The sequence below is a fragment of the Alosa pseudoharengus genome, unplaced genomic scaffold, assembly GCF_046254945.1.
Source record: "Alosa pseudoharengus isolate Yale_2024_CS ecotype anadromous, Long Island Sound unplaced genomic scaffold, YU_APseudo_1.1 YU_APseudo_1.1_scf_1, whole genome shotgun sequence".
Lineage (NCBI taxonomy): Eukaryota > Metazoa > Chordata > Actinopteri > Clupeiformes > Clupeidae > Alosa > Alosa pseudoharengus.
In genome coordinates this window covers 33,928,631-34,000,719 of record NW_027468564.1, presented here as the reverse complement: position 1 = coordinate 34,000,719, position 72,089 = coordinate 33,928,631, and the positions used below count along the sequence as shown (strand labels likewise).

General features: G+C 40.3%; 2 protein-coding genes across 4 annotated transcripts in view; both read right to left on the bottom strand.

The window, feature by feature from the left end:
• LOC143126035 (uridine phosphorylase 1-like) overlaps positions 1-2,254 on the bottom strand; it is a 17,474-nt gene extending 15,220 nt beyond the window's left edge. For 2 of the 3 annotated variants that reach the window (XR_012987355.1, XM_076287961.1), the window contains exons 1-2: positions 2,165-2,252; positions 1,859-1,956 (exon numbers count right to left, since the gene is read on the bottom strand). Coding sequence is in view for 2 of the 3 variants with exons in the window: in XM_076287961.1 (XP_076144076.1) it covers positions 1,859-1,899 (41 nt within the window). In the remaining variant the exon portion in view is untranslated. Of the gene's footprint in view, positions 1-1,858; positions 1,957-2,164 lie in introns of all 3 variants that reach the window. The other variant, XM_076287966.1, reaches the window with a different exon arrangement.
• A 19,552-nt stretch (positions 2,255-21,806) lies between these two features.
• LOC143134315 (uncharacterized) lies at positions 21,807-42,767 on the bottom strand. Its single transcript, XM_076294635.1, has 4 exons — positions 42,559-42,767; positions 25,412-26,761; positions 23,941-24,108; positions 21,807-23,672 (listed from the first exon to the last, which is right to left on the bottom strand). Exons 1-4 carry the CDS (start codon positions 42,569-42,571, stop codon positions 22,684-22,686), a joined length of 2,520 nt encoding a protein of 839 aa, XP_076150750.1. The 5' UTR covers positions 42,572-42,767; the 3' UTR covers positions 21,807-22,683.
• Positions 42,768-72,089: the final 29,322 nt, after the last annotated feature.

Sequence of the window (72,089 nt, the reverse complement as noted above, 5' to 3'; positions counted from 1 at the left end):
GGAGGGATTCTCTGGCTGAGCAAATGTAAAACATATGTGGTGTGTGCCTTACGGAAATAAATGGCATTTTTTATTGAGCCTTACTCATGACCGTAGCTACCATTTAGGACATCGAGGTCAAGTTCTCGGTATTTTTTTCTTCAAGTTTCGTTTCATTTATTTAATACGAATATCCAACGATACAAATTTTATTACATTAACGCACCGTCACGTGACACGTCGTTGCAGATAGGCTACCGCTGACATGTCAAAACGAAAGTAGAGTCGACTTGGCTATCACGGACTGTGTAGGCTTAGGCTAGCCTACTAAACTATTTGAACACAACGCAGCTCACATAGCCTAAACTTCAATACCCACAAATCCATTGTACAAAATAAATAAACTTTACGGCTTGCAGTAATCTTAATTCACCTGACTTGAACAGAGGCTGCAACAAAGTTAACATTTGGAAAGCCAGCGGAAGTAGAGCAGACAAAGAGGAGGAAGGAAGGTGAGAAAGGTAATGTTGAATACAGGTGTAGGGCCAGGCGCGCCTGCAGTTGTACGGCCGTATACGCACTGTGCTACTCAACAACGAGAGAAAATTTCCCTTGTGTGTGTGTGTGTGTATTCACACCAAATTGGCCTCCTGTAACTTCCCAACTCTGCACAGTATCCCATTAACTGCAAGATAGTACTAAGCTATTTACAATTTCCTGTAAATAGTTTGTAAACACGTTATCACGTTTCTTGAATTTCCCCTGGGGATCAATAAAGTATCTAGCTATCTATCAAAATCAACTTAAGCAGAACTTGCACGCGCACACCTTTTGTTTGATCAGGAGAGAGAATACACACCCTACAGAAGTTGTAGGCTAAGGCTACTTGTTGTTTTCTTTTAATATCCGCAAGAACAAAGGTACAGTAGGCAAAATCGGTGCGCTTGTGTGTAACTTTGTCACCATCGCCTCTGTTTTAGTGAGGGTAAAACAAAATCGCTAAACTTAACAGAGTAGCCTAATTACTGTAGCTGTGCAGATTATATAGGCTAATCAACGTCCAAGCTTCCGTGAAAAATAGGATTTTCTTAAAAGCTGAATCTTGTCCTAATGTGGGCGGGGCAGGTTGGCACACTGATTTTGGGGTTGGCTGGCACATACATTCCCTATGGCTATTATGTGACAAATCTATAAACTGTGTATTTTACAGATAAGAACATCATCAATCTTTATTTTAACAGTTATTGTAATTACTGAACATAGTTACATTTGAAGTAAAAAAAAATTGGTAGGGATCAAATTGGTCTTGACAGTGGGTCCTACTGAAGAAAAACACACAGGAAAGACATCAGCCAAGCCTTACAGTCAGTGAGATAGATTAGCACTTAACAAACAAAAGCGAACAAAAGCAAAAGGAGTACTGCAAAGTAGGCTACTAGGTGTTCCAAGCAACCCCGATTTAAATATGCCAACCAATACCGTAGCCTACCTGGGGCAGGTTGACACACAACACCACTTTAATAGCCTAATATACAACTCAAAACAAAGGATCATTTGTTGACATTGAATGTATAATTAGTTTAGCTGAGATCCCAAGCTTTCAGTTTATCACAATTTGACAATTTTAACGCATTGTAAGATGGAGAAATATAACCGTGAATGAAAAGTGTTCTAACCAGCCCCGGTCACCTCTATGTTAAATGCATTTCCTCACTCTAGTAACAAAAGTTAATCGAAATTAATGATACCGCACGGTACATACGCATTTGAAAGAGATTTAACGTGTTTAGAAAGAGATAATAGCACTTTTGATTGGTGTCCCAGGTGTCATTATTTTCCAAACTTGTCACAAAACACACTAATTGAACGGTAAACCTACCTTTCCCCTCCTTTTTTCTCATCATTAAAGCCCGATGTCATTTTCCGTCGAAAAAAGAACCAGGCAAGTTGTATTCCGGATGGATATTAGCCTATTGCCTGTAAGGAGATCGCTAATGAATAGGCTACCACATCTTCCAATAACTTAACGTGCTTATAGGCTACTGTCAAACGTGCCTATTGTGAATAAATATAGGTTATTTTTTACTTAGATTAACTTTTGTTACATGCCTATTGTGAATAAATAATCATTTTTTTGTCAACAGTTACATACAAAAATTGATTAAATCAATGCACTTTCGTTTACCCGATTTTCTCTCCGTTGTTCAACATCCGCTTATGTCATTGACAGTGGAGCCGAGTACAAAAGGAGTAGACTACACAGTTCGTGACAGAGCTCCCCATATAGCCCAACCTTGAAGAGACTGAGGAGATAACAATGCAATCGTGGTTGAAATCAGAGCTAGTGTTCTCCTCGCTCAGGTGGCTGTTCACTCGGTTGCTCCTCCGCTCAAATTCGTGTCAGGTCGCTCCGCTCAATTTCTCTCCCCCCTCCACTTAAAAATCCCCCTGCTCCAGTGAAATCGCTCCATGCTCGCTCCAATTTAGTAGAGGGAGAAATCTACTACCTGTTTTGTCACCTTAAACAGAAAACTTAAATCCCAAAGAACTAAGAGCAACGGCAATATATATATATATATATATATCACTGAGAACATTTATTTTAAACTAGAAAATGTAATTTCGAGGAAATTACCAGTGCATGAAAATATAAACATACTGTATATTAACATAAAATGCAGAACAAACTTTTATTTGGAAACAGTTGGCAGGAGTCATAGTTGATAACAACTGACAGTTGAAATGGCTGAACAGTTAAATAGTTGAGTAGATTAAGTAGTTAAATTATTTAATAGTGAATTATTGTAGTGAGGACATTTATTTTGGGCAGAGGAAATAGTTCAACAGGATCTGTAGTCTTAAGGGAGCCAGATTGTATGCTTAAAGCCTGGGGAGCACTTTTTTTTTTTTTGAACTAACAACAGACGTGTGTCGAAAATTGACTTTATTTTCTATACGGAGAAATAACATGAGAAATATGCGCCAATGGAAGCAAAGAGTCTAACCAAGGTCAATCCTGCCAAGAAAAGCCATCAAACCTGAAAACAAATGAGGCAAAATGCAAAACATCACAAAAAGTAACTAAACTAACACTAATACGCGCATATTTTTGTATTGCAACATCATTGTACACAGGGTTCTAAATTAACTTTTTTGATCACCAGCCAATGTGGCTGGTAACGTTCTAAAGTTACTAGCCAATCAGAATTTCTATTAGCCATTTTTTTTCGGTGAAAATAAGAGAATTATGAGTTTATGAGATGATTGTCACTGAATGCATTTGGTCATTTTATTAACATTGTTGCCATGAATACATACCACAAAATATACACAGAAAGTGCAAACACTTCATTTCATGTTTGGGATCTCATCTATCTATTTCTCTATCGATATCCTCATCCCCTGCTTCATTCCTTTTCTCGCCCCCATAAGTCTGTCCCAACCACTGCCGCATTTAGTTTAATCTTAACTTAATAAAAAGGAGATATCAATTATCATCAACAATGGCAAGCCAGCTAGAACCTGCCACTCGTTTTCTCTCCCTCTCCTGCGCACTCAGACGCGTTCTCAATTAAATGGAGTAGCATAGGGCCTATGTTCAAGTTGGATCTTTATAGAGAGGACCTGAAAAGTATCATCTTTATGTAACATGCTGTAGGTGCATGTTGACATTGTATACTTTCTCTAACAAGAGTGAAAAACAGTTTGCAGTACAGCTACTATTTATTGGCTAAATGTTGGTCCCTCCTCTGTCTCTTGGTGCCCTAAGCACAGTGCGTGATGCGTGTGGTGGTGGTGATAACTGATCAGGACTTTTTAAAACTGAAAATTTTCGCCTACAGTAGGCTACAAGCTCCTCACGTTCCATCTTCAGCTAACTCAATGGACAATAAAATAAACGATCTAGCTGCTTCAGGTTTTGCGGCCGTTACATGACATCAGCCCCAAAGGAAATAGGTAAACACAATGCGTTAATTGCGTTAATATTTCGTAATGCATTATGTATTTGTGTTATGCACATGTGTTAGGTACTTTTTACTTTACTTTACTGGCTAACTCCCTCCTCTTTCAGTCTATGCTCCCTGATCTGGCTCCGTTCGTTCTTCTAATTCCTTGTGTTTTCTGGTAGACGCTCCGTTGGTTTCCATGGTCTCTCGCGCTGGTTTCACTGCAAACTGCGTGCAGCCGACGTACAGTAGCATTACGGCACAGTGGTCATGGGAAATGTAGCAAGTACTGCCGGGGGATATATGACCGAAAACAGAGACCTTATGTATCATGCATGAGGGCTAATGCCTCATGCATCACCAGCCAAACTGGCTAGTAAGTTTTTATTAACACCCGCCAAAATTAATTTTAACCCGCATTTGGCGGGTTGGCGGGTGTTAATTTAGAACCCTGATTGTACAGTATGAGTGGCTTAGTTGTAACAGCACGTTACAAATAACCCCGCTGGCACGTTTGTTATAAGCTAGCTCCTGCTATGAGTTGGCTACATGTTTAAAAACGGTGTTCATTTTTAGCCTACAAGACGGTTATTAAGATGATACAAGATTGGAGTCAGTAAGCTGCACCCACAACTCAGTAATGGAAAGACAAGTACCACCTAGACATTTACGTTGATGTCTTCAAAAGGCGTTTTGCTGCAGATCTACGTGGAAACACGCCCATATTGACTGAAAATTTGTGGAACACCGTCTCATAGTAATGTGATTAACTGACCAAAAGCATGCCTCGATCAACTAGGGAAAAAGTCTGTGTTACATTTAACCCCGTGTTACTTTGTGCCCCGCGCTCCCCTATAGATTAAAAGTTAAATGTAGATAGTGTAATGGATGTTGATAGACAGAAAGTTGAATGGATGTTGATGGAATAGTTTAAAGGGACACTAGGCAAGCCTGATGTTTTTTCTCTACGAAACTCCCCCTCGCTCGGTCTGAAGCTTTTTTTCTTTTCTTTGCGTCTTCCGTCAAGGGTTTTCGCTGCTTCTTCGCCGGCTCTGCCATTATACACACGTTTGCAACAATCTCTAGCGTTTCGTTAGCCTGCCTCTGTGCTGTAAACTGATCCTGCTTCGGTCGGCGGGTAGGATACACCGAACTTGCAAGTGGGATATTCTTCCTACAGGCAGTAGGGGCGGGCAAGAGAGCCTTCATTCGCCCCGTAATGAGTCATTTAACCATATACCGACTTAGGAAGATGATTAATTAACACGAAAACGTTGTCTGGTGTCCCTTTAATGGGTGGATGAGTGAATGGTTTGAAAAGGATGAATAGATAGAAAGTTGGATGGAATGTGCCTTATATCCTTGCAGAATGGAGATACACAGGTCTATGGAGTTAGAGGGCTAAATTGGTCTCTTTCACCTTATTGTCATTGAAAAATGGAAGATTTTATTGTAGTTTCTGCAAGTTCAATATGTATTATAGGTTGAAAGTTGAATGAACGAGTACTTGTCCTTTGAATTTCTTACAGGTTGGGTCGTTTTTGCCCATAACACGCTAGCATTCTGCTAATGGATGACGTCATTGACATGTTTGAAAGGCTTTTTAGAACAAATGAGTGACTTTAAAAAATGTAATAAGCAGTGTGTATTTTCTTTGCCTCCCCTTTCGAATGCAATATTCAAATTTCTAGACAACAAAATATATCCCGAGGAAAGTGGATTTTAAGGGGTACAGCTCCATAGACCTCCATTCATTCTGCACTTGCCCGCAAGCGCCCCCACATGAAACCAGAGAAAGAACTGGAACCAGTTCAGAAACTGGAAATTTGTCGAGAGTGGAACTTCTCCCCTTAGTAGACATCTAAGATTCTAGAACAGAGCTCCGCTCTAGAATCTTTGGTAGACATTCTCTGCTAATAGAGAGCCGAAGTCACACCCTTCTACTTCCGGTCCATGGGACCTATCTTTCGAAAAAATATGAATGGGAGTCAGTGGAGAGATAACTATTATTTTTTTGGTCCCGTTCGAATTGTGCCGTGAAATTAACATATGACGTGTGTGAATTTAAAAGATACATGATTTTCAAGAAAGTACTGTTACTTGATAGACTGCAAAAGTTATGTTGGGTTTTGTGTGAATCCGCTCAGTGGACTACATCTCTCGTCTTGAACGATGTACGTCACCAACGTAGTTAAACAATACAACTCTGTTATGCTAGTTAACAGTTAGATCTTGCTGCCAGCTACAGTATGTCACTTAACAGTAGTTTATGTACAGCCTATGGACGAATACACCTTACCTGATGTGTTTAATCCTCTGACTCATGGTATTTTCATCGGCAAGGGAAGCCCAAGTAAGACCTGTTGCTGGTATGCTTGTACAATTCGGTGTGGCTGTGAATGGGCTAACGTTGGAATTACCATCTTTCACAATGTTGTAATTCATTTACGAAACAAACTGCAAATATCTTTACATGAAAAATTGTCTTTAAAAATTGACAAACATCATATGGGAAAATAATTTTTCTTTCGCCATTGACTACCGTTCATATTTTTTCTGAAGATACATAGGTCCCACGGAAGGGGTGGGACTTTGGCTCTCTATGTCTACTGTTAACGTTAGCCACACACTGTTTCATTTTGCTTGTCATTGTAGTAATATTATTTCATACTAGTGATATAATATTTCTTATTTAAGTTGATAACATCTAGGAATGTCTATGCTTATTTAGAATGTGCATTAGTCTGTTAACTCAAAAGTTGATTGTTAATGTTCAAACTGGATCATTATTTCAGCGAGCTAGGCTAAAGAAGATGTTGATGAAGATATTCATTCATTTGGATGCACTTTTATCCAAAGTGACTTATATGCCACTAGTCTCTCCAGAGCAACTCAGGGTAACGTGCCTTGAACCCACAACTTTTTTCTGGCTACTGCATACTAGGCCAGCTCCTAAACCACTACACTACCACTGCCCTGTAAACAAACTCCTGGTGTTACTCCCTTTATCTCTCTACCTCTTTCCCTCTAATTAGCTGGGCTTAATGACTACAGGCCTGTCGCTCTAACATCACATGTGATGAAGACAATGGAGCGACTGGTCTTAGGTATGCCTGACCCCAGGTACGCCATGCACTAGACCCGTTACAGTTTGCATACCAGAAGAAAGTGGGCGTGGACAATCTTCACTTATCTTCTACACAGGACACATTCTCACCTAGACAAGGGGAAAAGTGCTGTGAGAATCATGTTCTTTGATTTCTCAAGTGCTTTTAACACCATCCAACCCCTCAGACTGGGAGACAAGCTCTTGCAGATGGGTGTGGATGCTCACCTGGTAACCTGGATTACAGATTACCTGACCGAGCGACCACAGTTCGTCAGACTGAAGAACTGTCTCTCTGATACTGTGATCAGCAGCACCGGAGCGCCACAGGGAACTGTGCTCTCTCCAGTCCTGTTTACCCTGTACACATCTGACTTCTGCTACAACACCGAGTCATGCCACATGCAGAAGTTTTCTGACGATACTGCAATTGTGGGGTGTATCAGGAACGGGCAGGAGGAGGAGTACAGGAGCCTGGTGGAGGACTTTGTGCAATGGTGCAAACTCAATCACCTTCAACTTAACACTTCAAAGACCAAGAAGATGGTGGTGGATTTTCGCAGGTCTAAGCCCGCTCTGCTATCAGTCTCCATTGATAGGGTCAATGTGGAGGTGGTAAGCACCTACAAGTATCTGGGTCTCCACCTGGACAATAAACTGGACTGGTCAGCCAACACTGACGCACACTACAAGAAAGGGCAGAGCAGGCTGTACTTCCTGAGGAGGCTGCAGTCCTTCAATGTGTGTAGCAAGCACCTTAGGATGTTCTACCAGTCTGTTGTTTCTAGCGTCCTCTTCTATGCAGTGGTATTCTGGGGAGGAAGCACAAAGAAGAAGGATGCTGGGCGACTTGACAGGCTGGTAAGGAAAGCTGGCTCTGGGAGCTGAACTGGAGTGCATCACTTCAATATCTGACAAAAGGACCCTGAACAAACTGATCAACATCTTGGACAATGAACGTCATCCACTCTACAGCACTATTAAAAAGCAAAAGAGCTTGATCAGCTGGAGACTTCGCTCACTGCCATGCACAACTGAAAGGCTGAGGAAGTCATTTGTCCCCAGGGCCATTAAACTGTTCAATGCTTCACTAAAGGGAAGAGGAGAGATAGTCTGTCTGCCTCTCCACCCTCTCCATGTTTGAGTACTGACTGCCCACCACTGCTTTACTACTGTTTTAATTCTGTTTTACTAATGTCCACAGCCTAATGTTTTTACTACTGTTTTACTGCTATACTGTTTTTCATGCTATATTAGCACACATGACCAATGGCTTCTGCTACAATACTGAATGGCTGTAACCCTATTACTCAACCTGTTCTTGCACTGACATATTTTTTTTTAATTTTATCTTACTTTACTCTCCTATTTGTCCATATTATTTATGCTGGTCTCTAGACCTTATTATTGCACTGTTGCACTGTTGGACTATACTGTTGGACTACTTTTTGCACCTTCACCATGACACTCACTGTCTTGAGCACCTTACCATGCACACAGAACTACAGGACTATGGTTGGACTACTTTTTGCACCTTCACCATGACACTCACACTCACTCTCTTGAGCACCTCACCATGCACACAGAACTACAGGCCAGTACCGGCCCTGTCACTGCAAGCGTCTCATGTTTGATCACCCTCAAGCACACTGTGGATTTTTTTTTTTAATTTAATTTATATAGTATATTTAGTATTTAGCTTTGTTAGTTTTTCTTAACTTCTACTGTCTCTATTGTACAGTGGAGTTTGGTTATATGTTTATACTTGTACTTATATTTACTGTTTCTGCTGTAAGTGCATGTTGTGTGTGATGTCTGTATGCTACTGAGACCTTTGAATTTCCCCTTGGGGATCAATAAAGTATCTATCTGTCTATCTATCAATCTATCTAGCTCGTTCTATTTCAATTCTGTTCAAATGTGCTATCAGTACCCTATATGTATTGGCATTGCTTGCTTGTGTTTGACCAGATTTCTCGTAACTAAAACCGAGACACTGTGTGCGCGACTGCATTTAACGTGAACATACGGCAGCTCAGACAGACACAGATACTTTTTTGTTAAGCCCAAAACCAGAGATGGGAAGTAAGTGTACTTAAGTAGCATTTTCAAGTATCTGTACTTTACTGAGTATTTTTTTTTTTCTAACAACTTTTTACTTTACTCCCCTACATTTTTACAGAAATATCTATACTTCCTCTTATATTTTCAAATTTCTTGACAAAAGTCGTGTTACTTTTGTGTTAATGCATAGGTGAGTTAATTATTTATGTACCACTTAAAGGGCAACGCCAAAACAATGGTTACATTGAATTCAGTGTTTTATTACAATATGTACAGACATCAAATCATCATATTCTTTGTTTGCTTTTCCATCTTAAAATAGGCCTATTCTACCAACAAGCTTACCTCAAACAGATTGTTTGTTTCTCTGCAAGTTCACCCCTCAGTGGAGCGGTTAAGCGCACATTTTCATAACAATTGATCATTTTATGATAAAAGGAAGATAAACTCACAAAGGGGATCTGATCATATTTAGAATCATAAGTACCTCGGTTTGGCCCATGGGGGCCATGGCAGCAATTTTTAAAAATATCTGACAAATATGGGTTTTGTTAGGTGAAAAAGGGATTGAAAGCAGGAACTAACAACTAATAAAGTTATATATTAGACCATAAATCTTTGTCATTCTTCACACAATCACAAACATTAAGTATCATTTAAATATTATTTATAACAAATGTATACAATTTGGCCCCTGCAATACCAAATAGTACTGGATGTAAGTTCATGTAGTGTGAAGAATTTGTGTAGTCAGAATTAAGAATTATTCAATCATTTTTACATTTAGTCATTTAGCTGATTTTTATCCAAAGCTTTCAGTTAACCACATTATAATCAATAGGCCAAAATAATACTGTGTGTTTTTTTTTATTTTACAATATCTGTGCCCGAGGTTCCTAAATCCAGTGCATAACTGAACAAGGGAATCATAAGATTATGTTTCTTGAAGTTCCAGTATGTGAGAAACCTCAAGTATGCAGCTAATATAATTGTTATTTAGACAAGGTTTTTCACAACACCATAACGCTGCCCAACACCAAGACCCGTCACTAGCCCCTGCCCCACCCCACTCAGTCCTGTCTCCTTTTGCACATGGACTTGGACTGTCTGTCTACCTCCGCCCACTATGCACTTTATTAATGCAACTCAACAATGCACTACAATATATATGATCATACTGCATTCTGTCTATAGACTGTCTGATTCTTCAGAACTATGCACTTTATTTGCTAATACACCTTAATAATGCACTAGCATGATCTGTGTCTTTATGTCTGTGTCTTTATGTCATTCCCTGTCTTTATGTCTGTTATAAAGAAAAGCACTTTTAATGATTGCACTACTGGTTAGATGCTTAACTGCATTTTGTTGTACTAGTTGTCCTTAGTTGTGCAATGACAATAAAGTTGAATCTAATCTAATCTAATCTAATCTAAGGTGAACTTCTCCCCACTGTGGAATGTACTGTAGAAAGGGATGCTACATGGACGGGAATTCAAACACACCGATTACCATCTGTTGATGTCATTGTGGTTCATTGACATATGTCATTTTTTTTTGTTAAGGATTGGCATAGAGGCAATAGGAGTGGTTGCCATTGTCGGTGCCCTTTGCTCTGTGACCTTGCACAAGTAAACTAGATCATCACTGAAATACCGTAACCCAGGGGTGGCCAAACTTTTTGGCTCAAGGACCACATTGGGTTTTGAAAATTGCCCGGCGAGCTAAAAAAGAACAGTGTGCGCCCACACTCCACACACTCACTACATTAACATGTGCTCTTAAACAATATATGTTCCCACATCTCTGAGACCAGTTGGAGCAGTTCATTTCTCTGTTGTTGAGATTTCGAGCATGAAGACACAACACAACACACAATCACAAAAATGTTGTTTGGGCTGTTTTTAATTATTGGGCTAAGCCCAAGTTTCATTTGACATTTCAGTTGGACTGTCTGAAGAGCCAAGACCATCGTAAGTCTTTGAAAAAACAAAAGACGTATCGCTTAGCTTTTGCTAAGCCTTGTCCATTGAACGCAGATTAGCCAATAACAGCCGCATGCAGACATCTTCAGCCTTTTTATTTGCCTCATTCATGCAGCGGCCATGTGTAAACCAAGAGGAGGCTATAGCAGGGTACACTGACTATCATTCACACATTCTCAGCAATTACTGGCAGATGCATAGAACACAACAATTAAATGGTTTTCGTACCCCATAGCCTAGTTTTGGTTTACAATGGCCGCCGCGTAAATAAGGTGAATAGAGATGATTATATAGAGAGATAAATTGAAAACAATGGCAAAACAATACAGTATGTATGGGATTAATGCAACACTGACACGTGGAATGTTTGCTTTCATAACCAAGACATGGGCATCACCATAGGTAATCCACCTAGATTAGATTTTGTGTTGATCAGGGATGGGCACAAATACATGAAAATGTATTTCCAAATAAAATACCAAATACCCACCTTAAAAATGTATCAAAATAAGCTACAAAATACAGCAGCCAAAAAATGTATCAAAATAAAATACTGTATTTTTGTATTTTCAAAATACTACAAAATACTTCTTTCTAAAAGCCTTTTGTCGTCTATCCCTTCACTTGTACACTACCTGGAAAAACATCTGAAAGCAAGAGACTCCTCCCATAATCAGTCAACAGATTAGATATGATGACCCATGTTAGACTTCCCAATATAAACCTCTGCGCTGAGAAATGTTCGGTAACTCAAGGAACTCTTCCCTAAGTATACTTATTTATTCTATTGGTGTAGATTGCCGAATAAGTGACAATAGCTCAAAGACAAACAATCTAAATGGTAGCCTAGGAATCTAGACGTACCCTAGCGGCAGCAAATGCAATTTGCATCCAGGGTAGTCTAGCAACTCTCCGTTGGCTTGCGCGCTGTAAAAAACAAACTTCGGTCAGGCCAATCACATCGTGTATAGAGTCGGTGGACAGGCTTAACATAATGATGGCAGAGTCGCAACGGTTCTGTGTGAATTTCCTGCTACTTGAAAACAAATATGAATGCTGCTGCTAGCGAACAGCGCAACAAGAGTTAAGCTGTTAAGTTGCCAAAAGTTTGATCAACTAGCCAACTAGCTCTGCTGGTGGCAAAACACATGGTGCTCATGAGTTGTAGCGCTATCCTATTGCGTGCAGAGGGAATTTGAAAGACAACCGATTATCCCGCCCCTCGGACTGAGCACTGCCAATGGTGAGTGCCCAGACCCTACATTCTTCACATATCCACTAACTTTAATCTAATACATAGTTAAACAATATTAAACTACTGTCATGTTATTGTTCAATTTGTGTTGATGCCACACACCATAAAGCAGATGACTATCCACAATACAGTAGTCCTGTGGGTAGAAATGAAATTCTTAGTTGTTCTGTCCACAGATACTGCTGAGTATATCCTGTTGGGCGGTGTTGACATTGTGAATACTGCTAAGCTTCATCTTTCGCAATTGGAACTATACTCTCATTCCAGCGTAATAATCAAGGAACACCACGGCTGGATGAACTGGAGAAAGATAAAAAAAATCAATTGTTTAACTCAAGGAGAGGTGAAAAATTAGTGTAATTCTCCAAATGGTGCATGGAATATCCCTTTAAACTAGTAGCCTACCTTACACAACATTTTATTGGATAGCCCAAATCAAATTGAAGATCTAGGGTTGATTATGCTGATACTTCTACTCCTCCCTCAGGTAGTAGGCCACGTCTATTTTATTTAGGTTCAAAACTCACCTGCCCACATTGCATCTTGCTCCAGATACAAGATGAACCGATCTAGTGAGTTCTGACTGTCTTTAGAGTTTGTGGGCCAAGGGAAGACTTACCAATCTCTTAGACTACATGACAAAAGTGTGGCGACACTGAGGATTTGGCGTCAACATCACGGTTTATTATTTGCTAAAATAAAGTTAAACGTTGCGGTCTAACAGAGAGAGATGGAGATGCACAGAGAGAGAGGAAGACAGACATTTGGATAGAGAGAAGGAAACGCATGTGTAGTAGGCAAAGACAAAAACAATGTGATGCCATTTCGTCTTCTTTTTCTGTGTGACTAGTGTTGATATGTGCTATATACAGTATAACCTAGGCCTACAACCTGGAAATAGTAGCCTAATTCATCCTGATTACTTTTACTCATGTCAGTATTGATTTGATATTTGCAATAGGCCTATGATCCTACAATTGGATTAGGATACAGAGGTGTGTCTGTGAGCCTACTGAAAAGCAATTTAGACCCATTTTGTTCAGGTAAAAAAAGAAATCCTGTTAGGCACAGCCTCAATAACCTAACAACAGAATATAGTGTCAAGTCAAGTCAACTTTATTTATATAGCGCATTTCATACACAGAGGTCATTTAATGTGCTTTACATAAACACAAGCAAACAGGAATAGCTAATAAAAGCATAAAAGGGCAATAGTTTAAAAGTGTTTAAGAAGTAATAATTAAAACACATAAAATTGCAACAGTATAAAAGTATAAAAGTGTGTAAAATAATTAAAAACATAAAAAAAAAAAACATAGAATGATTATACTAGTCAAGCACGTGCACGGGCATGTGTGAGAGAGGGAGGGATAGAGAGAGAGAATGTGTGTCTTGGAGACAGTTGTAGAAAGAAAGATACAATGCGGTGTGTTTTGTTTTACTATCAAAAGGGCATCTAAACATCACACAGTCATTTATCTGCACATCTGCATCTGTACTTCCACTGTGGTGCTTTGGAATGTTTGAATGTGTTCATGTACCGTATTTTCCGGACTATAAGTCACACTTTTTTCATAGTTTGACTGGTCCTGCGACTTATAGTCAGGTGCGACTTTTATATGAAAAAAATATATAATTGAATGTAAAATATCTGGTGTTTGGCTGGTTCAGGATGAGTGCTACCAGAATGGTGTGTCGATTAGAACACAGGAATGAGTCCAGGAATTACTTCTCAATTTTGATCTTTATTGCCATTTGCTTCTTTCCTTGTTGTTTGCTTTCTCAATGTTGGTTTACAATGTATGCATATTGCTGGTATCTACAATCAAACAAAGCCAGCTTTACTGATACAGATCATTATAATAATAATAATACTGTACATTCACATAACCACAAAGGAAATCTTTAACCAAGTGAAACATTTAACAGTTATCAAATTAATGTCAATACAAAATGATTAAATAAACTTACAAAGTCATAGACGCAGCAAACGCATGCAGCACAGAGAGGCACACTAGTGGGGTTGATTGGTAATTATCCTCAGGTGGAGGAAGCTTCAGGAAGTGGGCGTGTCTCCCAGTAGAGTGACAGGAAAGTGACTGGGATTTCCAACATTGAACATGTTTTTAAACTCTTTACTCTGTTAATTCATATTAACTGACATGAACCCTACATAAAACATTACCGTCTACAGCAGGGGTATTCAATTAATCTTCAGCGAGGTCCAGTTACGGAAAATTTCCTCAAGCAAAGGTCCGGAGCATCATAATGTTTAACGTGCGTGTTTAGGCTATGTATATGTATGTATGTATAATATTAGGATGGATGGATGGAGCCTAGTTGTAGATATATAGATAGATAAATAGATAGATAGATACTTTATTGATCCCCAAGGGGAAATTCAAGAAATAGAAGATTGTAGGCCTAGGCCTAATGTTTAACGTGAAATAAAATAAGTAGCCTAAAAGGCAACATTCGAAATGAGGAGAAATAAGGCAAGATAAGAGTAGCCTAATTGGGGAGAAAAACTGAGTAGCCTTGGCTATTTTTAAGATCTTAACGTGAACTTAAAATAAAATTTGAGATGAGACAAGGATGGATATTCCACAGCTGGTTCCTTGAACCCATTAATCAGCAAGTTTAATTTAATTTTTTTAGGTTTTTTTATGTTGACCCGAAATCCTGGAAACCCAGGAATATCACGTTGTTGGGCAGTTAATGCATGTAGGCTTAACTAGATTGTGGTGGATCAATCATATTGCCTTCTTAAATTGTAAAATATTCTGTGGTCTCAGTTCACTGTTGAATGGGCCTAGCCTACCCTATGCTTGCTCAAAATATATGCTTTGTCTAGTAGAGGTGCTTCAAATTGGCGCTTAAAATCGCCTGTCTCAGAATATGTAGAAGAGGTCCAGGGCAATTCTGCGCAAAACTGTCACATCCATATTCAGTTGGCGTTACCGACGTGACAGTTTTGCGTGGTATTGCCCCCGTATCGTTATATAAAGCTCTATTCTCGCTGTCTAGCTGTCTCCTCTTTGAGCAATCGATGATTTGAAAATAACTTACTTATCGTTAACTTAGATATCCATCTGATTGTTTCTCGTCCCGTCTCCTCTCCTCGCTCGTTTCAGGCTATCAGTCTCTTCTCCATAGTAGGCTACTTTACTCACTGACTCGACTTTATCAGAATTCACAGATTTCACTGGCTGAGTAGCAGCAAGCGAAATGATGGTTCTTGAAGCTCATGAAGTAAATGCTGTTATCCTAACCAACAAAACATTTAGCGCAGCTTTGAAATCTTACGTGAAAATCTAAATTAGGCTATTATGGTCTGGGTCCGGATAGGATCACGTCACGGTCCGGACTCGGACCGCGGTCCGCCATTTGGTGATGGCTGGTCTACAGCCTCGAGAGAGCACTCTCAAATGCACAAGTTCTGTGCCCTTTCAGTCAGAGATTACCTGAAGAGATTACCTGAAACACACGTGCATACCTAAATCCTCAAATTATGGCCAGGATTCTATTTAGCCGGGCCTCAGATTCAGACAAATAAAGGCCAGTAATAATTTTGTTTCGATTTAACTCATAAAAGAGCTCTTCTTAATATTTTATATTGTTGGTTGGTTTAATATGAAAAGTCATTGTCCTACACCATGAGTCTCCAACACGTCACTCCCAAGCTACCAGTTGCTTGCCGCCCCCTTCTGAGCTTGCCAGAGGCTGAAGCAGTAACCTACATTTAAACACAATTGTTGCTGCCAGGATATAGCTACTTGTTGCTACTTATAGTCCGGAAAATACGGTATGTGTATGGGACTGTATGTGGGCAGATGTTGATATCAGCTTTTCTTTAACATGGAGGATGCAGTGAATTGTGTCTTGTTGTCTCCTTCAGGAGGGCTGTCCTGACCCAAAATCAGTCCAGATGTGGAGTGTGTGAGCTGTGTTTAAAATTACACAGTAACTAGTTGTATAAAATTATATATGTTTTCATTCCAAACAGACAACCATGTCCTAAACAGATCACTGATTACCCATAAAGCCAATATGAAGAGGAGGTTTGAGAGCATATATGAAGGCATCATAAGGTCAGGGACTCAAACACTTCTGAACAAGATCTACACCGAGCTCTACAATACAGAGGGAGAGAGTGAAGGGGTGAATAATGAACATGAGGTTTTGCAGGTAGAGTCAGCATCCAGACCACAATCTACAGAAGACAGAACAATTAACTGTAATGATATATTCAAGCCCTTCCCTCGACAAGAGAGACACATTAGAACTGTCGTGACCAAGGGGATTGCTGGTATTGGAAAAACTGTCTCAGTGCAGAAGTTCATCCTTGACTGGGCAGAGGAGAGCTAACCAGAGCTAACCAGGATGTAGATTTCATGTTTGTTCTTCCGTTCTGAGCTGAATTTGGTCAAACATGATCAGTACAGTCTTCACAGGCTCCTACTTGACTTCCACCCTGAGCTTAGGGAGCTACAGGATAATGAATACATAGACTGCCACATTGTGTTCATCTTTGATGGTCTGGATGAGAGTCGACTTTCACTGAATTTCCAAGGGAATCAGAAGCTGTCTGATGTCAAACAAACATCATTAGTGGATGAAGAAAGAGGGAAGGAGAGTGCTGCCTTGGGTCAATTGTTTTAGAAAAATCAGGTGAGGACCAGAATGATACTGAAAATTTCAAAAATCAAAAGCTGCGACTGTCCTGTCTGTGTGAGGTTTCTTGGTGAAAAAAATGTAAAAGGCAGTCAGAGGTCTGAGGCACAATGATTTAGTGAAAAGAAATCCTTTATTCCATTGAATTGGGCTAGCGCCTACGCATTTCAACTATACTGACACATCAGTGGATGTGCTGATGACAAGCCTCATTCAGGAAACTCTGCTCTCATCTGGATAACCTCCTGACCAGCAGCAACAAGTATCCCTTCTCAGTGCATCAGTCAGGTGACAGAAGTACAAGGGTTCAATGACCCACAGAAAGAAGAGTACTTCAGGAAGAGGATCAGTGACCAGAATCAAGCCAAGAGAATCTTCTCACACATTAAGCCAACCAAGTCTCCTCATCATGTGCCATATGCGAGTCTTCAGTTGGATTTCAGGCACTGTCCTTCAGCAGATACTGGAACAGGATGATGGGAAGAGAGTCCCCAAAAACTCATACACTTCCTGCTCATCCAGACCACCAGGAAGAACCAGAAGTATCAAGAGGAAAGTGAGACAGATAGACAGAGGCTCCTGGAATCACATAGGGGTGTCATATTGAAACTAGCAGAGCTGGCTTGGAAGCATCTGCAGAATGGCAATCTCATGTTCTATGAGGAAGACCTGAGCGAGTGTGGCATTGATGTCAGTGAAGCCTCAGTGTACTCTGGCATGTGCACTGAGATCTTCAGGGAGGAATGTTTGTTTCACCACAAGAAGGTCTACTGTTTTGTCCATCTGAGCATCCAGGGGCCTCATTTATAAAGATCTTAGACCGTGCATATACGCTCAAATCCATGCCAACGCTCAGATTTATAAAAAACGTCTTTGACGTGGAAAAGTGCTTATCTCCACGTCAGGTTCAAACTTGACGTACGACCATTTCCTTGTGGTAATGCCGGGGTACTGCAAGTAATCTGAGGTCTACGTGCGATGCATTTTCAAAATTCCAAGACCAACGATCTCATGTCTTTCTTTGCCATATGCATGATCAATATTATATATGAGAGGATTTTTAAAGTCGTTTTTGGACGCAGCTTAATGTTTCATGGTTTGGCATAAAACTGCTAATAAGAACTATAGCCCACTTAAGAAAGTGAAAAACGTATAGATTACTTATTTCATAATATCTAAAAAAAACACCAAGACCTACGATACAATGATTGAAACATTCTTACAGGCGATCTAGTATATTTAGTGTTTTCACCAATCTAATATTGACCATAAAATGTCCTATCTTGGTCAGGTGGACTGCGCCATGCGGTATCGGATTTTTGAAAAAGGCATTCAGAACATATGGTGGAGTTTCTTGTACAATATTGGGAATATAGGATAGCATTGGATAATGCAGTTTTGAATGTTAAAAGTGAATATACTGAGAGGTGGATAAACTCTAATAAGAGGTGGGTAAACTCTATTTCTGAAATTTCAGAGGTGGATAAACTGCGTTTACTCGCATTTAGCATCCACTACACCCTAATTTGCGCTCATAGGCCTATTCCCAGCTCCGTAACAGAAAGGTAATATTTGTCAGAGATTGGCAGTTCACAAGAGGCAAATTTCAGATTCAGAATAGGGCAGCACAGGGAATTGCCAGGCGAGGAGTTCAGTCCACAAACATAAAGGTCCAGGGCTTTTGCATAATTCCAAAAACAGAGAAGATTAAAATAACTCAGTCCACAAGTAAGTCTACTTGCAATGAGTAGTCCACACGGAAGTTTGGTAGATGCACAAATGAGCTTGACCAGGCACTGGTAGATCATGTCGAAGCACTGAGGTCAGTCTCAGCTCAGCTTACATACTCAACAAATGGGTCACATGGTGAATCCACTCATTGAAGCACAGGTAAACTGAGAAGCTCAGGAATGTGTTTGAGAACAATTTTTCCACCTAGTGGTGACTATCAGGAACTGTGTGAGGTCTGACACATGGTATAATAATTTTTCAATGGTGAATTCCTGGGTGTTGTGTTTTATCATGAGATACTCCATCTCAGCATCAAATCCAATCAAAGCACACATAACTTGGTTGGCACGTGTATGTCACATTATTTTTATATGTTTAACAGAGAGCCTTCCTCAGTATTGTGTCGATTGGCTTGATTTGCCGGTGCCGTCTGTCGGTGCAGCAACAGCTGAACTTCTCAACATGAGCAACGGGAGAAACGCGACGCAACGGACCCACAATTCAGTTCAGCAACAGATGACGTGAGCCCATGTAAAGTGAATGGGATGCGTCTCCAGAACGCATCCCATTCACAGAACTGAATTGTGGGTCCGTTACGTTGCGTTTCTCCCATCGCTCACGTTGAGAAGTTCAGCTGTTGCTGCACCGACAGACGGCACCGGCCAATCAAGCCAATTGACTGACGGCACCAATCAATCACATTACGGTTATACTTCAAGTCATTTGCATAGCTACCGTCGGAAACACCCACTGGCATGCGTTGACGGAACGCAACTGTGTGTAGGAGCCGTTAGGGAGCACCAGATTGTATGCATTAGAAGCTGAGACAGTTGGATTCACAGGTGACACCTGTGCCAGTGTTCTGATTAGCCCGAGAACTACTCTGGGAGCTTAACAAGTGCAGCTGGCTTTAGGCCATTATGACATCAAAGCCATTCAAGTCTATGGGGGAAAAATTTGCTTTTTAACATTTTTAATCCCCTATTTCTCAAACAATCACTGGCTGAAACTTAGCCTTCGTTTTGAACTCTGAGTGGTAGGTTGTGGCGTAAAATCACTTGATTGTAGGCTTAGCTAGTTTGTTGTTCAGTTGAACATATTTATCTAACAGCTGCCTCCCCCCCTTCTATTTATGTTAGGTGCCACTTCACTCTGCTACTGAAGGATCAAACTGATTGCAGCTGCTATGGATGGCAGGAAAACACAGTACATGTGCATTTCTAGATGAAGACTAAATAAATGCACTGTGAATAAATAAACTGATAACAAGTTGTCAATGGTTAGTTATGCAAGCTTGTGTAGCCTAAACAAGACATACCTAGGCCTAGCCAAATTTATCCTGGCTGTAGATAAAGCAGGATATGAATTTCCCAATATTTTGTCAGATTAGACTAAGTTTTACTGTGGTTTACTGAGGTTTAATATTAATTGACATACCACTGAAATCACATTGATCTTTAATTTGGTTGTAATTTCAACATTGTTTCAATATTCATTTTAGTGGAAATACCATTGAAATCCCATTGATCTGTAGTTAGAATTTCAACGTTGCTCCAATATTAATGAAGGGTGCAAAAGTAATGTAGAATAAATGTTGCAGTGCGACGTTGATTCAATTATTTTAACGTTGACAAAGTAATGTTGATTTTAACATGGATTCAATCACTAATTGTTAGCTGGGTGTAGAATGAGCAGTCATCAACACCAACTGAAAGGCCCGTTTTGCAGGTAGTCTTGCATTGTATACAATTAGGCTTTCTCTGAACTACATTTTCCAAAGGCCAGCTTTCGTGCTTGTGTCACAACTTCAAAACGGCTTGATGCACATGCATCAAATTTGGTGTGAACATTTGTATGGACTCAAAGATGAAGTCAAATGTCAAGGTCAAACCCACCTTGAGTGTGATATCTCAAGAATGTCTGACACACAAGGTTTTTTGGTACAAGGGTTTGTTTGAACTCAAAGATTAAGTGATTCAATGTTTTTTTTTTTCAGGAATCTCCCCACCAACATTAACCCAGCAGCTTTCCATCCACTATTCCTCTGGCATTACATTTCTTGTTTTATTTAAAAGATCAGAATCACAACTTCTTACAGATAAGCTATTCAGTGTTCAATGGTCAAAACAGAACATAACAGAAAATCATAACAGAAAGCTAGAAAGAGATTGCAATGCCATGAGAAGTCCCACTAACCAGTTTACCCTTACAGAGATAGGCCTACATATATACAATACACATAATTATTTTCCACACGATTTATTAGGCATCTCTGCTCAGTTGTTCAGTGATCACATTCAATGAATTACTGGAACTCTTTATAGTGACATGTGAAACCAACCGCTAAAGAAATTAAGGTAACACTTTACTTGACGGGTGAGTTCATAACACATTCATAGCAGCTGTCATAAACTGCACATAAAGCATTCATGACTGTTTCATGAGACATGACTCAACATTCATACCAAACCTTTCATGAATGTGGAAGACAGAACGATGACAACTTGTCAAAATAAAAGTTCAACATTGTATTTGTGTAACCTGGATACCATTAATTTAATCTCTCCAGCCTTTGTAAATATTTCTATATCTTTGTAAATATTTCTATATCTTACGCATAAGTTTGCATCGAATGTCACTTTACTATACAAGTTGTGAAGTATTCGTAATCACTGAGTTTAACACTGGGAGGTAAACTAGCCTACATTCAGCTGACCCGTATTTGCGTAACCTGGAAAGGTTGTAACAAAAGATGAGAAATCATCTGCAAAGGTTACATCAATCATTATGAAACAAAAATTATTTGCTTGACCATGTTCTGTCTTTTTGGCACTGGAGTAGCCCATTGACTCAGATGTAACGTGATCAGACAAGAGGTTTGGACCAAAAACGGCAATGCTGCTTTGCGACTTTGGACTTTTATTTTGACAAGCTCTCGTCGTTCTGTCTTCCACATTCATGAAAGGTTTGGTATGAATGTTGAGTCATGTCTCATGAAACAGTCATGAATGCTTTATGTGCAGTTTATGACAGCTGCTATGAACGTGTTATGAACTCACCCGTGAAGTAAAGTGTTACCAAAATTAATAAAATACAGACAGCTGGATGTGAATGGGCCACAGTGGAAGCAATAAGCCAAGATTGGGACACAACATTACTAGAAATGTCACCTTGATAAGAATTTTGTTCATACGCTTTGTTCTATACTTTATGTACTAACAGTATACAGTCAGACATCTCATATAATATCAGCCAGCTTCCCCCCAGCAACCAACAAGTACTAGGACAAACATCATAGCAAAATCTGCATTGCCGTCAGACCATTGTTTTAACTGCATCTCTGTGCTGTGTGTGCTTGCTAGCAATAACTTGATTACTTAAAGGAGAATTCCAGTGATTTTTCACATAGATCTCTGTTTCCCAAGGTCACCAAGTTATATTGTTACAAAAAAAAACAAAGTCCCATGCTCTCAATGCTTGAGCTGCTGCAGTCAACAGCTAGAGCTGCCAGGCAGCTACAGTGCTACACTCATTAGTGCTATAGAAAAAAACTCTGCAGTGGGAAATACTGGGAGTAAAATGTAATGATTGTTTACAATAGTCCATTTATCACATAGTTGATGTCTCTCTTTCTCTCACCAAGTAACATGCAAATTTCTCAAAATAATTAAATACAAAGATATATCTTTTGATGTAACAATTTGTGAATCAAGATGTAAAGATTCAGTGTACTGTAGATACAGTTCAGCAACAACATTTCCTGTGTTTACACCCATGATTACATACCGGCCTTCGCAGACCATTACAGGAGAATACAGAGCCTCTTGCCTCTTTAAACCTGATGCTTGACTGAAATGTTTTCTGCACAGTGAACAGGAGTACGGCATCTCTCATGTGTGAGAACTCTGGTGCAGGACCAGTGTCGACCTTCTTGAAAACGTCTTATTGCAAAGAAGTTTTAGTCTTAGTGCAGTTTTTCTGATGACTCTGTAGGCTCTTTAGCTGTGCAAAGCCTTTACCACAGACGTCACAGACATAAGGTCTCTCTCCTCTGTGCATTCTCATGTGTGCGTGGATATGACTCAGCTGGCGGAAGCTCATTTCACACTCAGTGCAGGAGTACGGCCTTTCTCCCGTGTGTGTTCTCCGATGGGCTTTGAGTGCATTGTATCTTGCGAAACACTTCCCACAGTCGGAGCAGCGGTGAGGCTTCTCACCTGTGTGCACGCGTCGGTGCTCGATCAGGTTGCCGTGATGGTTAAAAGACTTACCACAGTCAGAGCAGTGGTATGGTTTCTCCTGGGTGTGGACTCGTTGGTGCTGTTTTAGAAATTTGACAGTTATAAAAGACATATTGCAGTCATTGCATTGAAAGGGCTTCTCTCCTGTGTGGATTTTTTGATGGAAGTTCCGGGCTGACGACTGCGTGAACCTCTTTCCGCACTCTTTGCAGGCATATGGCTTCTTCCCAGAGTGGATTCTCTGGTGTACATGAAGGTGGGAGGATGAGACAAACCTCTTCTGGCATTCGGAGCATTCAAAGGGCCTCTCTCCAGTGTGTATCCTCACATGCGTCACTAAGGCCCCTGATTGGTTAAAACTCAGTCCGCAGTAAGAGCAGGTGTGGACATTCTTTTCCTTGTGGATCGCTTTGTGGGTTTTCAGGGACTTTGCACTGCTAAAGCTTTTCAAGCACAGGGTGCAGTGGAATCGCTCCTTCTCCTCTATGATGCCGCTGTAAAGATGGCCCTTCGAGACAGTCAGACTCTTTTCACTCTTTGTGCTTTGGTGGGGCATATCTCCCTTTTGTAGTTTTTCTCTCTTCTTAGACTTAGTTTCTTCTCGCAGAGTCTGGTGATGTGTACTAGATGCTACAAGACTGTTATTGGTGGTCGGTTCCCCATCAACCATTAAACCCTGGGGCCTTTGTTCTTGGTATCATAAGAAGGGAAAATAGATGAATTAATACTTTTACACGGGAGTAACATTTGTTTGCCTCTTTTTGAGCATCAGTTTTAAACAGGACAAATGCATGGTAAAGTGGAGATTAAATATAAAACATATTTGATTATGTATCAATCATATTTGATCATATATATATATATATATATATATCAATTAATGCTTAAAATTATGTGTCCCCTTCTAAGACAAATTGATAATTGATATCTTGACTATTGCCTGTGAATGAATACTAACCTCCTCTTCCCCCTGGTAGTGTCAATGTGTTATCCTGCCCCAGTAAGTGTCTGCAGTCCATTAGTTGTATTGTCAGAGTCTTCAGTGGAACATGCCATGTTGATCGGTCTTTGGGAGGAGCAGAACAGGCTGCAGAGGCCCCTGGGAGAACAGGGGTTTGGACGGAGGCTTTTGGAGAGGGAGAGGGAGAAAGAAGGGAGAGAAAGAGGGGAAGAGTAGTCCATGTGTAAATAATGAGAAAAATAAATGAATTAGTTCATTGAGCAAATGGCAGAGTGACCGTATGTGTATCACGAGAGAAAGGCAATGTATTTGTATTGCTCTATCAAAAGTCCTGAAGGGTGTGAACAATGAGAGTGCAGTTCCAAAAGGTTACTTTCACTTGAATAAAGAATTTGAATCCGTACTTATACTTTTACCACAATCTATTTTAACGCAAGTATCTGAACTTCAACTGGAGTATGTAAAGTGGACTCTTCCCTACCCTAATCCTCGATTTGATTCAAACAAAACATAAAGCTAGCTCGCTACTTCCTCCCCCTCCCTCCCATGCAATTTGCCTTATTCACCCGGCGGCCAGAACGAGGCTAAAGGGTACACTTGCCATTCCACCTCAGTCCAGCAGATGGTGGTGGTAATGCACTCCGTTTGCAAACTGCCAAAAAAAAGCTCACCGAAAAAGAAGAAGGGTTCACTGGCCTGTTTTTCTTCTTCAGTTTTTTTTTTTTTTTTACATTTTACAAATGGAGTGCATTACCACCACCATCTGCTGGACTGAGGTGTAATGGCAAGTGTACCCTTTAGCCTCGTTCAGGCCGCCGGGTGAATAAGGCTAATTGAAACTCTCCTAAACGTGATTCTCGTCTGTGATTTGCTGGAACAGTTTGTTATGTTTTTATGGGCTAGGTTTGCCCAGGTTGTTTTTGTTGCCATGGGCTGTCCACAGAGATTGCATTTTTTTACAGTGTATTCAGGACACAGGCAGCTAGCGGATGGTGAGGTGATGTTTTCTGTAAGTAATATAAAATGTTTTAGCCTAACTATCTTTCCATGGTGATGAGTGACCCAGAAAGCGGAACACAGGCACACCACTTCATTATACGTAATAATCATGATAAAAATTATGTAAAACATCAAGATACACAGGGTGTAGGAAATAGGGGAAGGCACCCCATGCCATAAAACAACAAATGACAGATACTCTTATTCCGACTGAACAGCCATGTATATGCACCTCCATGCTCCAAGTTGTAAATTCCAGGGGGCGAGGCCTTGAAAATGAGCATAGGGTGGGATATTTAAATTATGCTCGTTTCCAGCCGCCATATTTATCAACACACGTTTATTCTTACACTGAAATTGGAGCGATACGAGCGTTTCATGAATTACATGTGAGCCCCATCGTATGCTGATCAGATCTACGCTGGTTTCTAAGCGCAGTTGATAAATGAGGGCCAGTGCGTGCACTCACCTGTGTGAAGCCTTTTATGGATTTTCAATTCATTCAGATTTGAAAAGCTGCTTCCACACTGTGCGCAGTTATACAACTTCTCTCCAACGTGGCTCCTCTGGTGATGTTCCATTTCATCCACACTGGAACAGGCTGTTCCACATTCTGAGCAATAGTACGACCTTGCTCTGGTGTGGTTGCCCTGGTTGCCAATTCTCAGGTTTTTTTGTGATCCTTGTGAACTGGTCTTTCTACGAAGTAAAGGCTGAATCTCATGTCGTTCCAGATGACTTTGAAGATCACCTGGCTTATTGCAGGTCTTTCGTTGTTGGTGTGTTTTGAGTTCACTGGACTGGGAAAAACACTTTCCACATTCAGAGCAGGGGTAAGGCTTCTCTCCAGTGTGAACCCTGAGGTGACATTTAAGAGCACTCAATGTAGTGAAGGACTTCTCACACTGAGGGCACCGATAGGGCCTTTCTCCAGTATGTGTCCTAAGGTGGACCGTAAGATGGCTATTCTGAGAAAAGTCTTTCCCACAATGTGAACAGTGGTACGGCTTCTCTCCAGAATGTGTTCGCAAGTGAATTTTTAGATGAGGATGCTGAGAAAAGCGCTTGTCGCACAGTGTGCAGGAATACGGCTTCTCTCCAGTGTGAAGCCTTTGATGGATTTTCAGTTCAACCAGCCTTGCATACCGACCTCCACAGAATGTGCAGTTATAAGGCTTATCTCCATTGTGCACTTTTTGGTGACTCTTAAGGGAACTTGTATTAACAAATTTCTTCCCACAGACAGTGCAGGGATACGGTTTCTCTCCAGTATGAAGCCTACGATGCACCCTGAGTGTGGGGAAAAAGGTGAAACTTTTACCACAGTCCAAGCAGTGATAAGGTTTCTCTCCAGTGTGGACTCTCTGGTGCGATATCAATCTATTCAATTCAATAAAGGCTTTTCCACAGTCTGTGCAGTGATGAAGTTTCTCTCCAGTGTGCAGTCTCTGGTGCGATATCAAACTCCTCAATGCAGAAAAGGCTTTTCCACAGTCTGAGCAGTGGTATGGTTTCTCTCCAGTGTGTCTTTTCATTTTGCTCCCTTCATCAGGTGCATTCCTACAATCTGAGCACTGGTCAGGTCGCTCTCCAGTATCCGTTTTCTCACAGCTAGTGAGTAACGATGGAGAGGTGAAACTTTTCCCACACTGCGAGCACGTTCTTTTCTTTTTCACCTCATGGTATTTTTGGGGGGATCCAGAGTCAGCCAAACTTGTTCTGCCCGAACGTCTACACTTCTCTCCTTCATCTTGTCCTCTCTTGTGTGATGAAGCATCTTCACACTCAATATTGGCCTTCATCGCTGAAGTATTGGCTGCTAACAAAAAAATGAAGAAAGGAAAAAAAGACAAAAGCATATGAGAAAAACAGTTGAGTCCATTTTTTAATGCATTCCAGTGTTTCCCATTCATTGACTAATCTGTGGCGGGCCGCCACAATATCAACACTGACAGTCACATAATCATCACTCAATCTACAGTGTGTGTTACAATTTTAATTTGATAAAAAAAAATCCTTCCATTCAACTGCACTTTTCATGTTCTCAGACCCCCCCCCCCCCCACACACACACACACACACACACACACACACTGTGTCTCGTAACGGACCCGCCGCCTTTACTCTGAATGTACATTTAACAAAACATTAACAACTGTTCAAGGATTCTTGTTGGCACAAAGAAGCATTGTAAGAAGACGACAGGCTAAATTGCTATTAAATCTGCTTAGAGTCATGACCATGCTGCGCAAATTTGTTCAAAACTGTTGGAGAAAACACATGTGCAGGATGGAATCAGAGAGGAGGTACGTTTTTCAGAGATAAGGCCTAGTTAAATTGTAAGGAAATTTGGGTGGTAACATTAAATACGGACTGTAAAATGAGTGGCTAAATGGCCAACATTAGCGGACACTAGCAACCTAGCCCAGCCCATGTTAATCACGCATTCTGATATTAAAAAAAATAGTGTCCACATGCATTCAATAATGTATGATCGTCATGATAGATATTAAGAAGGAGCAGTGTTTCCTCTAGATTTATTTTTAACAGTGGGGGCATGCCATCCGCACCCCCGCCTCCCCCAAAAAAGTCACACTGAATATCAGAAGGTTACAAGGCTACAATATGAAAAAAACTGGTATTTCATTAGAATAGAATATCTTTGTTCACCTCTATTTACACATAACACAATGGCTCTTTGACTAATTAGACTGTTTTACTATGGCTTAGTCCAGTGTTTCTCAAAGTGTGGTCCGGGGACCAAGTGGTCCATGAACAGACGTAGTAAAATATAATATAGTTGTTTGCAATGCTGAACCAACTTGTATGCTAATCCAAACAGTTAAAGTAAGCTATGCCAGTTTAAATCATATCCGCTGACACAATGAGCAAGGTGCAAAGCAAGCATGGTGGTTCAGTGAGTAGGCCCATTGTGTAATATACTGCTGAAGTAAGTCTACTCTTTTTTGTGGTCTGAGTTTTTGTTTAATTGGTTAAGTGGTTCTTGGTCTGAAAAAGTTTGAGAAACACTGGCTTAGACTCATAGGCTCTATAGCAGGGGTCACTAATAGGTGGACCGTGACGGCATCCTATCCGGACCCGCATCCATAACCTTATTGAGATTTTCACGGAACGTTTCAAAGAGACACTGTGAAGCGTCACTATGAGACCAAACACAAATATTTTGAGCAAGCGTCTGTCCTCAGTTCACTTTTGAGAGAGTACGCTTGCTCAAAATATTTGTGTTTGGTCTCATTAGTGACGCTTCACATTGCCGCCTTTAATGATAGCCACAGTTTTGGAACATATGAGACATACAAGCTTTGAACCGCCTGGTGGAAGAATAAACATATAACCAGAGATGGGAAGTAACGAAGTACAAATACTTCTTTACTGTACTCAAGTACATTTTTCAAATATTTTTGCTTTACTTTAATATTTATTTTTGAGGCGACTTTTTACTTTTACTCCTTACATTTTAACACGAATATCGGTACTTTTACAAAACTGGCTCGTTACTTTAGTTTCAAATAATTTCAGTAGCCTACCATTATTATTTTTCGCGTCATCAATAGCAGATGGAATATACATTGCACTTGACGCACCACTACAAGATGACTCGATTTGGGAGGCATTCATTTGCGGCAAATCATTGCAGCTTGATGGCAGTAACGTTAACGTTAGCACGTAGTAGTAGCCTATGTCTCAATTAAATTTAGTCAAAAATGCCCTCCTCTCCTCGCCTTTGGTGCCTCCCTAACTCATAGCTGCAGTGTAGCCTATATCCTTAGCAATAAGTATAGGCTAGATGCAGCATTGGGTCTTGAACAGGGATGTAGTGGAGGCTGCTAAACGCAAGTAGGCAAAACGCAGTTTAGCCTACCCACCACTGAAATTTCAGAAATAGTTTCTCCACCTCTTATTAGAGTTTATCCACCTCTCAAAAGAGTTAATTCACCAATTACAACTGTTAGCATTTAAAAATCACACAGTATTATCCACAATAACAATATGTACACTCATCAACACTCTATGAATCACTTAATGCCACTTGTACATTGGACAATAACCTCCACCATCATCAAACATGTTCTTACGGTGATCACAGAATTCATAGTTTACCCACCTCTTATTTTACCACTACATTTCTGGTCTTGAAATATTCACAGGAATCCATACCCAGTAAACAAAATAAAGTCCTGGCGACATCCCCTAAAGGTCCCCTGGCGAACGTCACCTACTCGACATTGTGTAGGGTTCCCTTTACGTCCCGCGGACCTCTGTTCGGGAGGTCTAAAAGACGTCCATGAGACTTTGAGAGGACGTCCTGTAATGGTCACCGCAACGTTATGCGCGCGACGTTTATATTTCCGCGATGGTAAAAAAAAAAAAAACATGAAGCCCGATTTGGTATGGTATTACATCCTGTAAGTCTCAGCGTTGCTAGGAGAGAGGTAGACGGAACATAAACACGCATTAATGACTTGATCTACAACTACACAATCAACTTCACTCACCTCATATTTTCACGAAATCACATCCTCCGAATGCATTACACTAATAATGAGTAGACATGGACATTTATACCGGGCTAGGATGTGCTGCTTTCACATCTACAGAGTCATTTTCTTAATAAACTACGACGTTTTAATGGGCATATCCCGTAGCATATTGTTCAAAACAATATCAGAGTAGGCCTAGGCTAGCCTAAGATAAATTGTTCAAACCATATTGTTTCAAAATATTAAAAACTAATAATAGCCAAAAATACTAAAAATACGCAATGCATGCTGGGAAGCAAAACTCAACATGAAATAAAGTACATGAAACATAACTAGACTGCATTGACGTTATATCCACTCGTTTTCTTGGACCTGTGATCAAACAGGGATAGCCTATAAATGTAAGCCTACCTTCCTGGAACATTGCAAATAAAGAAAAATGTATCGTTTTCTCTAGGCTATGAATGCTCTTTGTAGCCAACTTTAAGATGAAATAAATAGATTGCAGATGTTTCTATTCTATATCATTGTTTTATTAATAAACAGTAAGGCTCTGGTGAGGCAGAGAGCTTGCTCCTCGTCAGAAATCTCATCGGATACGTGCACTCTTTGCTGTTTCCACAAGGAGCTGCTGTAACATCGGGGACAGCTATGCGTGACACTTTTAAACGCGAGCATGCGTCAAATAAATTACAATGACATTTAAACAAGTCATGAAGAAGCAGTATCCTTAATTTTTCTGCAATGTAGGCCTAGAGCTAGATCGTTTTGCTTTACAAATTAAGTAGTCACTTCTGTTGCTAGACAACCCTAAACAAATGCTATGTGGTCTGTTTTTAACATTTCTCTAGTTTTATTGCATCGTATTCAGCTCCAAAAGTCGGTTTTAGTCCCAATTCGGCCGTGTGTGTGTTTCTGAAAATAAAACAGATAATAAGTACGTGACTACGTTGAATAAACCACTGCCTATTTAGAGCATGTTACAGTACATGCATCACGTAATGACAGTTATCTGAAGAAATGCGCATTGTAGACTAAGCTAGAAGCTAAGAACAGCGACTTTGCTAACGTTACACCAAGCATCACATCAGCTAACATGAATTTGATCAAATCCCTTTTCTAGTTTGTAACGTTATACATTAACGTTAAACTCAAAATGTATGTGCTACATAATTCAGCATGTCTGCATATACATTTTGAGTTTAACGTTAACAACCCTTTTCCCAGTTTATGAAGTTGTGCGTCTATGAGCAAAGTAGACTACTTTGCTCATATGATAGACTACTTTGCTCATATGCTCATAGACGACTTTGCTCATAGACGCACAACTTCATAAACTGTATGATATGTTGCCTTAGACTACGGTAGGCTAATGCAGCTACTGCTAGAGACTAGATAGATAGATACTTTAGTCATCCCCAGACGTGTAACGTGAAGTCGTGCATGGATGTGATGTCTCCGTCCTGCAGGCGGTAGCCAGAGCGCTCTCAACTCCGCTGCCATGTGTGAATAAACAAACGTCCCCCCCTATGTCCCCGGTATAACGTTATTGTCGGGTCCTTAGGAGGTATTGGAAATGACCAAATGCAAATGTCATCCGAGGGACCTGACGGTGACGTCCCCAGAAAGTCCTGCACCGGACGTCACGCAATAACCAAATGATAACTTGCTCCAGACGTCAATAAGGTCACCAGAACGTCCGCTAGAGAACATGACGTTCAGGACCAATCGGGGACGTCGTGAATGTCGGCATAAGGTCCGGTCGTGCCGGACGTCCCGTGTTTGTCGGGTAGGAATTAAATATTCATGTTGTTTTATCCAATATTAGTTGTGCAGATGTATAGCCCATCTTATACACACCCATGAAGCCAACAAAGAAAATGCATAGAGACTTTTATGTATTTATTATGACCGCCGCGCAGCGAAGCGGCGGTCATATAGGTTTAGTCAGAATGTTTTTTTTTTTTTCTTTTTTTTTTCTTTTTCACATGCCCAAATTTCCGTCAAGGATTCCCGGGACACTGAAAGACCGGGGTACACGAAACTTGGTGGGCATGTAACCCCACATGGATAGCATGGAACCATCGTTTTTCGTTTTGATCTGTAGCCCCCCCGCTGGACTGGACCCCCCGAAAGGAGGGTAGGGCAGACACAGTTTTCTGTGAATATCTCGAAAACATTAGGGTTTAGGAGGATCTTTTTTTTTTTGTATGTTGATCTCAAGGGGCCATGTCAACCCATTCCATAACTCATTTCATGTATAGCGCCACCTAGTTAAACACAAAAAAGTAAAAATGAGGTGTTGTAATTGAAGGTATCTGTGACCTAACATAGTCAAAACTGCACGAAATTGGAAGTGTAGGATCATTACGACACCCTCTGTATGCACGCCAAAGTTTGTGGAATTCCGTTCATGGGGGGGCCACACAATAAATTAATTTATGTTACTATACACCAACTGGCCTGTAGGTGGCCGGAGACAGTTTTCTGTGAATATCTCGAGAACCGTAGGGCCTAGGAGGCCCACCTTTTTTATGTATGTTGGTCTTAAGGGGGCATGTCAACCCATCCCATTACCACTTATTTCATGTATAGCGCCACCTAGTTAAAAATTAAAAAGCAAAAAATTAGGTGTTTTCATCACAATATCTCTGGCTGACAAGGTCAAAACTGCACGAAATTAAAAGTGTAGGATCATTATGACACCCTCCGAATGCATGCCAAGTTTTGTGTACTTTCGTTCATGGGGGGCCTTACAATAAAATAATTTATGTGTACATTTAGTGACGTACACCAACAAGGATTCCCGGGACACTGAAAGACCGGGGTACACAAAACTTGGTGGGCATGTACCCCCACATGGATAGCATGGAACTGTCATTTTTCGTTTTGATCTGTAGCCCCCCCGCTGGACTGGACCCCCTGAAAGGAGGGTAGGGCAGACACAGTTCTCTGTGAATATCTTGAGAACTGTAGGGCCTAGGATGACCATTTTTTTCCGTATGTTTGCCTCCAGGGGTCATGTTAACCCATTTCATGTGCACACATGTGCACAAACAGATACACACACACACACACATACATTCACAGTAATCATACGTATGACACATACTCACACAGTAGACATATGTACGCTTGCATGCACAGGCACATACGCAGGCACACACACAAGCACGCACACACACACACACACACACCCACACACACACCCACACCCATAACATAAACATAACACAAACAATCAAGAATTTCTCAGAATTATGAACAGGCAAGATGGAGGTGGGGTTGTATAAAATTAATTTTACATGTGAAATCTATGAACTAATCATGTTTTGGTACTTGTTGTCTAGCAGATACCAGTGAGAATTGAGTGTGGATAATGCAATTTAGTGAGACAGTTAGAATCATATAGGCCTTTCAGCGTGATTTCTTTTTGTGGAAAAAATGTGCTGGACTGGGCGGCGGTCATATTTTGTACCGCTCTGCGGTACATCTAGTTCCATTTTGTGTAGTCATTCTACTGTATATCAGAACCTGACACACAATCCAAATAGTCTACAAGAAACCTCAGAAATGCATACTTTTATTGTCAGTATGCATTTTGGGTAATCAAAAGTCCTATGAGGAGTTTCCATAAGGCATTACAAAACGCATGACCATACCTTGGCAAATAATGGTCTAAAATACTGATTTTTTATTGGGGGCCTAGCAGCGAAGCTGCGAAGGCAACCATTGAGTTGCTTTTCCTATTATTATTATTACACATCCGCCATTGGAGTCTATGGCAGCCCATAGAACGCCTGGCTAAAAAGTGCTGAAATTTGGCAGAAAGTTTCTGGACACTCCACTGACCACTCACACTCATTTACGGACCTCTAAACCCAGCCGTCTAGTGCCACCAACAGGTCAAAATCTGGCCGAAAATTGAACCGCTGGGTCTAAAGTTATGAAATTCGGCACACTGATTCAGCACTGTCCCATGATCACTTTCACCAATTTACAGAACTCTATGCCCAACACTCTAGCGCCACCAATGGGTCGAACCTGGATTGCATTCACACATGTGACCATTGAACGGTGCGTCCGATTTTCACATATCAGGCACCATTGGAATCCCTGGACCGACCTAAGTTCAATGACCCCTATTACGTCACTTTCCGCCATATTGGACCTCCGCCATATTGGATTTAGTCCAAACTCTACGAAAAGTTTCAGCAGTCACAAATTTAATCCGATTTTCACGGAACTTGGCGGAGATGATCTTCTGCCCAAGCCGTATAAACGATACTTGTCAGATTTTTCAATTTCATTTTTGTTTGCCCAATCAAATATCGGGATTAAGCCGCCAAACAGGAAGTGGACCAACATCTCCGTGACGCTTTGAGTTAACATAACAAAACTCGATACCATTAGTCAGGACACTGGCCCAATCACTCCCAGCTATTTTTATGCATATACATTGAACACTCTAGCGCCACCACCAGTTCAATGCTGGACATGCGTACATGCGCTTTTGTCTGATTCTCACAATTGAGGTAGCGTCTGAATCCTTGGACCATCCCGAGTTCATCGACCCCTATCCCGTCACTTTCCGCCATATTGGACCTCCGCCATATTGGATTTGGTCCAAACCCTATGGAAAGTTTCAGCGGTCACAAATTTCATCCGATTTTAATGGAACTTGGCGGAGACGATCTTCAGACCGAGCCGCACAAACAATACTTGTCAGATTTTTCAAATTCCACTTTATTGGCCCATGACAGCCAATCAAATATGGTGATGAAGCCACAAAACAGGAAGTGGGCTAACATCTCGGAGACGCTTTAATGCATGAAGTCCAAACTTGGTACAGGGACTTCGTATCTGGTTGTGAGGACACAGTAGGAAATTGGTATCATTTGGCCTCTATAGGGGGCGCTGTAATACAGGAAGTGGGGTCGTATCTCAGCAACTCTTCGATGTATGAAGTCCAAACTTGGTACAGGGACATATTAGCTGATTGTGAGGACATGCAAGGAAAGTGGTCTCATTTGGCCTCTAGGGGTACTGTAATAAAGAAAGTGAGCTCACGTCAGCAACACTTTGGTGTATGAAGTCCAAACTTGGTAGAGGGACATGGTAGCTGATTGTGAGAACGCACAAGGACATTGGTGTAATTTGGCCTCTTGTTGTGAGTGCTTGCTCATGCCATGGCAACGCCATTCCTGCTATATTGCCTGGTGCTAGGGCTCAATTGTGTTTCTAAAATCATATCAAGAGACCTAGAGGGCTGAAATTTTGTCAGTTAGAGATGCTCGTTCTGGCAGAAAGAAAAAACAATATTCTAGGCTCTATAACTCTGTGCAGTGAAGTAGGCAGTGCAATGTTGGGGAGGGCAACAGGTTATGGGAAGATTTAAAAAGAGAGACTGGCACTCTTGCACTCTGGTAACATTTATGTTGTCCAGGTACCGTTGCATAAAAAATGGTTGTCATTCACAAGACTACTTTTACTTTTATACTTTAAGTAAATTTCCAAGCCTGTACTTTGTTACTTTTACTTGAGTAAAGAAGTTAAACCAGTACTTCTACTTTTACCAGAGTAATTTTTAACACAAGTATTTGTACTTCTACCTGAGTATGGAAAGTGAGTACTTTTGCCATCTCTGCATATAACTGTTGGTCCATTCGTTATTAAAACACCTGTTCTCGCTGTCTACTTCTCTCTTCTTTGAACAAGCCATGGTGTGAACTTGTAAAAAGTAGCTATTTACCTGTCTTTTCTGTCGTCTCCTCTCCCCTTGTCTATTATTATTATTTTTCCAGACTAGCTGTCAAAGAGAGTCTCATCCCCATAGCAACTCCACTCACTAACTCAACTTGAATCAGAATGCACATAATTGATCGGCTGAGTAGCAGCATGCGACTTGTGATTGTTGAAGCTATAAAGTTATTGCTATTTATTACATTTTTTCAGTGCCGCTTTGAAACGTTCCGTGAAAATCTCAATAAGGTTATGGATAATATTAATAATAATTTAATAATAATAATAAAACACAGGGGTCGTGACTTGAGAGGGACAGGATTTCAGGAACTAAAGACAGGCCCATCTTGTCTGACTCACGTCACGTTACCCCATGCATTAAACCACGTCAGTGCTTGAACATAGTTCACGGTGACAATGGAGAAAGCGCTTGGCCTACTTGGTTTATGATAGAAAATAAGTTTTGTGTCAACATGTTGTAGAAACACAACCCACAACACAGCCATTGCAAATCTCCTTAACTTTCTTTGGTTATAGTCCATGATTCACATTAGGCCTACTAGGTTATCACCGCAAGTGCATACAAAATGTTTTTGGCAAAGTTTTGTGCTGTCCCCACATTTGCAAAATTGCTTTAAAGGGGTGGTTCAGGATTTTGGACATAGGACCTCATTTCCAAGTAAGCAAGTGTGATATTTATCAGTGGAGACCATTTTCAACACGTTTCATCCAGTCCTTCTAATTGCAGAGTTTGCAGGTGCTAGGCTAGCGCAAGTCAACGGTATGTGTTAGCCTGCCACTAAAAACAGTCTTACCCACTCCAAAGTAAATATCACACTTGCTAACTTGGAAATGAGGTCCTATTTTCAAAATCCTGAACCACCCCTTTAATCCCATTTACCTTCGCTACTACCAGTCGTTGCTTTTTTCCTGCATTGAATCGTGATTGAGTGCGCATCTAATGTAACAGTGGTGTCTCTGCGGAGACATCCACTCTCCAGGTTTCATTTTTGCTGTTGTTGCGATCGAGCTACAGTAATAGGCTATGATATGGGAAATACTTTCAATACGATCAGCTCCAGAAATGAATGGGTTTTCCTTAGCTTGTGCTACACCTTTCCAAGCTGTGCGAAAATTAGTTTTTGCGATGTTGACAAACAGGCGTAGCACATGGAAGCTCTTGATAGCGCATGCCACTAACGTCTATAAAACAATATATATATGGAATAAAAATAGACAGGTACCTCGAATTAGCATTGCTGTTTATTGCTAAACTGCAATTTTCTCCAGTCAGCGGAGGGCATTTAGACTACTATGTGTCCGGACAATATTGTGCGTCTGCCCTCTGAAGCAGTGGCACCGCTACTAAATTAAGAGGAAACACTGAGAAGAAAGTTAATGTTTAGTTAAATAGGCTACACCAGTACAATATACAGTGGCGTAACTATAGTAGGTGCAGCAAGTGCAGTCGCACCAGGGCCCGTGACCTCCCGGGGGCCCGTCGCTACCCCCGCCCTGCCTCCTTTTTTTTTTTTTTTTTAGAACTTTAAAATGTTAGAGCACGGACAGTGAAGCGTCACTTTGACGATCTATCTGAAGATGAGCGCTTAACCGATGCAGAGAGATACTTCAAAGTGCAGGTATTTAATGCAACTCTGGACATCATAATCAGTCAGCTCTCCCAAAGATTTGGAAGTATGCGGGAAACTTGTCATGTGTTTGAGTCTTTACGTATGACCCTTCAACTCGCAGGTGATGATGAACTGCTTGAAAAGGCAAGACGTTTGTCCGACCATTATAGCAGGGACATTGCACCGACATTCCCAACACAACTCCTCTCATTCAGGTCTTGCTTTAAAGCAGAGATTTCACAGAAGTCATCTATTTTTCAACTTGCCAAAATGCTGGTGGTAGATTATGACAGTGTAACATCCACATTCGGGGAAGTGTGTACTCATGTTTCTGACATTGCCTGTGACTGTGGCAACAGCTAAGCGATCTATTTCCAAACTCAAACTTATTAAGACCTATACCTAAGGAGCAGCATGGGGCAGGAGAGGCTCCGTGGGTTAGCTATCCTGTCCATTGAAAATACGAGAGCCAGAGCATTAAATATTGGGAACATCGTTGACGATTTTGCACAACGAAAGGCTCGTAAGATGGCCTTCTTCTAATGGCCTAATTCACGCATATTGGGGATTGTATGCATATGAATGATTTTATTTGGTTTCTGGACGGTTAAATAAGTTAGGCTACATTAAGTTTTGTGTCTGCGCAGTGCGAATTTATAAGCAAGCAATCTACGCTTGCAGTTTCAGCAGAGGTTTGAAGAGGCGCATTGAGTGTTCCCATAATTCCATGCGAGTTGATGTTAATGCAGTAATATTAGATTACCCTGGCCTGCAGGCTGTTAATACAATTATTTTTTAATGTTTTCACATGTAATGGATATGTAGTCGTGTGTTTTTTATTTGAAATTGTAATCTGTAACTACTAAACTACTTCGGTGCCTCAGGCCCTTTGCATAAACAATTGAAGTCACCCTTAATGTGTATTGCATGTATCAGAGCTAATTCATCCTGGGCCAAAATTCGACGGTATGGGGCCCGCGCAGCGCTCTCGCACCTGGGCCCACCAATGGTTTGTTACGCCACTGACAATATATAAAATACTTGAAGTGAAACTGGACGAGCCATAATAACTAGTTTTTTATTCATTGCAAATGAATTGCAATGTGAGCCAGCGGGGGAGCTCGGATACGTCGGCAGGATTATTTAAAAAGCAACCAAAACTACATTGTGCGTCTGCCCTGATTCTGATACCATGCGGTGTTAATTTTGCCTTGGCGTGCCGCCATGCTAAAATCAACGTAGAGGAAACAATGTAGAGAGCCTATTGGTCGGGTAACAGGCCCTAATATTAACGGGTCTGGGCGGGTGCAGATTTAATTTTGATATTATCACGGGTGACGGCGGGTCGGATCTGGTGCTGAACTTTGAGGGGGCGGGCAGGGGCGGGTGTCCAAAAACGGACCAGTGCAGGACTCTGATGGAGAGGACCCGAAAGCATCATCTTTATGTAACATGCTGTTGGTGCATTTTGACATTGTAAATGTTCTCTAACAATATTTGTTCATTCTCAGTCTCTTGGTGCCCTATGCACAGTGCATGATGCGTGTGGTGATAGCGGCAGCACTGATCAGGCATTTTTAAAACCGAAACTTTTCGCCTCACGTTCCTCTCCATCTTCAGCTAACTCCATAGACAATAAAATAAACTCTCAGGCTTGCGGCTTCAGGTTTTGTGGCTTCAATTACATGACATCAGCCCGCCCCAAGGAATATAGGTAAACAATGCGTTAATTGCGTCAACATTTTGTAATGTGTTATGCATTTCAAAATTAATCGCAGCGATTAACGCATTCATTTTGACAGCCCTAGTTTTAATGCAGAAAAAGACCCTGTGGTCAATTTTTGCTAGAGATACACTTTAAGTTGTCTAAATACAAACTTTCAAATAAGCACAAGCACAATTTAGACATTAGATTTAATACTGTTTTAGTAAGAATCGCTTACGAGATGTGTTACATGCCTTATTCCCTCTGAAATGCCAGCTGTTCGCCAATCACTTCCATTCATGACGTGTCTTGCCCCCACCAATATGTTGGGCTGTAATTCGATTATGTAACACCACCCCAAAGTAATGAACTACTGCTTGAATATTGTGTTATGCACTTGTGTGGTTTTTGAACATTTATAATGTTGATTTTAGGAATCAGTAACACAAAGTCTCAGCCAGTCGGTAGTCGGTCAGAAATCTCAGAGAGCTTTATTCACCTATCAGTCTAGGTTTTTAGCATTTAGAAATCTCAGAGAGCTTTATTCACAGCACCAGAGACCCACGCTGTGTTGCTACCAGATGGAGTCTGAATTTCCAAAGAAAAGACACTTATAGGAAATTCGTACAGCTTAAGCTTACATCTCCAAGTATGGTATGACAGGAATCAAGATGAGCACATCACCCGTTTTGCCCAACATCGTATACAAGGATGTAACCCCTAACAACCGACATCAGTGACATTTACCCAAAGGTTGACCTAACACACATGAAGGCGCCAACCACCCTAGTAGGAGATGGCTGCTCCAACTCAGGGCCCCTTCTATCTTAACAAACAAGCACTTACTGTAGGCCCAATCACCTTGAGGAAGAATGCCACTGATGCAAAACATCTTTAAATCAACCCAATTTCTGTTCACCCATACATGAATAACTTGTTCACAAACAGAAGTAAAAAAACACATGAGTAAAGCATACAGCACACACATATATGGAGACGTCTTTAAGGCTAGAAATGTCTCACTACACCCGGAGACCCACGTCGTGTTGCTAACAGAAGCAGTTTGATGTTACAGTACAAAAAGACACTTATACCCTTCTGACAAGACATGACATGACATGGCATCTCGATAAATGGTACACAAACCATTTCACGACCTCATTGCTTGACCACTTTGACCATATCTTTAGGGCCATATCCCCTAACGACCGACCCTGAAGGAATCCAGCAAAGATTGACCCCTAGGCAGTAAATAAGGCCTAGGGCGCCAGTCCTCCTGAGAGAGGCCTGACAACGCCTTTTCCAAGGCTCAGTGTAACACACTCACACACACACACACACACACACACGCAGCATGGTTTTACAAACACCTTGAACACGACATTCCACAGTTGTTGGTCATAAATCCTTTCTCTCTGTTTCTGCTTACTGGTATATTTCCATTTTTAACAAGAGTAAATGGATGAATATAGCACACACATGACACTCATCTTTAAGGCTACATTTTCTTCCTACACTCATTACACAGGAAACATAATTAATTGCATCCACATATTTGTATGCATAATGGCAATTTTCCACTGGCCTAAAACCATGACTGAAGCCTAAGTGACAGGCATTCAATTTGACCTACACACTATAGCCTACAGTGTAATGACATTAAAGATAAATGTAAATCAATATGACAATCGTGAAAAAAGTAAGTCAAAATAAAAATCAATATGAAATAGTCAACTTACTATGCATTTTAGCTGGTCATCGATAATGTAAACTTAAAATGAATTTCAACATGTATGAAATACAAACAAGATATGAAGCCACCTGAGTGTAGGCCTATAATGTCTATCTCCACTGGTGTGGTGGGGGGGGCTCCCAAATCAAATCAAGAAAGTATCAAAAAAATTTGACTTATTATCGATATCAACAATTGTGACAAACAAACAAATTCTTATCATGTATTTTTCATTGGCTACGGTTCCTGACTGATGCATGATAGATAGACCCCCTCCCGTCCCAAATGACATCCTGGTAACCCCTCTAAGCCGCAAGCTGTACATTTTCAATGAAACGCCCACACGCGTCTGTATGGGGAAGTAGCCCATCATGTTTGCGAGCTTGCTTCAGTCGTGATTCAAGGTAGGCCTGTATGGGTGCGTTTGTAAATTGGCACTCCGAAACGTTGTAACCGTCTCTTCAGAGCGTTACATTTTCAGTGTCCGGTTGAATTTACGAACGCACCCTGTAGACCATTGGTTCCCAAAGACTGGGTCGCGACCCACGGGTGGGTCGCAGGAGATTTTATTTGGGTCGCCAGCACAATTTATGTTGTGTAGGCTAATAGGCCTAGCTTATACCATTTAACCGGGAAAGCTATCAGTTTTCTATTAGGATATAGTTTGTTTACCACAGTCACGGCCCTGAACCCCAATAGCTCTGAAACTAGGGGCGAACGCGCCGCAGAGGGGGCAGCGTGCATCTCACTCGCAAAATGAAACATTTCTGTGGGGCGCCTGCCATGGACCTCGCAGTTGCAAAATCAGCATGAAAATTAACGGACAGCTGCTTCCGTTGACCGATTAAAATCTAGTTACCATGCTGTCAACTAAAGCACACATCCTGTACCGAGCATGGCTATTAAATTTGCGTCAAAGGCTGATAGTTTCAATTGTAGATGCACTCGTTAAAGTTAATAGCAGCCTCCTCACATTCCTTATTATTTCGGATTTAAAATGCACACCAGTGCATTATATAAGGCTACAATTTAAATTGACATTTTAAAAGCTATTATTTCCTCTTGTTTTCCACCTCGCAAACTCTACTAGGCTACAGTAAAAGCGCATTATCTTTTGGCTATTGCGCAAAAGCCTCTTGTTCTGATATTTACTTATTTCACATTCTTTCAACAACATAGCTTGTCACAACATCAATACACAGCCTTAGTATAAGGCCTACAAACACTTAACTTGCGGATTCAACTTTCCAAAGAAACCTCCAGAAATAGGCTACAATATAACGACTTGAGTTATTTGCTATGTTTACATCGGAATTAACGCTGTTATGGATCCATTTCTCTGCAACGCAACGTAGCCTACAACATTTCTCTTTAGATATACAGGAATAGCTTACTATATTAGAGCGATGATTGCGTAGAATGCAAGAATATCACCAAACTCTCGAATGCGCATTAAAACGTTATCTTTTAGGTAACTTTCCACGCTGATGGTGCCCAAAATGCAACACAACTGTGTTCAAAGCAGGATGAGGAAAACCTGAGGTTGTGTGTTTGTACAAAACTGAGCGAGAATTGTATAGCTTTGAAAATATTTAACATTGTGTCATGTGTAATTGAGATTGCAGAGTTGTGGGGAAACTGAGTCAGTGCATCACCAATCCCTGTAATAGTAGTGGTAGTAGGCAAGACATAGGCACTATTACGTATGGCACTGTAAGTGGTTAGAGGAGGTTAGAGGTTTGAGAACCTGTTGCCTTAAACAATATTGGTGGTTGCGTGTTAGATCTGAAGTGAAATGGGTCGCGATGGTCTGTCATTTTTAAAAAGTGGGTCCCCAGAAAAAAAGTTTGGGAAACACTGCTGTAGACTACAAGGACAGCCCCTTTGCTTAGAATATAGGCGAGAGCCACCAGGAGATAACGTAATTTAATTTAGCCTAGCATACCATACCATGTGACAGCATTACGTTTAGAAAAAAAAACTGCCATTTCAAAAAAATAGGCTAAACATGACAAAGACACTTTTATAGCACATGAGTCAGCTCATATCTAATTGATTTAAACGGCGATGTGCCTCCACAGCATGGGGTAGGCTACTGCGCTCTTAAGTTAGCATCAGTTACTATAAAGTCAAGTCAAATCACTTTTATTTACGTAGCGGATTTTTATGCAGTGTAACCCAAAGCGCTCCACATACAAGACATTGACACACAGGAAAAAGGTGCCGGACGGAGCGGCGTAGTCGCTTAAAGCCAAAAAACATGCCAACTATTACTCATGGTGAACTTTGGTTAAACAAAACTTACCCTCTTGGACCATAGACAAAAAAAAAAAAAAAAAGCAACACCGTAGACCTGCTTGGAGAAAACTGTAATTAAGATGAACCAGTTTTCGGTTTTTCTACAGTGCTAGGAGTGGAACCTACACCAACAAGGAAAGCTTGCTTCGTTTAGAGAAGGAGTTAAATCAAAGATTGCATCCCCTGCTTCAATACCGAAGGCATGAACTACTTCTTCTTCTTCTTGTTTCATTAGCGGTTGGCAACTATTTCTTGTGCATTACTGCCACCCCTGGATTAGAATGTGGAACCAGAGCCCGTTTACGGAGAGCCGGATCACTCCCTATTAACTCCATTGCACCTGCAATCTGTTGCACTTCCGCTAGGGGCGATCACGAATAAGTGCAAAAACAATGGGGGTCTATGGAGCTAGACGGCTAAATTTGACTCTTTCACCTGGTTGTCGTTGAAAAATCGAAGATGTGATTGTGGTTTCTGCAAGCTCACTATGGATTATAGGTCAAAAGTTAAATGAACGAGTACTTACGTCCTTTCGATTTCTTACAGGTTGGGTCGTTGTTGCCCACAACACACTAGCTTTCTGCTAATGAATGACGTCATTGACGCATTTGAAAGGCTTTTTAGAACAAATAAGTGACTCAAAAATATATAATACTCAGCGGTGTGTATTTTCTCTGTCCCCTCTTTCGCATGCAACATTCAAATTTCTGGGCAAAAAAATTATATCCTCGAGAAAATTGGATTTGAGGGGTACAGCTCCATAGACCTCCATTCATTCTGCACTTATTCGTGAGCGCCCTCATGTGGAACCAGAACAGGAACTGCAACCAGTTCAGAAACCGGAAGTTATCCGAGAGTGGCGGTTCTCCCCTTATTTTATGGCGGTTGGCAAACCAACTTAACGGTGCATTACCGCCACCGACTGGGCTGGAGTGTGAATCAAGAGATATTGGAACTTAACTAAATGAATAAATAGATCAAGGAGGAAATAAAATAAATAAAAAGGAAAATAAATCAATAAACAAATAAAAAGAAAAGAAAACAAATAGATTAAATCCTTTTGGCTAAGTCTGTGTCTCTCAGAAACTTCATAAGAAAATGTTATATATTGCTAGATGATTTCCCTATAAACCTTGCATTGTAAAATTATTCTGTTTGACCATTCTGAGAGACTGAACAAGCTGATTTCTTTCTTGGCTGTACTTTGGGCAATGAAATAAAATATGTTCTACAGTTTCTAAATGACTGCAATTATGACATTTCCCTGTTGGATGTTTCCCTGTTATCTTCAGTGAAGAATTAAGTCCTGTGTGTCCTATTCTTAACCTTGTAATTATACTTTCCTCTCTTCTACTCCTACACTCTGTCCTTCCTATATCCACTTCTGGTTGTATATTATATAAATATCTCCCTTTGTCCTGATCCACCCAATATTCCTGCCATGTTGATCTTGCATATGTTTTAATGAACATTTTAGCTTCAGATTTGCTAAATGGAACTTGTAATATTTTATTGAGTTTCAGTGTTTGTTTTGCAAGCTTATCAACCTCCTCATTCCCCTTCACTCCAACATGTGCAGGTACCCAAAGAAACCTGATTTTTAAATCCTTTGCATTTAACTTATACAAAACCATATAAATGTTATGAATTATATAATTTCTTATAGATTTCCCAGTTTTCATGCTTTCTAAAGCTGAATAACTATCAGATATAATCACTGAATTATTTAAATCATTCCCCTCTACCCATTCCAAGGCCAACAAAATTGCAACTAGCTCTGTTGTGTATACTGACAAATTATCTGTTAGCCTTTCCTGACATATTACCCTTTTCTTTGGAATATATACTGCTGACCCAGCATGTCCTGTCTTTGGATCCTTGGAACCATCTGTAAATATGAATATATAATCAGAAAAATGCACATTAAGATAATATTTAACAATATCCCTCACTACTACTTCCTTTGATTTATTTTTAATTTCCTTGTGAATGCCTAAATCTACATCTGGTATAGGGAAAACCATGGAGGAATAGGAGGGACTGAAACCGTTGAGCAGTACTGTAACTTATGTAACCCTATATTCTCAGCTTTCACATTGCCAATCCACCCAAAACTTCTGTAATTGGACTTACTATGTTCCCAGCAGTCTTTTAAGATAGCTTTAGCTGGGTGGCTATCAACTTGTCCCTTCACATTAACCCAGTATGCTAACATCAGTTGTACCCTTCTGATCCTCAAAGGCATCTCTCCCATTTCCACTTGCAAGACACTGGAAATGTTTTAACCACTACATATCCTTAGAGCTTGAGCTTGCATAACATCCAATGCTTTGATATTAGACTCTGCTGATGACATATATGCTATACTTCCATAATCAAAAACAGCTCTCATTAGTGCCCAATATATATTTTGCAATGATGCCCTGCTTGCACCCCATGCTTGTCCTGATAGACAGCGTAGGATATTAACAATCTTTTTACATTTATTAACCATTTTTTCCAGATGAGTCTTCCATGTAAATTTTTCATCAAACCACATCCCAAGAAACCTTATAATCCTCATTTGCTCAAGAGGCTGACTACAATTTTAAAGATACAGGAGTAATTTTATGCTTTTTTGAAAAACATATGACTTGTGTTTTAGACACAGATAATTTAAATCCCCATTTATTTGCCCATTTTTCCACTTCATTAATTGCATCTTGCATTTTTGATTTAACATCACAACAAGATTCATTACGGCCTCTAAACCATAATGCTCCGTCATCAGCATACAGGGATTTCCCAATTTTCTGGTCAATATTTGAGAATATGTCATTAATCATAATGTTGAATAACAATGGGCTACATACACTGGAGTTCCATTCTCAACGGTGTATACAGTACCTCAGAGAATTCTGCTCCTACTCTTACCTGTATTTTCCTATTAAACAAAAAATCCAAAATCCAATTGTATACTTTACCACCAATACCCAATCGTTGTAATTTAATTAATAACCCTTCTTTCCAAAGCATATCATATGCTTTCTCAACGTCAAAAAATACTGCTATTACCACCTCCCTATTAGTCTGTGCTTTCCTTATATCTGATTCTAAACATAATGAATCCATTGTATTTCGCCCTTTACGAAACCCACTCTGATATGGAGAGAAAAGGTCATTGCTTTCTAAATAATAGGTCATTCTAACTGTAATTATTTTTTTCCATTATTTTACACAACTGCGATGTTAAAGCAATTGGTCTATAACTAGACGGGTCAGATGGGTTTTTCCCTGGCTTTAGAATAGGTACTATAATTGCATGTTTCCACACTGATGTTATTTAAAATTTTATAATTTTATTAAAAAATTTTAGTACTATTTCAAGTGTCTCATCTGTCATATTTGCTACCATTTTGTAACATACCATGTCTTTTCCTGGATTAGTTTGTTTTGCATTAATGACTGCTTTTTTCAACTCAAACATATTTAAAGGTACATCTAATGGATTTCCTGAATGTCCTTTCTTTTCTAAATCATCTGGGAAATTTTCTAACACTTTCCTTCTGTTCACTTGTGCTTCCTTAGTGAGGTTCTCAGAACTATGTACTTTCCTAAATGTCTGAGCTAAAACTTCAGCCTTTTTTCTAAATTAGTAACTGCCCCTTTATCACCACTTTTTAATACAGGTAATTCATAATTCCTTTTAACTCCTCCCATCCTCCTTATCATTCCCCATACAGTATATCAGATAACTTCACATCCCTTCCTATGCTATTACAAAATTCCCTCCAAAAGTTGTGCTTTTGTGTCTTAATTGTCTTTCTAACTACTGCCTGCTTTCTTTTATACTCTATCAAAGCATCGTGAGAATGATATTTCTTAACATATTTAAAAGCTTTATTTCTTGCTTTAACTGCTTTACTGCACTCATCATTCCACCATGGTACATTCTTACATTTCCTATTTCCTTTACTTTGTTTCCTCAGCTGACAATATAATTTCATTTACTAATGCATTATTAAACTCATTTATTTCTATTTCTTTAATCTTATTAAGTTTAAGACATTTTACTGCACAAATGATCTGAAAATGTTCCCAATTCGCATTCTCTATTTTCCACCTTGGAATATTTTTAATCCTGTCTTGACACATCCTTAATCCCACTTTAACTACAATAGGGAAATGATCACTACCTATTGTTGTTTCCTTATCTACATTCCATGTACTAATACCTGCTATTGCACTAGACACAAAAGTTAAATCAAGTACTGATTCAGTATTATTTGTACTGTTAAACCGTGTTCCCTCACCATTGTTAAGACATACCAAACATTTGTCATCAATATATTCTTCTAAAACTAAACCATTTGCATCTGTACTGTTGCTATCCCATAACATATTGTGGGCATTAAAATACCCACACCATATTACCTCACTAATTGGTGATCCCACAATATTTTCCAAAATACTACCCTCTTTTTTTCCACAAGGATTATAATAATTTATTACATCTATAGAACCTTTACTAGTCTATATCCTTATCGTAATTGATTCATTCTTATCATTTACAATTATAATTTCATAGCTTAAACCATTTTGTATGAATGTTACTAATCCTCCCCCTCTACCATTCCCTCTATCTCTTCTAACTGCTGAATATCCCTTAATAATAAAATCTAACTCTGGTTTCAACCATGTTTCTTGTATACACATTATATTAGGCTTCTCTTTTATCTCATCTAAATATTTCTTAAATTCTTGGCCATTTGCTATCAAACTTCTAGCATTACATTGTAGTATGCCTACATTTACCGCCATTTAATCTACACCAGCATTGTGCTGGGTAGACTGATTGTCTGTAATTCCCAAACCATTCCTTTTATGCCCAAGTATTTTTCAGCTGCTTTCACAATAATTTTGATCCTTTCGGTACGACTCGTGGTCTGTTCAGAACAATTGATAATTTCAACCATAAAAATCACAAAGTCATGTTTGCTGGTAACTAAATTGTCCTTCCCAGTCTTTCCATCTTCTTCATTTATTGTGTCATTTCCAATACCCTCATTTTGTTTTTGTATTACATCCACTCTGGGGACCAGCTTTACTGCTTCAGAGTAACTAATGCCTTCGGTTACCTTAATTCGTTGTACCTCTTTGGCTCTTTTACTAAATTCACAGCCCTGATATGCTGCACTGTGCTCCCCTCCACAGTTACAGCATTGATTGCGAACTTTGTCACATTCATCATAATCATGGTCTCCTCCACACTTACTACACCTCTTCTTACCTTTGCACACAGCCGCGATATGCCCAAACCGTTGACACTTATAACATCGAAGTGGTGGAGGGATGTACAATTTAACCACATAACTCATAAATCCAACAAAAACCTTATCTGGCCATGTTTCCCCCTCAAACGTTAGCATGACTGATAGGCTGTCGCAAATATCTCCAAACCTCTTCGTTTTGAGTCTTTTCGCTTCACATACTTTAACATGCTTCATGTTTGTTATTATAGGGCAGTTCCAGCGTTATGGATGTGACAATTGGACTCATATTGGTAAACAAAATGCCTTAGAGTGGGGGCAAAATTAGTATCAGTGAATTAATTTGCATAACTTTTAACGCAACCTCTGTCCTCTGAATACTGAGAAATCCTCAAATTTCATATAATAAATTTCATCCTAAGAATACAAGGCATTTTATCAGCGTTATGGATGTGACATGAAATGGACACACTTTTGTGAATGATTACAGGTTTTCTACAAACTCTGTGAATTTTAAAGGAAACTGCCGAAACTATGATATATGTACCATGAAAGAGACTTGAATGAACACAAAAAGTGTGTTTTTGAAACTATGCGTCATTTTCGTAATGCATTATGTAGGAAAAACTGGCGTTATGGATGTGACGGTTTCACGTTATGGATGTGACGTGTCTGAACCAGTCCTCGACGACTACATAAAACACATAATTAAGTAGTGAATTTTGATATGAAACAATTGAAATAGTAATCATGAAAAACTAGCGATGAAATTATTGCTTCCTCAGTGCCCACTAAGATCCACAGGAAGAATCAGGACAAGTCATTTAAAATATAAAAAAGAAATTTATTTGATTCCCAGGTTACTGAAACACCAGGGAACATGAAACTTGGTGGCCACTCCCCTAAATAACTAGCCCTACCTGAACCGTTGCACCCAAGATGACAAAATATTTATGGTATGTTAGTCTCAAGAGCCCGCATCAACCTAACCCATACCCACTCATTTGTGATTTGCACACATAAAGTACATGCACGCGCACGTGCACACACGCACATGCACACACACGCGCACACATACACACACACGCACGCACAGTCGCACACATACAGACAGGCAAGCACACACACACATAAACACATACAGACAGGCAAGCACGCACAAACACACACACACACACACACATGCACAAACACCCACCCACATGAATGCAGACACATAAACACACAAACACAGGCACGCATACGCACATGCACACACACAGACACACACACACTCTTATAAACAAAAGCAAACTCACATATGCACACACTCATTTACATGCACATGAGTTGCAGGAGTAGGAGATGGAGACAAATTGACAAGCATGATTTATTTTTGCGAAGAGAATATGCAGGACTGAGAGGCGGTCATATTTTGTATGCGGTACATCTAGTTTATTGCTGCCCTTACTCATGTTACTCTGTGGGTATTAGCTACAGAGGACCTGACACTTCAAATGCTGTCATATTGCGTCACATTTAAAATTAAACTGTGTTAAGCAGACGTGAACGGCAGGCTGAACAGATCTGCAACAGAAGGAGGTTGCTATGTTAACTCCAGCTGCAAAGTCAGCCATCTTCACCAGCTAACACGATAATCCAGTTACTGTACAACATTAGTATGACAGTTACAGGAAGATAATCGCTCAGATTTTTGTTATTAGGCCACTTGAAAATAGGCTATGGCTAGGCTAATCACTGGAGGTATTTTAATATTATGTTTGTTTTGCTAATGGTTAGGCAAGGCCTCCCTGTGGTTTTGATCAACCTAATCTTTGAAATGTCAATTGTAAACACTAAGTTGAAATGCGTTGAAACTGGCATGCCACCAGAACAGACGTTTTATCAGCTTTGAGGTATAATAAAGTCCCCAGTCTTGTAAATTCACATTATGTAACGTTCATAACGTCACATCCATAACGCACCATTAAAGGTTTTAAAAGTAAGAAAGGGGCACAATTTGGTCATCACACTTTACAGTGATATAAATCAGCTTTGCACAGACACTATGGACATTGTCGCATCAACACTGTATGTGTAGCATAAACTTTTCCTATAAAACGTTATGGATGTGACATGGCCATGGAACTTGCTGACTTAAAAACAAAAGCCTTACAAATGTAAGGAGTTGTGCTCTTAAAGGCAAGCTGAGCATAGACATTGCTCTACCATTCCCTTGTCAATCTGGAATTTGTCAAATGACACAATTTGTTTGAACATTGGGTCCATTTATCCACTTTTGAAATATGGATAATATTACCATGTAAAAAAGTTGTTTCTGTATGGTTGCACACCATATTTATGATGTAAAAAGAGTGTAATTCTCCATCAAATTCAATCAGATCAGTTACAAACAATAAAATATAGACCTAAATGAAGATTTTAACAACAGTTCTATTTGCGTATGCACAACTTTTTTTTTTCCATGGTAAGGATGACCTTTGCATGGAATTGCCCTATAGCATCTGTACATTTACCGGAATACAAGTAATGACTCCTCTGACTAACTTTCTGTCATTAGCCTTTGAACATTGCACTAGTTTACCATGAATTTTATTCATCTTAACTGCTTTTTTGAGTTGTTCTTCGCTTTTACAAAACACCAGTAATTGTCCATTTCTTAATATTTTTGCACTCCTTACCTCTCCAATTTCTTTACTTTACTTTACTTGACCTTTTGTACGTTGTATCGGATTCCATTCTCTGAACGTAGTACCTTCTTGTCCCAACTTAACAAATACCTTATATTGTTCCCCACCATCCTTCAAAGAAGCACTTTCACCACAATCAGATGTATTATTCTTTTTCTTTTTACTTTGATTAGTATTCCACTCTTCGTTAACCTCGCTGTCTTCCAACTCTCCAGTGCTCCCCAACTCTCCTGTCTCACTTCCTACTCCGTCACTTCCTTCCTCCATCTCCTGACCATTCACAGCCCAGCTGTTGCCATCCACCCGACACGGAGTCATGGTGCATTCAGAGCACCTCGGAATGACAAGGACCGCCCCCATGGCTACTTTGTTTTTCCGACAGCAAGTGTTAATGTGCTTTGCCATCGGAATGTGTGACAAACACGGATGCCACAACAAAGGTTAAAACATACACTCACTAATCCTAAACAAACAACTGTATTTGCTTAAAATATAGTGTAAGATGCTCGTGAAAGAAAGATATGCAGCTTTCAAGTGATAAAAAGGGCAAATTCCCAAGTTCACATTAAAACTGTTGGACATGAAAGGCCACATGGACTACAAACGAACTACAACGTGACGACAAAAGTGATGACGAGCCCCTAACTGGGCAACTCTGTTAGCAAAATCTACCCCCAGTTTCCGACCTCTGACTCACACATTACGTGACGTGAATGACGCGGAATGATGATGTTTTCACTCGGAGAAAGGTTTTTCCGAAGCCCATGAACGCTAGGTTAGTTTCCGTTTGCGCTGACGTCCACCTGGCATTTCGCAGGCCTCCCTAGAGTGTGGAACAGAAGTCATTGGCTATTTAGTAGGGGTGCATTGGCACTGCCCTCACACTCCGATTCGATTACGATTCACCAGGTAACGATTAAATTCAATTCGATTCTACGATGCATTCTTTCACACAAACTCGCGTCCAGGGTGCGATTTGTGTAAAAACCAGAGGGGGGGATGATTTTGAATAAGTTTGTAAACCCCCCCCCCCCCCAAAAAAAAGGAACAAATGATTTATAGCCTAGTAATGTCATGGCTAATAATACCCTATATTATTATGACCGCCGCGCAGCGAAGCGGCGGTCATATAGGTTTAGTCAGATTTTTTTTTTTTTCTTTTTCTTTTTCGCATGCCCAAATTTCCGTCAATGATTCCCGGGACACTGAAAGACCGGGGTACACGAAACTTGGTGGGCATGTAACCCCACATGGATAGCATGGAACCATCGTTTTTTGTTTTGATCTGTAGCCCCCCCGCTGGACTGGACCCCCCGAAAGGAGGGTAGGGCAGACACAGTTTTCTGTGAATATCTCGAAAACCGTAGGGTTTAGGAGGACCATTTTTTTTTGTATGTTGATCTCAAGGGGCCATGTCAACCCATTCCATAACCACTCATTTCATGTATAGCGCCACCTAGTTAAACACAAAAAAGTAAAAATGAGGTGTTGTAATTGAAGGTATCTGTGACCTAACAAAGTCATAACTGTACAAAATTGGAAATGTAGGATCATTATGACACCCTCTGTATGCACGCCAAGTTTCGTGGAATTCCGTTCATGGGGGGCCACACAATAAATTAATTTATGTTACTATACACCAACTGGCCTGTAGGTGGCCGGAGACAGTTTTCTGTGAATATCTCGATAACCGTAGGGCCTAGGAGGTCCACCTTTTTTATGTATGTTGGTCTTAAGGGGGCATGTCAACCCATCCCATTACCACTTATTTCATGTATAGCGCCACCTAGTTAAAAATTAAAAAGCAAAAAATTAGGTGTTTTCATCACAATATCTCTGGCTGACAAGGTCAAAACTGCACGAAATTAAAAGTGTAGGATCATTATGACACCCTCCGAATGCATGCCAAGTTTTGTGTACTTTCGTTCATGGGGGGCCTTAAAATAATTGATGTGTACATTTAGTGACGTACACCAACAAGGATTCCCGGGACACTGAAAGACCGGGGTACACAAAACTTGGTGGGCATGTACCCCCACATGGATAGCATGGAACCGTAATTTTTCGTTTTGATCTGTAGCCTCCCTGCTGGACTGGACCCCCCGAAAGGAGGCTAGGGCAGACACAGTTCTCTGTGAATATCTTGAGAACTGTAGGGCCTAGGATGACCATTTTTTTCCGTATGTTTGCCTCCAGGGGTCATGTTAACCCATTTCATGTGCACACATGTGCACAAACAGATACACACACACACACACACACATACATTCACAGTAATCATACGTATGACACATACTCACACAGTAGACATATGTACGCTTGCATGCACAGGCACATACGCAGGCACACACACAAGCACGCACACACAGTGTTGGGAGGGTTACTTTCAAAACGTATTCCGTTACAGAATACAGAATACATGCCCAAAAATGTAATCTGTAACGTATTCCGTTACGTTACTCAATCTGAGTAACGTATTCTGAATACTTAGATTACTTCCGCATTGAATTGGATTTTATAAGTGTAGGAATGCGGCCATCAAATCCTGCTTAGGCCTACTAAACAGGCCTATTCTGGTGTGTTCTTCTGTTCCAAATGGCTGAAGTGTTAGGCCCACATAGGAGAATGTAAAGTCAACTAAGCTACCTGATACAACTTTAAAATAGCAAGGTGACCACTAAAACTACTGTACAGCAGGCGACTAGGCTAATTAAAACAATTAACTAAATAAATAGGCTACTTTAAGGGCGTAGCCAGAAAATATATTAGTGCCTGTGAGATTTTTCGGTGGCATCAACCCAGTACAAGTGAGGGGCGCATATGACAGGTGGAACGCAAATGACCTGTAAATGTAAACACTATCTAGGCTACTGTATATCTGCTCTCAAAATGAACGTGATTGCGTAATGACAATCAAAAACCGCACGTTAAAATATGCTAGCCTACTCGCAAGAATAATTCTTCAGAGGCTCCACCATATAATTCATTTTAAAACGTAGGCTAAATGTAGATCTAATTAGAAAAAAAAATGATCCATAAAGCTATTTTAAGTTAGAATAAAAAACTTAGAATGCAGTGCCTATTTTAGAGATTGGTTTAATTGTAGGCCTAGGTCTAAATCAACACGTGAACTAGGCTCTGTTTATTGATTAGCAAACTGTGTAACCGATTGGCCGAAGTAGCCTGAGCTATTAATACTTGGGAAAATATCCTTTGAACAGACATCAGGAACCGCGATCAGTGAGGAACAGGAGTTACCTCCACTTACTTTACTCCTAATTTGCTGTGCAAACAGTCATTTCAGGGTCTCCGATGACGCGCTGGCTGCGTTTTGAGGCTAGTGCAAGACGGCGGGGCTTGGATTTAAACATGGAAATCATAGATTGCTTTTAGGAGCTTCTGTGAAATGGAGTTGCCTTAATTTATTTAGAGAGTGAATAAACTTATGAAACAGAGAAGTATCGTCATGTAATCCATTGGTTTCAACAATGTAACTGTATTCTAAATACCAACTATTTAACTTGTAACTGTAAAGGAATACAGTTACTCATAATTTGTATTCTGAATACGTAACGCCGGTACATGTATTCCGTTACTCCCCAACACTGCGCACACACACACACACACACACACACACACGCATAACATAAACATGTACATGCACACAATTCAAGAATTTCTCAGAATTATGAACAAGCAAGATGGAGGTGGGGTTGTATAAAATGAATTTTACATGTGAAATCTATGAACTAATCATGTTTTGGTACTTGTTGTCTAGCAGATATCAGTGAGAATTGAGTGTGGATAATGCAATTTAGTGAGACAGTTAGAATCATATAGGCCTTTCAGCGTGATTTATTTTTGTGGAAAAAATGTGCTGGACTGGGCGGCGGTCATATTTTGTACCGCTCTGCGGTACATCTAGTTTTTGCCACCTTTGTAACATTTTAGTTTTAGTTTACTGTGGTGTATGACTTTAAACAGCGAGTGTGCTTGGTATGATGATCAGCTCCTCTAATGCAGGGTAGGACTACGTTTTGACAAGCATACAAATTCACCTTGTTCTTGCCCCATCTGAAATGACTTCTCTACTTTTGCTGCCTCCATCCTTTCTGTATTTGTTGTGTAAAAAAACGTTGTATATGATGGCACTGAAGTCTTAAGTTAGTGAATTGGCTAACAGTGTTAGTTGGTAACCAAATAGCCTACACATTGCGCTACACGCTGCGTAGGCTACAGTACGTGCATTCTCTCTCCTGCTGATTTTCGTTCAGTAACCAAGGGCGTAATATTGCAAAAGTTGAAAAAATAAATGTGTTTATTGTAGCCTACAGAAAATAAATAGCCTATCATACTGTCAGTTAATTGCCTACAGTGCAGTGAAGTGTTTGGAGAGTAAAGTTATAGGGCAACTTGAAGTTTTATGAAAATAATTTACGAACCACAACATAAAGACCATGAAGCTTCTATTTCTTGCAGCTGTTAAAACACCCGCTAGATAGTTTAAATACCCACCATCATTCGTTTTTGCAGTACAGATTATTTCTAAAAGTTATTTGTCTACTACTGGCTGATTCATCAAACGAGTGCTTTCTCGTTCGTCCTCCGCAAACTACAGGTGTTTCGGTACAGAGCCATTGAATAAGCGATGCCAAGCAATTTCTGTAACACTTTTTGTGACATTCAGCAAATATCTCCTCATTTAATGTAGGTTCCTTCGGACAATAGGCCTACGTTCTACTCTACGTGCAGTTGTCCTCCATCTCAGTTGCATCAGTTTTCTAATTTTGAAGGTTCTAAAACATTATTATGCTTTACTGAATCCTTCTCGTTTTCTTTCATTTGTCCAGCTAACTTTTCCATTGAACCTATCATTTATGATGGATTACACACTCGACATTCTGAAATGTCCTGCACGATCAAGGCCAAATTATCACGCAGCCACTGTGTCAGCAGCATCAGTGCTGACGGTGACGGTGCGTTTCTGATGTCAGATTATTATGTAGGCTAGCCTACTAGACTGTTCTCACGTTGCAGCGCTTTACTTATATGAAGTAGCATTAATCAATATGAGGGGCAGAGGGGGATAAATGTTGTCCCCCCCGACGATAAAAATAATTTAGCAGAGGTAGGGATATGAAAACCAGAGGGGGGGAAATCCTCACCATCCCCCCCTACAAATCGCACCCTGCTCGCGTCACAGACCTACGTCACACACCACTTAGAGGTGCAAACAATCTGAGTTTTGGTTGGTTTGACCATCAGTTAACTTCGAAACAGGCGTTTTACTTTGGATAGACAATAGCAATACATCGGAGTGATAAACGTCAAAAAATTTAGACTGGAGTATCTCAACATTTGACACATCAAATAGCCCGTTATCGTTACCAAATTGATAGCCAAGGAGCCAGAAGTGAACACGCATGTATGGCTATAAAAACTGTGCCTTCATTTTACAACTAAACATGAGAAAATACTTTTATAATCCTTGAGCCAGCTCCTTACTATGTGATCTCAATGGCAATGCAGCGTTTGTTTGCACCTCCAAAAGCATGGCGTACTAGCCTGACGTAGTCATACTCAATTCTAGTCAGAATATGAGTTTGATACTGCTCCATTGGGACATAAGTATGGGGCGTGTTTCAACTGATACAGGGGGGAATGCCTCTGCACTCAATTGGATAGACCTAACCAACCAGAGCAACGAAATTGCTTACCGTGAGGTGTAGGAAGAAAACACACAAACCATCCTTCTTCTCCACAAATGCCTTAACATTGTTTTCTGGTCTTTTGTAAAAGTTAGTGCCGTCAATAACTCCTAGCCTACAACACTCATTAGCGAAATCTAAGAGATAGGTAGTAGGGTAGGCTATTAGGAAAAAACTGATAGCCTATATCCCCTCCGTTTTTGATATGATATGCTATAAACATGTTAAACAGCTGGGAAAGGCTGTCGCAAATCCCTCGAACAGGTGGTCAATCAGAGATTTCAAACGAACGAGGGAACATGTCGCAATGCAACAGCACTGTTTTCCCTTGATTAAAGTGAAACGACGAGTTTTCCCACATCTCAACTTTTGCCAAAGTTTTCAGAAATAATCGTTTTCAGTGATAAAACCTCATTAAACTAGATGTACCGCAGAGCGGTACAAAATATGACCGCCGCCCAGTCCAGCACATTTTTTCCACAAAAATAAATCACGCTGAAAGGCCTATATGATTCTAACTGTCTCACTAAATTGCATTATCCACACTCAATTCTCACTGATATCTCTAGACAACAAGTACCAAAACATGATTAGTTCATAGATTTCACATGTAAAATTCATTTTATACAACCCCACCATCTTGCCTGTTCATAATTCTGAGAAATTCTTGAATTGTGTGCATGTGTGCATGTACATGTTTATGTTATGCGTGTGTGTGTGTGTGTGTGTGTGTGCGTGCTTGTGTGTGTGCCTGCGTATGTGCCTGTGCATGCAAGCTTACATATGTCTACTGTGTGAGTATGTGTCATACGTATGATTACTGTGAATGTATGTGTGTGTGTGTGTGTGTGTATCTGTTTGTGCACATGTGTGCACATGAAATGGGTTAACATGACCCCTGTAGGCAAACATACGGAAAAAAATGGTCATCCTAGGCCCTACAGTTCTCAAGATATTCACAGAGAACTGTGTCTGCCCTACCCTCCTTTCGGGGGGTCCAGTCCAGCGGGGGGGCTACAGATCAAAACGAAAAATGACAGTTCCATGCTATCCATGTGGGGGTACATGCCCACCAAGTTTTGTGTACCCCGGTCTTTCAGTGTCCCGGGAATCCTTGTTGGTGTACGTCACTAAATGTACACATAAATTATTTTATTGTAAGGCCCCCCATGAACGAAAGTACACAAAACTTGGCATGCATTCGGAGGGTGTCATAATGATCCTACACTTTCAATTTCGTGCAGTTTTGACCATGTCAGCCAGAGATATTGTGATGAAAACACCTAAAAATAAATAAAAATCTGACTAAACCTATATGACCGCCGCTTCGCTGCGCGGCGGTCATAATAAGTGGTAATGGGATGGGTTGACATGCCCCCTTAAGACCAACATACATAAAAAAGGTGGACCTCCTAGGCCCTACGGTTATCGAGATATTCACAGAAAACTGTCTCCGGCCACCTACAGGCCAGTTGGTGTATAGTAACATAAATTAATTTATTGTGTGGCCCCCCATGAACGGAATTCAGAAGAGCCTGATCAGCTGGAGACTTCGCTCACTGCTTTGCACAACTGACAGACTGAGAAAGTCATTTGTCCCCAGGGCCATTGAACTGTTCAATGCCTCACTTAAGGGAAGAGGAGAGATAGACTTTTCTGCATAGTCTGCCTGCCTCTTCACCCCCTCCATGTTTGGTACTGTCTGTCCACTAGCCACTTATACCACTGTCTTTATGCCTCACTGTTTGCGTGCTATATTAGCACATTAGCACATATGCAGAACCCCCCCCCCCCCCCCCTCCTCCATGCCACAGCAAACTGTGGCCACACTTATACATTTTCTTAAATAGTTAAATATATAGATATATAGACTTTACTTTACTTTATTTCTGCATTGTTGCACTGTTGACTTACTCATTTGCACTGTCACCATGACCACTATCACCATTGCACTACCACCATGACACTCATTCACACAGAGCACCTTAGAGCACCTTACCATACCTTACTATGCACAGAGAATCACAGGCTTAGTCCCTGCCTCAGTCATTGCAAGCGCCTCTGATTTATTAATCACCACTATGTGGATACTGTTTTTAGAATTGATTTAGATTAAGTGTTAGTATAATTTGTATTTTTGTAATTTGTATTTTAGTATATTTTTATATATTGTATTAAGTGTTAGTATAATTTGTATTTTAGTATATTTAGCATATTCTTATCTTCTACTGTCCTTACTGCTTAGTTGTGTTTTTATATTATATACTTTAATTACTCTTTCTGCTGTTAAAGAATGTGTTGTGTTGTATGTATGCTGCTGAGACCTTGAATTTCCCCTGGGGATCAATAAAGTATCTATCTATCTATCTATCTATCTATCTATTCCACGAAACTTGGCGTGCATACAGACGGTGTCATAATGATCCTACATTTCCAATTTTGTACAGTTTTGACTTTGTTAGGTCACAGATACCTTCAATTACAAGACCTCATTTTTACTTTTTTGTGTTTAACTAGGTGGCGCTATACATGAAATGAGTGGTTATGGAATGGGTTGACATGGCCCCTTGAGATCAACATACAAAAAAAAATGGTCCTCCTAAACCCTACGGTTTTCGAGATATTCACAGAAAACTGTGTCTGCCCTACCCTCCTTTCGGGGGGTCCAGTCCAGCGGGGGGGCTACAGATCAAAACAAAAAACGATGGTTCCATGCTATCCATGTGGGGTTACATGCCCACCAAGTTTCGTGTCTTTCAGTGTCCCGGGAATCATTGACAGAAATTTGGGCATGCGAAAAAAAAAAAAAAAAAAAAAAAAAATTCTGACTAAACCTATATGACCGCCGCTTCGCTGCGCGGTGGTCATAATAATAGTAATAAAAATCTTTCGAAAAACAATAGTCCCTTGAGCCCTTCGGTGCTCGGGCCCTAATAATCCTTACAAAATCTTACCTCTCGGTGTCCAGGCCCTGCTTGGGCCCTAAAAAAAAAGAAAAAAAAAAAAAATCTGACTAAACCTATATGACCGCCGCTTCGCTTCGCGGCGGTCATAATAATATGCATTTTCCATATGGGGTCTTAAAAGCCATGTATCCTCCTAGCCACAGCGTTTTTGTTTCAAACATAAGCTTAATCTAAGCGTGCTCAGATGACATGATAGACCAGGCGCTGTTGCTTACCTGTCCATCATTGTAAAGCCCAATTTGATTGGTCCGCCCTCCACAATGGAACCGAACTTCCCGACCTCAAATGTTGTGGGCGGGACTAAGTTCGGAATAGCACCCAGGCTAATGGCGTACCTGGTTACCTCCCAAAAACACCCTTAAACGCCCACAAATACCCGTATGTTTGTGTGAAGAATTGCGATGCATCAAAATTTTTCATTAGTCATAAGACAATAGAAGCTGTCAGATACTGAACAACAGCTTTTATTGGCTGCTATGTGTGTATTATCACTCTCCTGTATCTTTGACATAAATGTCATTAAATAAAATAAAATAAAAAAATAAAATTTGAATGAGAAATGTTTTTCTTCTCTCTGCTTTAGAACCATTTGAAATTAAATAGTGCAATAACAGCCAACTTTTTTCAGCAGTGACCATAAGTGTTATTTTGCACACAGTAAAATAGCAGCTCTAAGACAGGGCACTTCCTGAACTCCTGTGCAAAAATTAATCAGTAATCAGTAATCACATGCTTGATTTTAGTGTGGCAGGTTTTGTAAGTCTTGTCTAGTTTCCCATTAACTTTGTCCAAAATGTGCCCAGATGTCCGCTTTCCAGCTTTGGGTGCGTTTTTAATTACCCATCTATCGCGGTCATCTCCCTCCATCATCTTGATTCTTTAGTGTTGTTGTTATGCTAGCTAGTGCTGCCGCTTAGCACGTATCTACAGGCTGTGCATGTCATTGCAACGTTGCTCCGGAAATGCCCCCAGAAGTAATTGAAACTTCACAACTTCATTGTTCACTCAAGGCCAGAAAATAAAAAGTGACATAATCGATTATGGCACGTTGCCGTATTGTAGACTTGTAGTCAAGACCGCCTAAACCGAGACCAAGACACTACCAAGACCAGAGGGTATCAAGACCGAGACCAAGACGAGACCAAGGCCAAGACAGACTGAGTCAAGACCAAGACAAAGACGAGACGAGACCGAGACCGAGACCAAAAAAAAAAAAAAAACAGCTAGCGAGCTAGTGTTACCAAAGTCCTTTTAGGCATGTCCCTCCACTCGGCGGCCATATTGCAACGCTTTTTGGGTACTCATCGGGCATCCTATTCAGCAGAAATGCGCGTGCGCAAGGCTTCACCACACCAACCGTGCTCCAGTGTCGAGTTCACAACACATGATTGGCACAATGTCTGCACAACACAGCACATAATTGGCTCAAAGTAGTCAACTCACACCACATGATTGGCTCAATGTATACACATGTCGACATTTTGGCGAGGAAGGGGTGGGATATGTGTAGACAACGGCCATATTGGCGTGACAAACTAACCCCATGCATTTCTATGGAGGGTTTTTTGAGTGCTGTGTCTCCACATTAGAAAGTCTCTGGTGTTACACCATAACTTGCATCAATTGAATAAGAGCAGCATACTGGGGCAGGGTTCTCAAGTTTTGAGCTCAGCTTGGAGTGAGATTGGGGGGGGGGGGGGTGCACTCACTCACTAATTATAAAAAAAAATTGGAAAGAAACATTAACCCTTTGAGACCTTCAATTTGTCATTGTAATCTATACATCCTATATCTTGTTTTTGTCTGGGAAAGAATAATGCATAGCCTATGTCTCTTATGTCAGCCTTATCAAGGGAAACCATTTGTTTTTTTATGTCACCAGGAAGCATGTCAGTAGAAATAACTTTTCATATTTAGGTGGGATTGATTGGAATCTTGAAATATAATAGTCGTGACGCTGGGATATTCTATGGCTCACCAATTTACGAGATGTATGCCTATAGTGAGTGAGACAAATATTTTATTTATTAGGCTAATTGCTTTATTCAATTGAGTAGCCTACATTGTCACTGAATCATTAGACTAAGCATGTGCATGCCGAAACCGAGGACAGCAAGTTCATTATACATTATGGTGGTTGGCAGGTCATTGTCTGCAGCAGTCCTGTATGTTTAGAAAAAAATGTATGTGTAGCATACTCGCTCAAAATGATAACACTCGTTAATAATAAGCTAATTTTCATTCATTGTTGACATGGTCCATGGAGGCTCAGATGGGTGTCCCGGGACCTGATGAACACGGCGCTAAAAAGCACAAAAGAGTGCGAAAGTTGCAGCCGTGACGACAGGGAAAGTGCAGGCAGCCACAAGAGTGATTGGTCGTGTAAAATTAACGTTGCTGATGTCTGGCTTACACAAAGCTATAACGACACAATCATTAGGTTTTCTTAATGACCGACAGTTTAGTTTAGTTTATAGATAAGAAATAATTTTGCCATAAAGTAGGCTAGGCCAAATGTTCGTGAAAAGGCTTGATTTACACACCCTGTAAAGTACCATAAGTAGGCTGGTTTACCAAATGACAGACAGTTGAATTTCTGAATAAAAAGAATGTTGGTGCAGTTTTGAAATCTTAAAAGTGTAACCCCACACAAGCATAACGTGGTTGTAGGGAGGGGATGTGCTATTTTGGAATTTTACCCGGATACAACGAATAGCCTACTATTTTTTTGATTTTGCTGGTGAGTGGTGCGCTAGTTCTGAACCCTGCGAGAAATCCTCTCGTATCCCTGCGCCTCCTCTAATAATTATGCAGATACCTTGACATCCCTAGTAATAGGCCTATTTCTGCGTGAGAAATGCAAGGTGTGGTGTGTGAGCGTGTGAACTTGTTGAATTGCGTGTGTCTTACGCCCATTGCGTGAGACTTGAAAACCCTGCTGGGGTAAGAGGTTCAGTCCCAGTTTAAATTAAATTTAAGAAGGTATTATTATGACCGCCGCGCAGCGAAGCGGCGGTCATATAGGTTTAGTCAGATTTTTTTTTTTTTTTTTTTTTTTTTTTTCTTTTTCGCATGTCCAAATTTCTGTCAATGATTCCCGGGACACTGAAAGACCGGGGTAGACGAAACTTGGTGGGCATGTAACCCCATATGGATAGCATGGAACCATCATTTTTCGTTTTGATCTGTAGCCCCCCCCGCTGGACTGCACCCCCCGAAAGGAGGGTAGGGCAGACACAGTTTTCTGTGAATATCTCGAGAACCGTAAGGTTTAGGAGGACCATTTTTTTTTTGTATGTTGATCTCAAGGGGCCATGTCAACCCATTCCATAACCACTCATTTCATGTATAGCGCCACCTAGTTAAACACAAAAAAGTAAAAATGAGGTGTTGTAATCGCAGGTATCTGTGACCTAACATAGTCAAAACTGCACGAAATTGGAAGTGTAGGATCATTATGACACCCTCTGAATGCACGCCAAGTTTCGTGGAATTCCGTTCATGGGGGGCCACACAATAAATTAATTTATGTTACTATACACCAACTGGCCTGTAGGTGGCCGGAGACAGTTTTCTGTGAATATCTCGAGAACCGTAGGGCCTAGGAGGTCCACCTTTTTTTTGTATGTTGATCTCAAGGGGCCATGTCAACCCATCCCATTACCACTTATTTCATGTATAGCGCCACCTAGTTAAAAATTAAAAAGCAAAAAATTAGGTGTTTTCATCACAATATCTCTGGCTGACATGGTCAAAACTGCACGAAATTGAAAGTGTAGGATCATTATGACACCCTCCGAATGCATGCCAAGTTTTGTGTACTTTCGTTCATGGGGGGCCTTACAATAAAACAATTTATGTGTACATTTAGTGACGTACACCAACAAGGATTCCCGGGACACTGAAAGACCGGGGTACACAAAACTTGGTGGGCATGTACCCCCACATGGATAGCATGGAACTGTCATTTTTCGTTTTGATCTGTAGCCCCCCCGCTGGACTGGACCCCCCGAAAGGAGGGTAGGCCAGACACAGTTCTCTGTGAATATCTTGAGAACCGTAGGGCCTAGGATGACCAATCTTTTGCGTATGTTTGCCTCCAGGGGTCATGTAAATCCATTCCATATGCACACATGTGCATAAACAGATACACACGCACACACAAACATTCACAGTAATCCTACGTATGACACATACTCACACCGTAGACATATATACGCATGCATGCACATGCACACACACAGGCACATAAACAGGCAAACACATAAGCACGTGCACATGCACGCACACACACACACCCACACACCCACACACACATAAACATAAACATGTACATGCACACAATTCAAGAATTTCTCAGAATTATTGACAGGCCAGATGGGGGTGGGGTTGTATAAAATGTATATTACATGTGAAATCTATGAACTAATCATGTTTTGGTACTTGTTGTCTAGCAGATACCAGTGAGAATTGCGTGTGCATAATGCAATTCAGTGAGACAGTTAGAATCATATATGCCTTTCAGCGTGACTTATTTTTGTGGAAAACATGTGCTGGACTGGGCGGTGGTCATATTTTGTACCGCTCTGCGGTACATCTAGTTATTATTATGCTCGTTCTGCTGCGAAGTAGAACAATCTTTTGACTTGACTTTGCGGTCACATGTCCGCATGTAGGCCTTGTGGAGATCTGTCAGACGGCTGGTTAGTACTCTTCTTTGTTTTTTTTTTGTTTGTTTTTTTCACTTTTGGACCAACTACATCTTTCTTGCCTGGAAGAACAATACTGTTCTTTTCTAGCAGCAAAAATGACTCCACTTTCTGTGCCTTCTCAGACTTTTTGGAGTCTTACTGACAGCTGTTGGCTTTATTGTCTTTTCAGAGAAAGCAGTATAGTCCAATCGTCAGACATGACTTTATTTCCATATCTGTGAAATATAACATTTACTAAAACAATAGTGAATGTCACATTGAGAGGTGACCAACACAATGTGGAAATCAAACACACTGCAAATTCACATATAGACATGCACAGAGAATGTACAAGCACGAGTGAATACAAACAATTGACAAAGAAGTCATCATAGTTTCCAGCCACCTTGCAGCAGTGCAAGAAATGATTGCAGATGTCCTTGTTTCATTGCAAAAGGATGAAACAACTCATTTGCTGGCCTGCCTAGAAACAAACAAACAAAAAAATGTGTGACACATCCATGGTGTCAGTGGTTATGATATCTTCATTTTCATAAACACTCACTGCATGGATCTTCTTGCCCAGGTTGTTTGCTGTAATGCAAATAGTATGAGTGTTGCCTGCAGAGGTTTGGATTGTTATTGAAAGTCTTCTGTAAGAGCCATGCTATAAAACTACAACATTGCACAGTAAAGGCACTGTGATAGTTCCAATAATGACTTACTGAAGAGAGCAGATATCTGGGTGTGGGCATCGGTGCATATTTCAGTGAGTTTCACCTCCTGGCAGAGTTTATCAAAATTTTGACAAACCCTTCTCTCTCCATGATCACAGAGTTCCTCTGTGTTTCACGTTTGTCAATGTTGACAACAGATATTATTTCTTTTGTGTAATTTTACATGACAGTGTACACTGTAGGTGCAGTATTTAGCACAGAACCCAGGACTGTCCGTACAACTATCAGTTGACAGGTGTGCTAAGACTGTTATACTCACCTAAACCTACAATGTTGTTCTTTGAATGCAGCCTGGAAGTGACTTCTGCTCTTTTGTCATTCCAAAACTCTTTGATGGCATCCACACACTGGTCCTGTATTCTGGTTAGAGCGCTCAACAATCCCCAAGTTCATGAACTTCGAAGAGCAGTGCAATATTAGCATAGTTATTTCCAGACAGGAGAATATTAGATGCCAACATGAGATCACCAGCTTGCATGCCGTACTTGAAAGTACAGTAGGAGTTCTATCTATCTATCTATCTATCTATCTATCTCTATCTACTTCCACTGCCAGACACAGTGATTGTTAGGACAGATCTGGAAGTCACATGACACAAAGGCAAGATATTAGTGGTTGTTTTTAAAACTAACTACAAAAAGATGTAGTTTTAACATACCCACTGCATGATGACCGCTGTTCCCCTTGACTTGGTCTGTATAATGAAGGGTCCAGGAGCCGGACATTCCACAGATGTCAGTGGGTCTTTTGCTGTACACAGTGGGATTGGCAGTAACAGATACTCTGCAAGCCGTTTCAAGCAGAGATGGTAATTTTCAGGCACAGGTGCTTGGAGTGACTCTGTGTCTGAAGCATCACATACAATGTCATCCATACTGATGGGCTGAAGATTTTCCAGACATAATTTGGTGGTAATGGCACTACCAATGCTGTAGGAATAGGAAATACTTTCAGAGACTTTCTAATGAGGAGCAGTGTTGGTCAAGTTACTTGGAAACAGTCATTAGTTACTGATTACTTATCCAAGAAAGTAATCCAGTTACTTTACTGATTACTTTTTTTCAAAAGTAATTAGTGTGGAAGAATTTTTAGCTTAAAGGTCTGTAAAAACTGAGTCTGAAATAAGCTTTGTCTTTCTCTTTAGTAGTTTATTTAATCTCTGCGCAGAGAGGTCTCATAAGCATCAGGCAATCAGGATACAGAGACAAAGTCTGTGCACCCCATCAGTTGTTTTCTCACACATACATTTATACCTCACACAGTATCATAATCTCATTGTATCATTACACCCTCTCTGCACATACACATGACTTGGTCAATACAACGGGTTATTTAAGAATCAAGGACATTAAGAACATTTCTAACGTCATACAACACATGATTTGCCATCGGACCATTAGTTATTGAAACAGAAGTATCAAATAATAAGAACTTTAAGAACTAGATTAGTGTCAAACAGAAAGAGTGAATTCACACTGCATTAGAAGTATCAATTATAAGGAACATCACAAGCTAGGCTAAACACAGGAGAGTCCATTCAAAAGTGTGAAATCATACAGAAACACAAGTATCAAATCAAAGCTTAAGGTCCCTCTTTGTCCTTTTCCCCTCACATTAGTTACTTTACTAATTACTTTACTTAGTTACTTTTATAAAACACACTAGCTATACACAACCTGAATACGCTTTTTTAAAACTTAACGTTTTATTAGTTTCAATCTTGACTTTTTGCTGTGTATACTCCTTCATTCGAATAGATGTAAATAAAATATAGCAATAAAATAATTAAAACCAAAGTCTCTATTAACATTTACATCTTTTAACAGTTGCAGTGCAGAGAGGAGTAATGCATTTACCAAAACAGAAAATGCTGTTGCATGCCACATTTAGGCTGTTCTAATGTCAAAGAAGAGTATGTGTTTGAACTGTGTGTGTGCAGTGCCGCTGCTGGCTATTTGGTGCCCAAAGCACAAATAAAATGATATTGTAATATATATTATTTAAATGATAATAATGACAGTCATTTTAGTTTAAAATATTTCTTAAGAAATACTACTAATTTGATGCAGTTTAACTCATTTATAAATGGTGCGCTGTCACTTTAAGAGCGTCTACACAACTCTCATAATGATCAGCTCCATTCAAATATAAGCCATTGGCTAGTCCACAAACTCCGCATTTAGCACAATATTAGCAATAATGATGACGATATTAAGTTGGTATAAACAGCTAGCTAGACATTTTCTGTTTGCAATTAAAAGTGATAGCTATCTGAGTGGAATGTGTTTCAATCGGCATAGGCTACTGTGCTTCATGTAAATGCTTAGTTTAAGGGAAACGAATAATTGAAGACTTCAACACTCACCAGCCCATTTTCCAAATCACAGTGAATGCAGCCAAAATATTATAATGCCCTGGCTCCTTTTATAACGGGCCAGTAGGCTACAGGGAACCGGCGACGTCCTCTTGAGTCTATTTTCACCTGTTGCTGCAGCCGTCATGTCGGGATCTGAGGGTGTCTCAAAGAGTTTCACATTCCTGTGCCGGCTTGCTAGGTGCTTGCTCAGATTTGAGGTGGAATTTTTCGCTGTAGACGCGCAGCGTCGTCCTCCTTAAAGACTCTCAGACCAGAAGAAACTTCTGGCCAATAGCGCTGGTGACCAAGGCCTGCCCCAGCAAGGTCGGGAAGCTGCGAACTGTGCAGGTCAAGGTGATGCGTGAAGACGTACCTAAGCTGTTCCTTAGGCCCATTTCAGACTCAGGCTCGTTCAGGCAGCCCGTAACCCGTGTTTTCACAACCTTCTACCCATGAAAGGCCAGCAGCCAGACCAATGGATACCTTGTCTTAGCTGAATTACTGAAGCTAAGCAGGTGTGGGCCTGGTTAGTACTTGGATGGGAGACCTCCTTGGAAAACTAGGTTGCTGCTGGAAGTGGTGTTGGTGGGTGGCCAGTAGGTGGCACTCTTCCATCTGTGTCTACTAGCAAAGCAAAAATGAGTGAATTACACTTAGCATGAGGCATCTCTTCTCTCAGTGAAGGCCAGATTGACGTTTGCCTCTCTCGTCTTTCAAGGGCAAGGCATCTGGTTCACCACCACTTGAGGAATTTTGGTGTTTTTCCCCAGTAAAAACAAGACATTGAGAATAATGACCTTAAAGATGTTTATTGATTACAGAAAGGACAACGTGCAGAATAACTGTTTCTAGGTGGACTAATTGGATTTCTAAGTCCTTGTGACTGTGTGACAGAGGCAGATCAGGAGTCCCACCGGGGCAAATTCCACGTAAGAGAGTAAGTCAGCTTACAGGTCTATAAAAATGAAAGATCATAATAAAAAATATCTACTTGCATCTGTTAAAGGTTGTATCAGCGATGGTGGGGTAACGTCACTTCTGTTGATGTTCAAACAAAACAGAGAACTAGCTCGCTACTCCCACCCCCTCCCTCCCGTGCAATTGAAACTCTCCTAAACACGCATCTCGTTGGTTATTGGTTGGAACACTTTATTTTGCCTTTGAGTGGTTGGCAACACTTGTTGTTAGCAATTGTTTTTGTGTACAGATCTCAGAGCCTAGGCTGCCTACAAAGATGCATTTTTTGACGGCTTGCTTATGGGGCAGGCAGCTAGCGGATCATTAGGAAAGATAAGATGAATGTGATCATTTATGTTTGGGCCTGAAATCGCTGATACAACTTTTAATCGTGCCGGGGATCTAGATATTATACAGCATGAGTTCATATTCAGATGATCATCTAGACACAGCTACCTGGCTGAGTACAAAATGCACAATAATTTCTTTTTCAAAATGATGGCCTTTTACGTTCTTTTTTTAATGAAAAGCAATATTTTTTTATTGCCTGCTCAAGTTATCCAAATGCCTAACCAAAGATGACATCTTTGGAAAGTCGCGGTGACCTCGAGTATGTACAATCCATTAATGTGACATCTCAAAATTTGCTTTGTTCATTTGGACTGGATTGGAAATTTGGTGTTCAAAAAAGGCCCTCTTCTAAACATGATACATCAGCAACACCTCAAGGGAATGTCTTCAATTTTGGCACAAACATGGATGCCGATTCGATTTTGATGGTCAAAGGTTAAGGTTATTATGAACCCTGAAGGTCATAAGGACACTGAACTAGAAATTAAAGGAGAAATCTCAAGGTCACCGAGTACTGTCAGTGCACAAAAAAACATGAAAACAAAGGGAAACTTGGCAGGATTTCCCACTCTGCTGGAGAAATTGTGCATTATGCTATTTCAAACTGTGGGAAAAGGTAACGATAAAGCACATGGATTTGTTTACAAGCTAGCGAACGGTTAGCATACGTTTGGCAGAACTATGTGGATGTTACAAGAAACACGATTTAAAACGAGTTTCTTGTTTCTCACTTCTCTTTCCGGGACGGTAGTCTCAATGTTGCAAGGTTGGTTTTCCGCCTGGGGACGCTAGGCGCAGCGGGGAAAGTCACCATTTTCACCGGAACAGGTCATTTAACAATCCAAATGATTTCTAAACAGGTTTATTACGTTGAAATAGTTGCCAAGTTCCCCTTTAACTAGCTCAGGTTGCTACAGCCAGCAGCTAAAGCATATAGATTGATAGATAGATAGATACTTTACTGATCCCCAAGGGGAAATTCAAGTAGCCAGGCAGCTACAGCACTACACTGTGGGGGCATGTCGGTGAGCTCCCATGTTTTAGGTTTCGCCACCTGACGTCATAAAGTGGGTGGCGGCCATGTTGGAAGTATGCAAAAGAGAATGTAATATAAACCCTATTAGAAAGTCAGTTTCTGGTTTAGTATAACTTCTATATTAATCAGTGGCGTCATGCCCATTGAAATTAAGGGGGCACGTGCCCCCTCGGATTTTTCCTCCCTGATAATTTTTTGTATCATAACTTTGTTCCTATTATGCTCCATAATAAGCCAGAGCCAACGACTCAAATGTTTTCTTTTGGATGTATAATAAATCGTAGGCTACCAAAATAGTTTTAGAACACCAATCAGCATCCCTTTTCCTAATAGCAACTCACATGCACATTGAGCTCGCAATGTTTTGCTTGTGTTGAACTGATACAGTTATGGTGTTGAAGTGGTAATGGTGTTGAAGTGGTAAGTAGGCTAAGCAATAAAAAGTAGTGGAATTATTTGTGGTTGACCTGGAAATTTTGACGGTAAAAAGTTAGAACTATGGATTTGATGTTGGCCGCGAATTCAGAAGCTATGTTAATGTTAGCCTATGTTGTGTCAGTGTACTAGGCTACTATATTATAAATATTTGGCTAACAGACATCTGCTCTGTTTTGTCTTGTACGTGACAAAGTCTCCTGGTTCAATTGATTCCAGTTTCATAGAAACGAGGGTGTTCATTTTGCAGTAACTACAAAATCCAACCAAGTATAGGCCAAGGTATCGCGTTGATGTTTCTCCATTTGTTCTTTTCACGTATCTGGCAACTAATCCATGTAGTGAAAAGGGATAGGCTACCAGTTCAAAAGGAAGCCTACAGTTGTTAATATAAATAGGTTCGTTATGACCGTGATGTAGAGGGCAAGAAAATAGCAGTCTCCCATGTATCAAAATTGCTCATGATTTGCAGGTAGCAACTTACAAATGAGGTAGCTATTGCTTGCCATAATGGTAATGATAAATATATTAGTACGCCTAGTAGTAAAATATTCAAATATTTAGTGTTAACCACTCAGCACTGAAACCTGTCAAACTTCTTTCAAAGTCCTTCATCACATGAATTAAAGTTAAAATATTTTAATTTCTGAGCACCACAAAGTCAGACCTCAGCATTATTCATAAATGTGTCATTACTTCGAAAATTCATCATCACTCATCACATAAGCACCATAATCCCGATCTCTTCAAAACGTAGCACACAACTTCACAACATGGCCAATTAAATGACAACTTACAGTGTTTGGTGGTGCTCGATCACATCTATGACGTGCAGAACGATTGTGCCAAACTTGTGACTCTAATTGTAACATAAACCACAACTGACTTAAATGAACACAATAAGCAGGCTATGCGTGTTTCAAATCAAAATTGTTGTTAGAGATAATTTATCCACAGTGCGCCACATTTTAACTTAACTTTGCATCGACAGATAGCAACTTGCAAACTTTTCTAATGGTAAACTATGCCTCTGGCTTACAGTTGGCTTTAAAGCACGTCTCCACCTGTGATGTTGATTACTTCCTACTCCAGTAAGAGACAGTTTTAAATGAAAGTCTGGCGAGACCGATTTACATTTACAGTTACCTTATGAAGACAGCTTTATTTAGTAGCCTATGGATTGTAGCATACTGTCCACCAAATGAAAGCAGCACATGCAACATAAACAATTAGCAACTGTGTCTATTGTAGACCTATTCATTTTTATAACCAACAAATATATAGTTGGGCATGTTCATTTAAATGCTCTTCATATAATGCTGCCCTATATGGCACACAGCTACCAGCAATAATATTCAATACTCCCAAGATGGCACACATTTGGAAATTTGCGTTTGTGACGTTGGTGACACCTTATATGCTTTTAGAGCAGGGGTGGGCAACTAATTTCCCCAAGGGGCCACATGACAAACTGGGACTGTTGAGGAGGGCCGGACCCAAAATACCGAACTCAAGTCTGAACTCAATTCTGTTCAATTCTATTCTGTTCTTGTATAACATTAAGTAAATCATATGGTTTTGTTTACTAGTCGTAAGAACAGATGAAAATGTGAGGGAGACAAAGGAAAAACAGCAATATTTAATATATGTCCAGTATTTAATCCTCATTCTCGAAAATGATTTTTTGACATTGACATTTTTTTTTTCAGTTTTCAAAGACTGATATAAAAAAGTACTACAATATCTATATAATTAGGCTAGGTCATGAAAATGTGAAGGAGTCAGTACAACCGATAGGCCTGTGCCACCATTTCATCAACACTCAGCAATATTTCATCATTAAATCATTACCATCATTAAATTAACTCTATGCAGAATTAGACTACGAAAATGTGGAGCAGACAATAGTAGGCTGTCATTAGTTAATCAACATGCACAAAGAAAACTATTTTAAAAATGTAGGCTATGTTTTTGCTTTAACTTTATGCACATAACTGTGATTGGTCAACTCGCTCTGTGTTGAGCCGGCTGCTTCAAGCAACCTGTGGGTAGTAGCATCATACTAGTTCGCTAATATAAGCTTTGCAAATAAACTCAGACATATTTTGGTTACAATGACGGGGTTATCCGATTGTAAATTGTCTATCTGTCAGTAATGTTTTGAAATGAACACTTCGTATCGCCAACGAGCAGCAGTAAGAGATCGTTCTAACTACCTTTGCGGTGGTGAGCAACGCAGACATAAGAGACAAAACTTTGAAAGATTTACGCCGACGTAAAGGCAACTGCATTGTGTCGACGCAGAAGCATAAATTCTATTCACCAGCACATCAGTGAGGGTGTTTAGGCTACGTCGTATGCA

Coding starts and splice junctions, on each gene's coding strand:
- LOC143134315 (XM_076294635.1), bottom strand. Junction 24,109..25,411: donor CCATAAAAGGCTTCACACAG/GTGAGTGCACGC, acceptor CCTCTCCAAAAG/CCTCCGTCCAAACCCCTGTT. Junction 23,673..23,940: donor ACTACCAGGGGGAAGAGGAG/GTTAGTATTCAT, acceptor TATGATACCAAG/AACAAAGGCCCCAGGGTTTA.